General features: G+C 39.7%; 1 protein-coding gene across 2 annotated transcripts; it reads right to left on the reverse strand.

Annotated features, from left to right (window-relative positions):
* Positions 1 to 5,531: 5,531 nt before the first annotated feature.
* Positions 5,532 to 50,089, reverse strand: TAB3 (TGF-beta activated kinase 1 (MAP3K7) binding protein 3). 2 transcript variants are annotated; one of them, XM_048288617.1, is made up of 7 exons: positions 49,854 to 50,086; positions 23,987 to 24,175; positions 19,558 to 21,010; positions 16,355 to 16,515; positions 13,963 to 14,056; positions 12,302 to 12,385; positions 5,532 to 10,118 (listed from the first exon to the last, which is right to left on the reverse strand). In XM_048288617.1, exons 2-7 carry the CDS (start codon positions 24,086 to 24,088, stop codon positions 9,970 to 9,972), a joined length of 2,043 nt encoding a protein of 680 aa, XP_048144574.1. In that variant the 5' UTR covers positions 24,089 to 24,175; positions 49,854 to 50,086; the 3' UTR covers positions 5,532 to 9,969. The 2 variants fall into 2 exon arrangements, with proteins under 2 accessions (XP_048144574.1, XP_048144582.1); XM_048288625.1 differs by lacking the exons at positions 5,532 to 10,118; positions 12,302 to 12,385 and having other exon boundaries at positions 14,013 to 14,056; positions 16,344 to 16,515; positions 49,854 to 50,089.
* Between the last annotated feature and the right edge of the window lie 22,000 nt (positions 50,090 to 72,089).

Here is a 72,089-nt window from a genome sequence, read left to right on the forward strand (position 1 = left end):
CAGCAAGTTTGCTCAGCACAGGGGCTGTGGCATGTGGCTCTTCATGAAGCTCAGTAAAACTGACCACTAAGCCCCTAGAAAGACAAGACATTGCCCTGAGAGCCCCATACCTACAGATCCAATGCCTGTCTCTGATTCTAAATTTTTTTTCCCTGCAATGACATGATCAAGATGCACTATGTCATATTCCAGAAATTTGCCCTTGTAATGTGTGGTCTTGCCAGGATTTGGAATGGAAAGCTTTGGCTGAGTGACAGCCTTGGTGTTACAAGCAACTACTGGTAACTGCCTTAGCATTGGCCGGGCGTGGCTCAGGTTAATGCCCACTGCAGTCTCATTTGCTGAGAACACACACACACTATAGGCACTGTAAACACCAGAAGTCAATTCCCAGAAGGCAAAATGTTGGTTTCTCTGCAGTTAGAACTGCACAAGAAGCTAAGAAGTGCAGTTGCTGTACCCTCTTCTACCTGACTTTTAGGCTGTTACACAGACATCGCAATGATCAATTTCTCATCAGGTTTCTCTTGGCACTCACACCACTCTTTACCAATTTTTCCAGGCCATTCTGGCTTTTTAGGATATAGGATCAAGTGTTTGGGCACAGGCAGAAGTGCTGATTGGTTTTAAAGACCTTCAGAACCTGCTGCACCTGGGCTGGGAAATTCCAGACACCAGCACAGACTGGGAGAAGAGCTCAGGGAGAGTAGCACTGCAGGCAACTTGGGGGTGCTGGTGGATGAGAGGCTGGGCACGAGCTGGCCATGGGCACTTGTACCCCGGAAAACAAATGGTGTCCTGGGCTGTATCAAAGAGGAGTGGCCAGCAGCTCCAGGGAACTGATTGTCTCCCTCTACTCCGCTTTCATGAGACCCACCTGGAAAGATAACCACTACCAGCAAAAGTTAATACCAATGTTTTGAACACAGTATTTAATGTAAGTAACTACACCAAGGTAAAAACACATCTTTCTCTTGATGTTCCTCACTATCACCTTACTCTTCTCACACCTGAACACTGAATATTGTAAATAAAAATAGCAACTGGCCGTAGTTCTTCACAAATTCTGTCACTAGACTCTTAATCTAGGTCACACACGTGTCTGTCACAGGGTAGTGGCCTGCAGGAGCCTGGAAAGGCCTTTGCCTGCAACTGGCGAAGGCAGGTGGAAAAATGTGACAGCTGAAAAAGAGCATTATAACAATCTGAACATCTGCAGAAGTTAGAAAAACCCAGACAAGACAAAATTAATATCTGGGAGACAGTAAGTTATTCCTCTGGATATGGAAGAGGTCCCTCATTTGTCAGGGCAGAGAATTTCTTTCAAAACAGTTTTTTTCTAGAGCAAATTTGATGTCAGTAGAATTTGCAAGCTGGAAAAAGAGCAAAGGGGTTATCTTTCACATCCAGTTTTAAAGAACAGCTTTGAAAACTACTGGGAAACATTTACACACTCAGCATTTACTGCTGTAATAAACTCGCTTTCATTTTTAAAGCCAAGCATCACCATGTGGGAATTCCACACACTTGGTGGTTTCTATAGCTCACGAAAACATCTGTATTTCCCTCCTTGGTGCAGAGATGATTCGAGTCTCAACCAGAATACTTAAATAGCGTAGCCATATTTAGCGTAACAGCCTGCCATTACTGTGCTGCCATGGGTATGATCCTCACACCAGATCCTTCTGCACAGGTAGGAGCAGATCACAAAGACAAAAAGGCAAAGTGACCACGGTTTCTCAGCCCCACACATCGAGAATACAGCTGGATTTGAAACAGTCAACCTCTCATGAGAGAGAACTGAATTCCTACTAAGAATTTGTTAAAAAAAAAATAGACATCATAACAAATCAGAAACACTAGGGCTTTGCACCTCAGCCTCACTGAAAGGGAAAAATCCAAAATTAGGCATTAACTAGCAACCTAGGAAAGAGCAAGCAAGAAAGCACATTGATACAGTTAACTCATTTTTCTTCTAGTATTAAATTCAGAGAGAACTTGAAGTTCTACATGAACGAAGGCTCTTGCACTGGGATATAAATTGCATTGGCTGCCATTCCAGATTGAGCAGCATCTCAGAATGTTTCAATAATGGCTGTTTTTCATGACATATCCTGCCTGCACACAGCTGTTCAACACTCCAGGGTTGACTTTAAATGTTCGTAGTTCATCTATTTGGATTTTTGCACTTCTAAGAATCTACTCCATTTACAGAAGTGCTGCTGGAGAGAAGTTGATGCTTACCAGGTGAACATTCACACCAAGAACTGCTGTTAATTTGGAAAAATTTTGCTATCCATCAGTTAAGGAGCCATCAAACACACGGGGAACCTCATTGGCCAAAGCAGGATATATTTCATCTTACATTAGTAGCGAAAGGCGAGTAACTGGGAAGACATGACAGAACATTTAAAGGACACATGGTATCTTGTTTGGCAAGTTTAGTAGTGCTGCAGTTGAAAATAAAAAGGATTTTGCTATCACTCTCTTGAATCATGGACCTCAGTTTTAACATTGTGATACACGGACTGCTAGATCAGTGTTGTGCATGCAAATCACTAATCTCATGATAGATTAAATAAAAAGCTAAGTCCAATTTACAGATTTTAAAAACAAAACCTATTTCAAATATCTCACTTCAGTGCACAACACAAGGTATGTAAATTTTGCTGGAAGTCGCTGTTTCACTAGAGGTAACAATTTTTACTACCAGCATTGGCTTGGCTTTCTTAAAAGGGCACTAGGATCAAGACAGCCAGTCTGCTTCTAAGTTTCATTGAAAAGAACAGTAAAGCCTGCAGTAAGTTTCAAAATGACATGTATTTTTTTAGATTTTCTTTATTGATTCATGAATATTTATCTAGTTCTTTCTGTGTGATACAACACTGACCTGAGGTACCAGTGTTGTGAGGAGTGTGAACCTACACACAACTTGTTACCTACTCACTGCAGCTTTGAAATTTTCAGAGGTTGAAGGATGATGATCAGGGACAGCTTCATGGTCATACAGCATTATTGGTAAAAAAAAAAAAAAAGGTAAAAAGATAAAAGGATGTCTGTTTGGCTTATGAACAATCAGTTTTGAGACAAATGGGGGTTGGGGGGGAAATGTAAAATCAGTTACCTGGAACAGTAACCAAGCCATAAGGCTTCAGGATCTGCAGTGATGAAAGTCACCCAAGGCTCTCCACCAGCACAGCTCTCACCATGAAGCAAAGCAAGGGATATATGAAAACTTAATTGGAGGGAAGGATTCACAAGCTGTCATAAAGCACAAGTCCTTCTCTGCAAAGTTTTCTCAGACCCTGCTTACTCCCATCATCCACCTGGAAAATGTATTTGACTGTCACTCTCCCTGTCCTTGGGGGCTGGGGAGCTCCTCCATATGGATCAGACTGTGGGCAGTCACACCAGGCACTCTCCAGCACACAGGGTATTGCCAAAAGCAACTTCTGCTTTGCAAAGTCATTAGATTTAACCAAATAGGTCAAAAGCAGATAGTAGTAATTTCAGGTGAAATGAAATATAATCCCCCAAGCCTGGAATGTGCAAGACTGGTTCAGGATACTTTAGAACAATCCAGCAGAGAGCCACTGAGAGTTTGGGATGAATATTTCAGCTGTGACTATTCCATCACTGCAACCAATGCCAGAATTTGGCACCAATTGTACCATACGCCGTTGGGCTGTACCAGTCTGGAATCAGAGTATCACATTCAAACCTATGAAAACCTTCCTCACCTAGCAGGTTCTTTCCTGAAGTATTCCATACTTTTCCTAAAAAGAAAACCAACCCCCACATGCCTAAACTTCTTTTCCTAAAACACTTCCAAAAAAATAAGAAGCCTTTAGTCAAAAGCAAAGCAGCACCTGCATTGCAAATCTTTTAATTCCCAGGAATTGTGGTTTCATTTCCGAAGCAGTAACAGAACTGTACTGACTTAATTTTTAAGCAAACCTGGCAAGAGAGCTTTTGTTAACTTCAAGAGAAAAGGACAATTAATTTTATCTTCAAAATGGAACTTGCAAAAGCAGCAAATACGTGCCCGGTTGTAAGTCTTGCCTATCTGGAAAATTACCTGCACAGTTTTTTGCAGTTTTTTTTTTTTTACTCAATACATTAATGTTTTGTAGAGAGACAAAATATTTTCTGAAGCAGAGTTGCACTCCTGAAAGAGGCTTTTACAGGTCTGGCCTGGCTTTACTATCAAACTAGAACACGTCACAGTCACAGACCCTCCAGCTAAAAATTAACAAAGCCCCTTCTTTAACAACTTCACAAGGCTTCCACAAAAAGTCAGGTGACCCATTGAGTACACAACACTTTGAGTGCACCTGTTCAGACAAAATCAGGTATCAACCACCTCCTTCCAAAAAGTGCATTTACAACCAGAGATGGTGCAGTAAGGAATACACAGCACTTACCTATCACAGCATGGACTAAACTGACTAGAAGCAGCAGCACTAAATTCCAGGAATACTTACCAGACCACAGGACAAACCATCTCTCCAAGAGCCACAGGTTTAAGACATAGTTCGCTGCTGCCAAAACCAAGTAATTCTGAGGAATAAATCAACCAGTTTTATGCAATTCAGGCAGATCCACCTCCTCATGACTTCAAGGAAACAACAAAAAATGGTGACCACCCGTTGTTAGACTGGTGTCTTTTGGCTCTGTATGGTTTCCATTAGCACAGTATACTTTACAGGTACCTTAACTTTTGTATGTTTGGTTTTTTTTTTTTTTAATCAGTTTCAACTGCAATGATTTCTAAAGTGAAAAAAAAAAATTAAAATACAAACCTCTCCTGAAATTGTGATAAACTCAACTTAGCAAAAGGAATGCAAAATGAAATTCTTACCTATGTGTATTGACTGAAGTGCAGCAGGTTTGTCAGCAGGAAGGCACTGAAGAACCTCCAGTGTGTGTGAACACAGCCCAGCAGGGGAACAGCTCCGGAGATCCTGAGGTTCGAGTTGTGGGGAGCTGATGCCATCGAGGCAATGGAGAACACAGCTCTAGAAAATGCCTGCACTCGGATTTGTGCTCTTCCAACTCTCCACCCTCTCCCAGAGCAGTGCCTTTCCAAGAGGCTAAAGCAGGAGAGGGACTTCTGTGATGCAGACACTCAGCACTGCTGATGAGCAGGAATCCAGCTCATCATCCAGGCTACAGCCCAGAGGTGCTACAGAAGATAGAGCAACTCCTTCAGTACCAACCTTCCACTCCAAAGTAAGGGAGAAGTGCTAAGGTCAGCCTCACACTCTGAACATGCTATGTCCTGTTTCCACACCAGAAGCTGCACTGAATATCCATCGTCTAAATGGGATTCCTGCTCATTCACATCCATGGGAACAGGATTTGGACCCCAGTTCAATATTCAGCAAAAACAAAAACTCCAAAAGCCCTGAAACAAACTTGCTATAGCTACAGGTTCAAGTGGGAGACCAGAAACAATCAGGCTATGAAGGCCAAAAAAGTCTGTACTTTTAAAAATGTTTCCTACTACATACAAAAACAAATGCAGGATGTGATGTTTGCTTAGTTTTATTAATTTATTTCTGCAGGAATCTGCAACTTGGAGTATGCACTTTCTGGAGGTACCATGCATGCATAGCCTCTGAATGCTTTTATACAATTTCATCTCTTAGTAATAAGTTCATTCACAGCATACACAAATCTAGAATGTAGACACCATATATACAGGATTAAACAAGATCGTGTCTTCTTTTTTTAATGAAAAAATTTAACAGGGTTTCACACAGCAGGAAGTATGGATTAGATACACTGGTGCCACCATAAATAAATAAGTTTCAAGAACACAGTTTTTTAAAATTGGTTTCAAAGGTACTGGAAATCCAGGATTATAATATTGCATTAACTCCATTGATTTCTGATTATTCCAAGAAAAATATTTGCATTTATGGACATAAACAGCAATGAAAGCCCCAACTGAAGAAATTGTGGCAAAACTCAGCCATGTCTGGGTTCATGTAAGATTGACAATTTGAAACGAAAACAAATGCAGCTGCACATAGAGACAGTACTGACTGTGAGATGTGATATCTGTGCATGTCTTCCTTCCTTGTGGGATTTGGAGTCACTGAAGTACAGAGCACATCAATTCTGTGGTACCAAATTGGCTGTTAAATTATGTCCAACCATCCACTTCTCATCAGGATAGTCATGTTCACATTCTAGGGTACACCACTGGATTTTAAAAAAAGAACTATCATCCTGATGACAAGCTTGTTTTTAACATATTTAATATTCTCACATTCTTTTTTAAAACATTCTTTATTGGTTTTATTTTGTCCCCATTTCAACTCAAGTATTTCTGTTTCCGTTTCAAGGGATTTTACAATCAATATTAAATGTAGAAGTATTCAGAAATTGAAAAAGTATTTAGAAATTGAAGGGAGAGATGTATAGCTGGGAGAGATAAAGTAACTGAGAGAAAAGTTGGTTTTTTTTTTAAAAAAAAAAAACGTGATTCAGTAGCATATCATAATCAGAAAGTACTGAGACCAGCTCTTTTAAGAATTATTACACCTTTTCACCACACCTCCCATTTTTCAAGGGAAACACACACATACCACAGACACACAGATAAACAATTCAATCTGATCTAAGACTACATTTTACAAAGTACTTCCTTTTGCTTGACTTCCCACCCCTTTCCTCTTCACCCAAACAAGACTAATAATTACATCAAATTAAAAGTAGATCCAAAGTTCAGGATTTCTTTTGGTTGACTATGTTCTGAATAATTTTCCACAAGCTCCACTCTAAATAAACTTTTAAAGAACTACAGTAGTATCCTATAATTAAAGGGAATTCATCTTAAGAGCACAGTAAATATAAAATAAGCTTTATAAAATTTCAATGAACAGTGAGATCATTTTGAATAACTGAACGTCCAAGTCAGTTACAAACTACCAATCTAGTAGCATGGTTGAGGAAAAGCTCAGTCATTAAGGAAAAAAGAAAACACAAGTAGTGCATTAACACAACAGCATCAGCATCCCACCATTCTCACACACACACACACACACACACACACACACACACACGTTTTATACAATACAGTGCATTTTGTATGCCAGCTGACATTAGGGTTTTATGTGCATTCAATAAATATTCCATAAACCAATCTTTTTGGTATAATCTACAATTCAGTTGGGGTTTGAATGGCATCACCTGCTTTCAGAAGGAAAATGGATCTTCCAATATTCAAAATACAATTACATTCTAACAAGCTAGAAATATTCAAGCACCATGTCAAGTCTTTACTGTTAACGTTTGAGTATGGGCATTTACATGTAAAAGAATACAACAGAAGGGTGTGGTGGTTTTCTCTGTTTGTTTGTACAAGCAACAAATGAGAGTAATTGAAAAAAACAAGGAAAATCATTGGTACAAAGGACTTATTTTTCAATTTAACGGCGCTCACTCATTCTTTCAAAAAGTATCTTGCTGTGGTGGCAGCCTTCCTTCTCTTCCTCTGGTGAAGCTGGGACTAAGATTTGCAAGTCTCCATGTATAGTTATTGCAGTTCAGGGCATTTTTGGACTGAATGCATATTTGCACCTCCTCCTTCAAAAGTAGCATCTATTCTATCTGAAAATGGCACAACTGTATTTTTGCATGACACCCCTACTCTCATTTGCTGACTGTCACTTCAGTTGCTATCTTTTTGTAATTCCAGCAAAAACAAATGCTTCTAGAACTTCACCAGAAGTACACATGAACAGAAAATTGAAATAATACAATGGCAAAGGCATTAGGATAGAAAAGCCATGAAGTTACTGGTATTGTTTGGAGCCATTCATGATACAGCTGATAACAGCAATGCTTCTGCTCATCTGTTTTCTAGTTCTCAGTTCTGTCAAACTGTCCACTGACATGCACAAAATTAGTATCTTTTCATTTCAGCTGACAGTAATTGACAGTAACACTTTTACCCCTTTCCACATGTGATGAGCTCCCCCCACAGCAGTGTAAATCATTAGGAAGGAAGGAAAACTATCTCTGATGCCTTTGACTTTGTTTTGCTCATCAGTGGTGCACAGTGATTGCTGGAGATCTCTTAGCTTATTTAAAATGATCCTGAAGATTTAGTTAGTGCAAGAACATATTGAAAAATGCCAGATAAAATATTGGTTCCTCATCTAAGATCAACAGTTCAGTTCTTACTGTTGTCTTTATAAACTGTGGGGAGAGAAACACCACACTGAGCGATACAGTCAAGATGAGCTTTTCTCCACCCACCCCTTGCAAATGCTGCTTCATTTTAAATAAGGATTCAGACATATGATTGTTCTACCACAGCTTAGCATGTTGTCACACATCAAGTGAACTGTGGTAATTGACAATATGGATGTGGCTGCCATGAGCTAAGAACAGCTTAAAATGAAGTAGTTTAAAACTCTCATGGTAAAGTTAACAGCAAATTTTGCTTTACAAAGTCAATTACCATAACTCAGCTGAAGTGCTTGGTTGCATCTCTGAATTGTGATGAAGTTATACCATAAAAACTCAAATGCACTGTACCAGCCTCTGACCAGCACACAGAACACCCTACTCAATCACACGGTTGTGTCACAGAATCATTCAGCTGCCCAAACCCATGTTTGATCTCGTAAGTATCGAGTGCTTTATTCCAGCAGCCTGAAGCATTTAGACAGATTGAACATCACCTTTAGAATACAGTGTATCATAGGCAGAAAAGTACCAGTAGGATTTTTCAACTCATCTCGTGTTCTTTAACCTATGACAAATATTTCCTGACCAAAATAGAAAGAATGCAGTGTGTAATTTTTCAGGATCTGGCATCTGCTATTTTGTACAGGCTGGTTTATTAATAATGTGCAAATAAACCTTTACTGAAGAGCTGAGTAATTATTTTTCAGCTAACTTTGATCTGGGGCACAAAGTACCTTCTGTGCTGTAAACATCATGAATTCTTCACAAATTGGAAGCTGAAAAGGCCTAAGGAACTGGGAACAAACTCTTCTCAAACACAACCATGGCCGAGCCCAAGTCTTCCAAGCAGAATTGGAGTAGCCTGTGTTTGGCATATGTCACTATGCTGCTGCACAGCATAGGCTCAGAAGGTTGTGTAGAAAAGCATCCTTTGAGCTTGGAAACACGACGGCCCAATGAAAGCATGCAGCAGGATTTTCATCTGCAACGTGGTAGAATTCATTCTCGGTTTATTACCAGTGTTGACACAGCCAGGTGAGCACTGTACAGGCAAACGGGATTGTAAAAAATTACCTCTGATTACACTCTCTGTAACACTCATACAGTTCCTCATTTAGTCACCTCAGGTCACTATTTCAATCAGCAATTTTTTGTAGACATAAATTACCCTGAAAAAAAGCAGCAATTACAAATACCCTTCTCCTTGTTTTTTTATACATTGCAAAATTTACCATTGCATTTACCTGTCTTCTTTTTCAGTAGCTTACAATCTAGAAGCACAGGGAGCCTTTGTTTTCCAGCTAGCTGTGGCCAGGTTAAGTCAGCTCTGGCTCTTCAGTTTTTCTGGTTAAGTGTAACACTTCACACCATTACTAAGAGTCCTATAATTTTCTTTTAAAAAACAGTAGTTGTGGGTTGGTTTTTTTTTAGAGCCACTAAGCAGTAACTATAACCACAGGAATAAACACCAGTAGTTATTTGCTTTCCTGCATACATTCTTCTCAAAATTAATCCTTTCCCATTTTCAGGTTTTGTTTTCTGCTTTGCTCACTGCAATGGGAAGGAATTTAACCCTTAATTTATTTATTTTCTAGTGCAGCAGAAGCAGAAACATCCTAACACATTACTCCCACCCCTTGCAATATGAAGATTGTTGACTGGCAAAGGCCGGGCAGATGGACTGAAAGGTTCCCCATGTTTCCTTCTCTTACAGCTGTTGGCTTGAGAGCCTGTGTTCAACCCAATGCAGCCCCTTCCTGAATTTCAGGTGTATCGTGGCATTTCACACTGTTCACAGCGATTTAGTGCTGGGTGATTTAGGAAGGTGCAGCTACCACAATTCCATGGGGCCCCTTCAAAGTCTTCATCTCTTGGCTGAGTCCGTGGAGTCTGTTTGGAGCTGTTCTGATGCTCTAAAGAAAAGCCAAAAGAAAACATTTTATTTCAGAAGAGAAGGGTTAATAGTCAAGACCACACTACTGGAAGGTCATCTAATTAAACAGTCTGTCTTAAAATTAACATGGAAATCTTTTACTAAGGCACTTCTAATTCAGTTTGTGAAATCTGAATATTTAAAGCGTTTCATTTTTGTGAAGAGTCACTTAACCATAACACCTTAAAACCAAGAAGAGCACTCACCACTGTTAGGTCACTGATCCTGCTAAAGGTTTAACAGCTTAAAACATACAAGTTTGTTACTGGCATTGCAGCACCATCCTGTTAAGGAAAGACTTCACTGGTTTACACACAGTAGTCTATTTCCAAATTTTAAACTACAATAACCTTGCTTTACCTGAAGGGGAAAACTACTTCTAACTTAGTTCCTTCAAACAGTCTGACAAAAGACATTTTTCTAGCATTTATTCAGGCTGAAAAAGAATACAATCTAAAAATAAAATGACAGGCCTATTTCAAAACAAGACAATTCTTCCTCATGCCTTTGAAGCAGGGATGTATGTATATGAAGCAGCATTTAAGTCTGTTTTCATTCATAAAACCAGTATGTATGCAAATCACATATTAGGTCTTAACCCACAGAAACACTTAGTTTTCCATGTCTCCTGACACCACCTCAAGATCTCAGGTTATCTACTATAAGTAAGGAATACTCCCAGGATGTGGGAACACAGCATGTTACAAAATGTTAATATTTATTAACATTAACGCATACCTAGAAGGCATGGCTAAGATACCCAGCTGCTAAACATCTGTGAACTTATGTCTAACAAAGGCCTGCAATTTCTAACTGCACACAAAGTAATTTGCAGTTGCTGCCCCACCTGCTAAGAAATGCAGCAGACTGCTGATGACAACCTTAGTGCAAACAGTACTTAAATCTTCAGAGACAAACAAAGGAAATAAAAGTAACCTCTTTGCTTAGATGCAAACACTTAGATGCAAACACAAAACAGCCCAGAAGCTGCACAGTCACATTAGCAGTGCTTGACCTCAACAAATTCCTCGTAAGCCGGGCAGTGTGGGCACTTGACTGCGTTCCATTGACTGGCCAGATGGCAGCATAGAGCACACCCTTGTCTGCCCACCCCGTCTGTCTGCCCACACTTTCAACAGCTGAATATTAAACAGTATTTATTATTTAAGAAAAAAACAAAACCCGATGTCTCCATGTAAAAATCCAAGCTCTGAATACAGTACAGCGGCCCTAGAACCGATCTCTAATAAGCTGGCAGACAAAACCTGGAAGCTGGTTGTACAAGGCACTATCTTCCTAACCACTAAATAAAATAACTTATTTCATGCCAGTTTTGCACATTATTTTGCTTTGAAATAATAAATCAAATACGATAGTGTAATTAAGAGAATGTCTTCAAGCATCACAAAGCAACAGTTCCTTAAATCAACCAGATGATCACTGCAATTTAATGTGACCCCAGGCAGCTGCCTTCACACCACGGCTCACTTGATGCTCCCTGCTACCTAATGCAGGGAACTCCTCCCGGTACTACCTTTTCTTTGAGCCACAAGCAGCAGGGCTTTCCCTTTCTTTTAAACTTCCACACAGTAATACTTTTATTACATTGAGGAGTAAGATACTTGCTTCAAAAGAGGGGAAAAATTTCCTGATATGAATTCAAAATACACCTACAGAAACCTTTGTGGAGTGCTTATCAGCAACCAGAATTTATTTACAAATGGAGTGTCAGGGAGACTGTATGATTACTGATTCAGAAGAGCTACTTCTTTTTTACTAACAAGTGCAGTACATGCTAGTTACAGCAAGAGGAGACACAATATTATAAATCTTATCACACATACCATTTTCAGGAAAAGACAGCTGGTTTTTCTGTATCAGAGCATAGCATTCCACATTGGCTATTTCAGCTCTTTTTCTAATAGGGAATAACTACTTATAATCAAGGTGGTATTAACAGAACATTCATCTGCAACAATCTGCCTGAGGAAAACAAGCTGTAGCTAGGATTACTGCACTTAGATAAAAGTGTTCTGGTTTGAATTATATGGAGAGAAAAGTTAAATAAGTAGAGTTGCTTCCTGTCACCACAGGGACTTTTTAAAAAAGAAAAAAAACCTCACTCAATGCAGATTAGGTGATGATACCTGTTTGTTGACCTACCTTTTTTATATGGCTTTGGTGGCACAACAGGACCAGGCTCTATGTTATCATAGAAGTTACATGCGGCTTTCGGATCAAAGTTTCCTGTCCGAAAAGAAAGGAAAGAAAGTGTAACTTGAAGGTTATTTAAATGCCTATGCCAGTGATATGAACATCAAGAAGCTTCTTATTTTATACATCTTTTTATTATGACACTGTATCTTAGCTTTTTCACAAGTTTTGTCACATATTTTTAGTTTTCTGTCAATCACAGTAATTTTCAGCCAGACAACCCCATATTGAAAAATCAACTCCAGTGAACATTTTGTATTGCTTTGAAAACATGTGAAACGTATGTCTTCCTACAGGATACTTCATTGATAAAAAAGGACTGTGGATATCCTAATCTGTTTGTTTCCATTTAAGACAAGTTTCTGTTGCAAAAAAGATTTTTAAAGACCCTAGTAGATTTTTTGTTTGCCAGCCTCCTGGTTGCAACTCATACTTCAGTTCTGTATTACTTGGCCACAGCCTTTGCCAGCAAAAAATTAAAATTTTAAGTAAAGGATCTTTACAAAGGCATAGGTTTTTTTTAATATGCTCTTGATAAAGTCATTTTATGTCACCACTTTCTTGCTACTGGAATTTAACTTGGCCAACAAAAGTATTAGCAAGTCAAGCTTATTAGGTTGCAACTGAAAAAACCTCACCTTTTAAAGGTAAGTTGTCATTGCTAATATAAACTGAACTCTAAAAACTCCAAATATTCACATTTAAGCACATGCCATATTAGAATCATAGGATCATTTAGGTTAGAAAAGACTTCCAAAATCATTGAGTCCAACCACTATCCCAGCACTGCCAAGTCAATCACTAACCCATGTTCCCAGCTGCCACATCTGCAGGTTTTTTAAATACCTCCAGGGATGGCAACTCCACCACTTCCCTAGGTAGCCTGTTCGAATGCTTGACAACTCTTGCCCTGAAGACATTTTCCCTAATATCCAATCTAAACCTGCCCTGGTGCAACTTGAGGCTGTTTTCTCTCATCTGTCACTTGTTACCTGGGAGAAGAGACTCCACCTTGCCACAGCCTCCTTTCATATTATTGTAAAGAGCAATAAGGTCCCCCTGAGCCTCCTTTTCTTCAGGCTGAACACCCCCAGCTCCCTCAGCTGCTCCTCATCACACTTGTGCTCCAGACCCTTCCCCAGCTCTGCCCCTTCTCTGGACTCACTCCGGCCCCTCAATGCCTTTCTTGTAGTGAGCGGCCCAAAACTGGACACAGGATTTGAGGTGTGGCCTCACCAGTGCCGAGCACAGGGTGGCAATCACTGCCCTGGTCCTGCTGCCACACTACTGCTGATCCAGGCCAGGTGCCTTTGACCTTCTTGGACCCCTGGGCACAGCTGGCTCATGTTCAGCTGCTGTTGACCAGCACCCACAGGCCCTTTTCCTCCAGGCACCTTTCCAGCCACTCTTCCCCAGCCTGCAGCTCTGCCTGGGGTTGTTGTGACCCAAGTGCAGGACCCAGCACTTTGTCTTGTTGAACCTCATACAGTTTACCTCATCCCATTGATCCAATCTGTCCAGACACCTCTGCAGAGCTCTCCTACCCTCCAGCAGATTAACATTTGTGTCCATATTCAAATGATGTTTTTTAAAAAGTATCAGTTCAATACCTCTAGATTGAAGGAGATCAACTTCTTTCAGTGTACAGTCAACATTTATCTGGAGTTGTCTGTTGAGGCTTCTCAATCTGGTCATTTCCTCAGGCTAGAAAGAAACATCCCAAAATAGTAATTGTGGGAAAGTCAGCATCTTATTTCAAATAGAAATAACATTGCTATATCTTTGTTAACAGCTTTATTAAAAACTGAATATAGACAGGGCACTGAAAGAAGCCACACTGGCCCACTACCCCTAACTCATTTGCCCTCAAAAAAACATTCTTCTATTGGCATGTAATGAGTAAAAGAAACAGACAAATTACTTAATACTAGAATTCGTTAGTATGACGTTGCTGAACTCAAGTTTATAAAACCACACACATCACTAAATTCTGTATAAATGGATGACTTGCTGATGCTACCTTGCATCAAGATGATCAGAAAATAGAATACAAGCTGTAGCCCACATTAACTATTACTCAATTATAACTGAATGAGGTCAAAAGCTTTATTCATTTGCATCAACCCAAGAAGCTCCAAGAAGCCAAACCTTCTAGCCCAGTATATTTAAATCATTCAATGATGAAAGATTGTAATTATTAACAGACTAATCAGTTATTTAAGTGCATATATTTGCATATCATTAAGAAACCCTAAGTTACTGGAATGCAAAGCTTTCTTAATGCTAGCAGCATCAATCACTAACGTTTTATTCCAGGATACATTGCAGCATCACAGTCACAAAATTACAGAACATTTGAGGTCGCAAGAGACCTCTGGAGGTCATCTGGTCCAACTGCTCTGCCAAGCCTCCAACCAGACTTTGTGCCACTGATTGCCACACTTTTGACCTGGCTGTTCATCCAGTTTCCAATGAACTTAAGTGCTAATCCAGCCCATACTTCATCAGCTTCTCTATAAAGATCTTACAGGAGACAATGTTGAAAGCCTTGCCAAAGTCTAGACAGACAATAACCACTGTCTATCTAGGTTACCAGGACAGACTTTGCATCCTAGAAGTTTACCAAATCAGTCAAGCTTGGCTTCCCCTTGGTGATTCTATGTGACTACTACGGATCACTTTCTTGTCCTTCATGTGCCTGGAAATAGGCACCAGCATTAGTTGCTCAAATCACTTTCCCAAGGATCAAGGTGAGGCTGACCAGCCTGTAGCTCCCTGGGTCCTCCCCTTCTTGAAGACAGCAGTTACATTTGCTCTCCTCTAGTCTTTGGGCACTTTCCCAAACACCATTAATCAACTCAAGATTATCTGGAGTGGCCTTGCAATGACACCTGCCAGCTCCCTTAGCAGTCATAGGTGCATCTCATCCAGGATTATGACCTCGTGTACGACTGCTTTGCTTAAGCATTCCTTGACCTGATTCTCTTCCACTAAGGGAAGAGAATACCTTCCTTGCTTCACACTTTTCCAAGGGTCTCTGAGACCTGGGATTCCTTAAAGACTGTGCCAAGTTTATTCAGTATCTGAAGCCTTTTCCATGTCCTACATAACCAGTTCTCCCATCTTGCTCATCCATGAGCCCACATTTTCACTGGTCTTCCTGCTGTCACCTAGGGTAGCTACAGAAGCCTTTCTTTTGGTCTTTGAAATCCTGTGCCAGATTCAACTCCAGTTGGTCTCTGGCTTTCCTAACCTCATCCTGGCACACTCAGTGCCTCTGCACTTCTCCCAGGTACATCCTTGCCAAATGCTGCCCTGTAGTTAAGCAGCCAACAGCCCTTCTGTGCCTTCCAGCCTACACCTGTGTGCACTGTTTGTGTCAACACAGCCAGTAAGTCTGAGCTGATTTGCTTAACAACTGCACACAGTGGAAGCTGCTTCTCAGCCAGATGCATTCCCTTATCAGAGCCACACACATTTGAGCTAGAGTCACTTGCAGGTGGAAGTCACAGAGATAAGAAGAATCAACAAGGAAAATAGGAGAGTTCCAACTTTTTCAGGCAACACTGCCAGTGAAAAGTTATTTGGCACATCCTGCACATACCAAACGAGAAAATACTGTCTATGAGAAGCAACTACTCAAACAACAAAATACTGTTTTAAAAATAAAAGTTAAACCTTCCTGCATGACCACCAAGCTCTATATGGCTTAGGCTTATTGAATAGACTTGGGCATACTTTTATTGGTTGTTATGAAAGCAACTATATTCAGTTCTGTGGTCCACAAGAGCACATGCATACAACTTTCTGAAGTTTTGTTGGGAACACTTAAGAAAACTGGACACATCTGGTTCAACTACCTTATGACAAATCAAGTACTTAAATCATCTCCAAAGACTGAAGATTTTATACTCAAAAGTATTTTTTGAACAGTACTTTAGTTTCATTAAAACACAAAAAATAAATGTGTATGTTGAATTAAAATACTAACAAATTGCTTACTGTTGGAATTGCAGTTGTACAGCTGACTCTTCGAAGCCGCCTCTGCATCAGATCATGCTCCATACCATTGACTTCGGTTTTCAGGCGTTCGAGCTCTTCTTTCTCAAGCTTCAGTTCCTTTGCTAATCTCTCCATCCTTGCTCGCTGATGTAACAGCAAGGCTAATGTTTTACACAGAAGAAATAGTTACTAGCACATAAAAACCTGGAACACTGAATTCTTAAGTTATGCTTAAGATTCACGAGTGACCTTTCTGGAAAAAAAAAAAGTGATTGTAGACATGCAGCCAAGTATCAGTGGGAAGATGCTTTCATGCCAAATGAACTACAATTTAGAAAAAAGTTCTTCCAGAATAAAACCACATTTTAGACAGTAACTTGAAGTTGTTATTACCATTTTGGTCAAAGCTTCTTTTTTTGCATTTGGTCTTTCTCGTCTCAAAAATACAAAGGCACCTGTACAAGGAGACAACTTCTCAGGATGAAACAGCAACCTAGTTATACTAATACTCTACTGACAAAAAAAAAAACAACACAAAAACCAGAGGTAAGATCAGATGGTAACACACACTTCATACCTGCTGCTCAACAGCAGCTGACACACCAGCCTTGAGACATTAGCCAAATGTCAGTCCTGAATTGGTTTTTTTTCACTGCTATTACAAACTGTGGTATAACTCTTAAGTAGTCTTGGCTTTTTAGGGAATACTGTAATCCTCAATACTGTAAGTTCCCCAGGGTTCAAAGGAAGAACTATAGAGCTCTAACAAAATTACTACAGAACCCAGAAAATAAGAAGTTGAGCCAGCTCAAGTGCTTCAGACTCTTAATTCTACGACAGATTGATTTCTCCAACCTCTCTCTGCTGCTTGCCATTCCCTCATTTTCATCATGGTACTGAAATTTATGACTCTCAGTCACAAGCTGATGTTGGGCTCCCAGAGAACCAAAGAAAAGAATTTTGACTAGCTAGAAGATAATATTCAGTTTCCTAAAGAAGAGCATTTCTCAGTATTTCATCATGATGCAAAGCTGGCCAAGTTAATGCGATGCTTAATCCTTTCTGATGAGGCTGGTTTTACGTGATTGAAGTCTGCTAGGACAGAGAAAAATAAGACATTTGATGTGGGTATTCAGACAAACATGCTGCTCATATAACAATGTTCCAGCAAACTGTTTAAAATAAGGACGCTGCAGAACCTGCCAAAAGCTACTTCATGAAAAGCCCCAGCCAGCACTTGCCCTTTTCTTCAGCCCATCCAACAAAGGCAAAGCACGTAATACACAAGAATATTCACATATGAGCTAAAAGGAGTTAGAAAAATAAGCAGCAACATGACAACTTACTGCAAAAGCCTAAGAACAACCCAACCTGTTAGAAGCAGATACCAGCATTCCACACAAAAATGGAGCACTGTAATTTGGATTTTGTATGGATTCACCAATTCACAACCAAAGAACAAACACCCAAAAGCCTAGCAAAGAGTAACAGCAGGTGTTTTTATACTTCAGGCACCAGAATTACTGAACAGAACCATTCTCTACTTTTTCAAGTAGCATAAGTCATGCAAGCAGAATTAAGAAAAAATGTACAATACCAGACTGAATGATTTTCCACTACTGTTACCAAACCCTGTCTTTGTGTGATTCCTCCAACTTAACACGGTGTGACTACATTTCATAGCTTCACATTATACTCTAGTACAACTCATCAAACACGACTCATATTACAAAGAAGCAGTCAAAGTACAGACACCAGGATGAATTTCTGGTAACACTTTTTACAATGGTTCACATTCAAGAGAAAATTAAATAAACTTGTTCCCTGTTAAGCTGTTAAATATATTCTTTTCTAGGACTCCTTTGCGGTAGTAAAGTGTTTCTTCTTCTATAATTTATTTCTATCAAGAGTTCACAGTGCAGCAATAAAAAAAAGCTCTGGTAGGTAGGTATTGCCACCAATGCAAACACCCCAAAAAGCATATACTCATTATTTTACTTGGTTTGCTTTTCAGATACACAAATCTGGTGGAAGACACAAAGGCAAAACCAGGTTTTACATTTCAGAATATGTTTCTCACAGCTATGCGAAGCTACTTGTATTTTTCTCACATAAATGACAACCTTCACTGAAGCTGTAATAGTAACACTACCAAATAAAGGTCAAGGCCTCAGAGTCACAGACCTACTGGTACTCATTCTTACTAAAGAACTGGGTCTAGAGACTTTCTAATTGGGTCTACCAGGTACAAAACAGCTTTGTTGATGAGTTAGAAAAGCTCAAAAGGCATAACTACAGGGCAGCACTGTAAGGTCTCACTTCAGCTCTCTGAAGTAAAAAAAAGGCTAGAAGGAACAACAGAGGGATACTCTTTTTTCCAAGCACAAATCCAGAAAATACCTGATGCAGGTTATTATTCTGTCATTACCCAAATGACTGGTTTGAATGCTTGCAGATTGATTCACTTGCTCAATTTTAAATATTACAAATCTATACAGCAGATGACTCCAAGAAAAGTAGTTTTCAGCTTAAGGTTTAATTCCCCTTTTTTTCTTTACTGAATTACTGAATTCTTCATTTATATATGGCATTAAAACTATGTTTTATCCCTGTGCAGCAGAACACATATCCTAAAATTTGTCTGCCAATCTCTTCTTCCTCTTTGAAAATTTCAAGTAGAAGAAGTGAACTTTTAAGTTCTTCAAAGTATTATTTTATTACCTTTCAAAAAAATATTTGTATTGACAAAGTTTTTTTAGCTGCATTCTTATCTCTCTCTCCTATTTCATTTAATATTCTTCAATCTAAACCAAATACAGAAGCCAGTACTTCAGGTGTTCTAGAACACTTGAATATGGAACAAATACAAAAAATTATAAAAATCCACATGTAAATTTATGACTCGGTTCTTCAATGCAGAATTCACAAAACTGACACACAGCATATGAATAAACTACTTATCATTGTTAGCTGCAGTGTTTTAAGAAAGTCCCCTAACATCAAAACCACAGCAACGTTAAGACCCTTAGAAATCTTTATGTATTAGACTGAAATTTGGCAGTATTTAAAAAAATCAGAAAAAACTCTGATTTTTGACACAGTGTCTATTTTTCTCTGTACAGGTTCAAAAATTCTCACTAAGTAGCAAAATCAAGCTGAAAATGCATTTTACAATGCCACAATTTGCAGGGTGAAACATTTACCTTGAGTGTAAGCATAGTCGTCTGATCCAGAACTAGAACTTCTCTGATACTTATGGCTTCCTTTTTCTCCTCCAGATCCTGGGATTACAGAAATAGGCTGAATAGGTTCTGGTGCTGCAGAACGCTCTTCTTGGTCCACTAAATTTAAAAGATTCTCAGTCGGTGCTCGACCTACTGTGATTTTAAAAATGGTTGGGTTTGGCTGAGATACCATTACCCGAGGAGACTGTGTTGGTGCACCTGCAGGTCCAGTTGGTTGAGTGTAGGTAATATATACTGGATTAACACTAAATGGAGGTTTGGGTTGTCCTGACATACCTCTGGATGGAGAGCTTGAAGGAGGAGTAGTGGGCGCATACAGCGGGTGCTGGTTTCGTTGAGATGGTTGATTACTTATTGGTGAAGGGCTTCTGTTCATTGCAGTCCCAGGTCTTTGCGGTGGCTCAACTGTAATTTCTATTTTATTCATGGAACCTTTGGATAAACTAGGTCCAGCAAAAGGAGGAAGGTATGATACAGAGTGACCACCTTGCTTTTGAAAAGTCTGGGATGCTTGCTGATATGGATGGGGTGGGACAGTGGAAGGGCTAGGAGGCATGAAAACATGTGAACTCTGATGACTCAGCTGAGGAGGTTGAACTTGGTGTTGAGGAGAGCCAAAGGGAGAGGGACACTGGGATGCCGGTGGTGATCGAAAAGCCGACTGAGGGATCTGGGGTTGTTTTGGAGAATACTGAGAAGGTTGGTAGTTCTGTTGATGTGGATATACAGGTAGAGGACGAGGAGTATAATGTGGAACTGGGCCCTGTGGCGATGAATGCCACTGCGTATTCTGAGGAGTCTGTCGTCCTGAAGAACTTTGAGATGTCTGTCTAATATAAATAGAGCCAGGAGTCCCATAAAGATTGCTTGGAATCTGTGGAAGAATTTGTAGAGCTCTGGGTACACTCTGTCCAGAGGGGAGGTTTTGTGATACTGTAACAGTAATGGGATTTGTACTGTACCGAGGTATGTGCATATACGTGGGAGGAGGGCCTTGCATAGCAGACGTGTTCATTCCTGGTTGTATGGAAGATGGCTGTGGAGGTGGCTGTGGAGGAGGAGTAGCTGCATTTCTATTCTGGTCATTCATGAAAAATGGATTGTAACTAGGAGAAGCTGCCACAACGGCGGGAGCAGAATGTGGTTCTTGAACTAAGCAAATCAGCTGTTTACCTGCCGTGCGCTGCGGGTCAATGTGTCCATCGCTTGAGCTGTGTACCAGTGTACGACCACCATTAAGTTGAGCTCCATCCCCCGCTTGATAGCTGGTATGAGGATGAATACCCAGATTAATGTGCAAAAGGCTATTTCTATTCATTCTGGTGTCATCAGGGCTGTGGTACTCCATATACAAATACTTGTTGCTCTCCTGCGCAAGGGCTCGACAACAGGCATCAAGGTTGTTGTTGTTCTAGGAGCAAGAACAGACACCTATTACTGTCACAGAGCACAGGAAAGAGTCACCACTCCATGTTCAGCATTCAGCTGAGGCCACAACCAGGTCCAGCCTGGACACAACTACGGGTAACGTTTCACACACAGGTATTGTGAAATGAAGATATTTGCTGCATGGTATGCAAGTAAAACATAGCTCACATGGCATCTGGAAAAATGCTCTGGTAACACTAGTTACACTATGACATATTAAAAAAAAACGAGTCCAGTTTTAGGAAAGCAACAGTTACAGCTCTTTGCCGGTTCTTCAAGGAACAGGTCTGTAAAATTAACTACTTCTAGTAACAATACAAATCAAATTAAACTAGATCAAAAATGCAAACTCTGGAAAAGCAAAATAAAAATGCAGATATTATTTTAATGTTTATCTGAGTGTCTACTGTTTTCACTTTCAGTTTACTGTTTATCTGAGTATTTCTTTCACCTGGAAGTTTAAAAACTCAACATTTTAAACCAGCTTTTATTGGTAGAACAGTATTTAATACCTCAACAATGAAGTCAAAGTACTGCTTGAAGAAGTACTGGTGATTCTGCAAAGAACATTACAATTCCAACAAAATTTAAACTGCCTTTAAGAATTTCAAGCTTAAGGCTAAAAAAGGTTTATTCAATACATCAGTGAGAAACCAAATAACCCTTTTAAATGTTTGATTTGTTCTGTGGTGCTAGCAGTTGAAACTATACAGACTTGTTCTGTGGTGCTAGCAGTTGAAACTATACAGACAATAAATTATTAATCAAATGAGAAATATAACAGAGAATTCCTTTTCTCTTCTTGCCCTCTCCACTCATTTTAGCTTAATGTAATCTGTTAAATGAACAACACAAATGATAGCTTTTCCAAACAAGTAAAATCACTAGAAAGCGTTCCAGATGGTGGACTTCTTTTCTCCCCACTTTATCATGTAACAGCCTGCCTCAGCTGTGGTTCAGATTTTAATTGTAATAGTAGCTAAAGAAAACAAATTTCACTTTAAGTTCAACTAAATCTGGCTCTTAGCACCCTAACTTTGTTACGCATGACCCAAGGTACCTTCTGTGACAGAGAGCACCTCCCTCTACAGCAAGTGTGTACGTATTTATATATAAACATACACCCCTGCTTTCCTCAGTGTGCTAAAATTACCATTCTAAGGAATATACATTAATAATGGCTGCACTTCTATTTTAAACACTATCAATATATAAACTTGTACGCATATTAATACACATATTGCCTTGCAATACAATTTTCAACAGCTTATCCACTGGCTGAACAGTCATGTTACGTTTCTTTTCTCATGGACCTAGTCAGTCTTAATACCAGAGTGAAGATGACTTTCCCAAAATTTCATATGATTTCACTATCAGATGAACACACATATTCAGCATCTTATTTGAAGACTTACTACTGAACATGACAGAAGAGTCCAGCACTTAAATAGGAACAGCTCTCACTCTACAGATAACTTCTCCCTGACAACCTCCCTAACCTCCCTTCATGCTGAGCTCTCCTTCTAGACCTCAATTGTCAGTGGGAATATCCAGACATACCACTAAAAAATTAAGACTAGAATATGTGGAAACCAGACCTTGTAATAACAACCAGCACCACAATGCCAAAACAACAGTCTCAAAAATGTGAACCACTACCATCAGCCACTGGCCATCTAAACAGAATTTCATGAACTGAGCCTTCAGCTTCCTTAGGTCACTTGGTCAGGGTGCAGGTAAAGAGAATGTAGATAGGACAGGCTCCGAGTTGATTTTATCAGGGTATGGAATATATTTGTCATTTCAAAGGACCCGCAATTTTTGACAGGCCTAAAACTCAAAACTAATTTAAATCTAGAGCATTTATTGCAAATGGTTATTGGAAACCAGCTCACACATCTTTAAATATAAAGTGGGTTTGGTAACAAAATCTATACTTAAAAACATAACAAGTATTTGCTGTGCAAAGTTAACTAGCTACCCAGAATGCCATATTATAGACACAGAACACCATATGCTTCTGCAGCATTAGGGGTTCTTTAATTTTATTGGTTTAAAAATGTCTATGACAAACACAGTTCATCAAAAGGATCATGTACTTAACAGTACAGAAGAGAGACTGCCAGGACAAATAAAGCTTTAAACTGAAGGGCTTCCCCTGCTTTACATTTTGTGGAAGCAATTAATTTTTATTTGTATGGTTTAGAAGACAAAATGCAAAAATTACAACCCCTGTTCTAAGTAAACCTACTCATCTACCAGGGACAGGCAGGATGCAAATACAGCTTTCCAACTTCAGCCACGGCCACCAAAGCCAAACCAGATCTTGCATGTTTCTATTCCATTCCTGAATCTTCCCATTACACTGAAGATATTCCCAGATGACCACTACTTATTACATGTGGTAATTTATTATCACTTCCAATTTCTGATTTTAGATGAAGGTGGAAGGATGAAATGGAAAGGAAAAGGAGTGCAGGGAGAAGAACCACCACTTGACCTAAAAAGAGAGAAGTGAAACTAAACCTCTGGAGAGCCATGGGAAAAAGACACCATGAAGAGGGAAAACTATCAGATTCCTAGCTAAGTCCAGCTCCTTATCTTGGAAGGATGAGTGACTGTTTATTAAAACCTCCTCCAGTATATGTATGTTATTTATGTGGCCATCACCAATTAACATCCCATTAGCCACTTTCTTTATTCCCCAAATGCATACAGTCACAGGTCACACAGACAACGAAAAAACATCAATGCAAAAAAACCCCACAAACCTAAGTGAAGAATGACAAAATTTTTACACCTAAAAGACAAGACAGAAATGCAAGTAGTGGAGTCCTCCAACCTTTTAAAATATAACCAGGAGAAAGAAAATATATGCTCCAAGCGTACTACTAAAAAGGATACTCATAGTAAACTCATATTTCATACCAAAATAAAATACACAGACTCTTTACCATACCTGAAGCATGCACTGAGATACCACCCCTTCAGGTATCTCAGGGAAACGCTGCCGGAGATCATGGAGTACCTGCACGTCAAGCTGTTGGCTGCCCTGCGCCATGCCAGATGGATGATGTTCCAGATTACCAGAAAACGGAAGTCAACAGACCTTCCAATGATTGTGGTCTTCTGAGGCTTCTGGCATTTTCTGTAAGAAAGAAAACACAATCTTTTAAGCCATCACACCTTTTCATCCTTCCTAAACTGCTTGTGTAGAAAAACTACCATAATGCATTTTAGCATTCAAGATCTAATGCATTTTAGCTATCAAGAGAGACAATAGCTTAAACACAAGGGTGAGAATAATGTCTCAAATGGTGACATTGAAACACTTAACATATCACAGGTATGTCTATATAGCACTAGAATGTGCTAGTTCAGGTCTTTACTCAGTCCCACTGTGCCACCATGTAGGCACAACTTTAATTAGTCTGACCTGAGTAAAATGGAACTGTTATATATTTACTCCCAGTGAAATTCTGAACAGTTTGCAGAAAAGGTTGAAGCTATCACAAAATATAGATGTCTAATTTACAACACACTAGAAATAACAGTCTGGAAAACTAAGTAGCATAATTATCCAAAAATACTCATCTATTAATAGAGCTCAAACTCTTTTGTCTTTACATCACTACAAATCCAAGCAGCCTGAAGCATTTTTTGTGAAACTGAACAAGAATTAAACAGAATTTAAAGAGTCCTTTTCAGGATTAGATAATCACCTACGTAAAATTTTTGTAAAGTAACTATTACATTCATACTAACATGATGAGTGACAAAAACCAAACAAAACCCCCTACACTTTCCATTTCAAAATTCTTGTATCCAACAACAAAAAGATTCTATCTGAACTTCAGTATCCAAGGGCTACTGGAAGGTAAATATAGTCTCAGTCAACAAATGCTTTTTTCGCTTGTGGCTCAAGATCACAGCAGTAACCAAAAGGCAGCTGATGTCTAGGCAAAGATTCACAAAAACTTTGCATGAGGTGGTGCATGACACAGCTCCTGTTACACATCTATCACTGCTAAACTTCAAAAGCCTTTCCAACAATACTGCTCAGTGGAATTCTTAACTGCAGAGAATGCACTGCTTTGTTCAAAAAGGAAACGAAAATCAGATACCAGCAGAGCTGGTGTTTAATAATGTATTAGCTACCCAAAGACCCAAGTTTAAATCGTGCTTATCTCAACCTCAGTGCATCTGCAGGTGGCACGTGGCACAGGTGTTCCAGTCAGCCTTTCATTTATTAGCTCAACCTCCAGCGGCAGTCTCCAGCAGCACAACAGACCAGCAAACGCACACATACCTCTAGGCAGTATTCCAACAGTTTCCTATATCTTTCCTCTGAAAGTCTCCTTGTTTTCATAAGCAAGAAAACAGAATATATATCTTCAAAGAAAGGAAAGTGTCAGGTTTAGGGTAAAAAAAAAAAAAAAAACTTGGTAAAAGTTTTAGGAGTAAAAAAGCAGGAGTCAAGCAAGTCCAGTCCACGATCTGCTGGCTGTGTATGTGGACAGCTCTCAGCTGCCATCAGCATTCACTGAACACCACGTGTCCTCACAGAAAGGGTCCCTCTTTGTCCCATCTCCAGTATCCACTATGACACCTGCCACATCACACAGTTTTTCAAGATAAATGAGACAAGTTTAAAGAACAGTGAAATATGTGAATTATCTTGCTGTGACTTAAGAAGTACCGCAATAAACTTACACTGTATATCACAATTCATTTCTGTCCACTGCAGTAATGCTTTATTCTAAAAGGAAATGGAGCTTCCACCAGCTTCTACCAGAAAATTCCTATCTACACTAACAGTAGGGGATCTTTCATAAAACTTACTTTTTTGTAAATGACAAACAAACATCATACTCTGAAAGGCAGAGCATCACAAGAATACTCAAAGCAAACCTGACAGCAATCAAGCTCTATGTGTTTCTAGACAACTCTCCTTATCCCCAGATGCAAAGGCTGAAATGCAGTAATGAAAGAGTACCCTACCAGAATAAATTGTAGTTAAAACCTCTGTTGAATAACAAATTACAGCATCTGAAACAGAAGTTAATAATGATAAGAATTTCATTTACACGGACAAGAGCCTTTGCATCACTTCTCTCTTCAAATAAAAATTTAAATGTAACACGGGTGACTGTGTAAACGTAACATGTGGACTGAAGATCCATCATCAGTACATTCATTCAGTGTTTTTCTACTACAGTTTTAAAACAACAGAAGTTAATTTTTTTGTTTATTTTCTAACATTTCCCAAGTATGTGTGGTGAGTAGAGGTATAACACAAAGTAACTGGCAGTTACTGGCCAACTATGAATTTTATCAGACTTCTAAACACAATGGGTAACAAATTTCAGTTTTCATTTTGAGGAGTTGAAGCTTTCAGCCTTAACAGTTACACAGATAGCCTTAAAAAGTCTATGAGAAACACAAAATAACTGTTGAGAAGCATGAACTAACGCACAATCATTCTGAAATCCTTGGATTACATGGCTAAGCTACCGTGGAAATTTGTTGGGTTTTTTCCCCCCCCAGCCAATACCACAGAATTCACTATTGTCATTATGTACAAGCCCAGCCTTTTGTCCTACCTATTGTCCAGCATTTTGTTCAGCTTATTCTGCTTGACCTGTCTACAACTGACTGCACATTTTCCACTCTAAGCAGGCATGAACTGGCTGGAATACAATACCCACTTCCCATGTTGCTCCCACAGCACACGGCAGGCAGAGAAGCAAGTTATTCAGAGAGCCAAGGGCTTACAGCAAAGGCTACACAGCTAAGATGCTTAGACAAGAACTCCTGCTGAGCCACAACAGGCTAGGAAAGCAATCCTTCAAAGACTTTCTTCCACAGCATTCACAGGCTAAGGGACATACTGAGGTGCATTACATGACTAGCCTTGTAATTTCTGAAAGTTCAATGCATCAAACACCAACCCAAAGTCAAAATGAAAACAAGAGGCTTCATCTGTAGCTTTCAGAAATGATTTGAGGGTACCCAAACTCTAGATGAAAAGTATCTCATGAAGATGGAATAAATTAACAGTGCTACATACACAGCAGTTCTAATGGCAAAACCACAGCATATTGTCACAGAATTGGTCCCACTGTGTTAACACACAGAGCCAACCTCAGGAGACACTCAGAGAATCTCATGGATTATGCAAACCATGACTCAAGTCCTAAACAAATACAATAATCTGTTTTTTCACACCTTTTACATGCCCAAATGATATGTACGTGAAAACAGTATATTTACATTTAATCTTTTCCTTAAGCCATTTGTGTATATTACAAGTTAAGAAAACGACCAACAGTTCTAGCAACCAACGGATGCCTCTTTTCTAAAATAAATAAAAAAGCAGAACTACTATAGTCTTGATCCTCCCCACAGATCTGTTCAAATATGTAGAGAACAAAATCTATTCTACTACTGTCATTTTTGAAGCACTAAATCAATTAAAATGAAGACACCTAAATCATCAGGAATAAGATCCAACTGAAAACTAAATTATGTCAATAAATACTATTGGAAAATGTAAAAATTATGTACTGATGTGCACTTATACAATTACAATGTATGGAACAATTAAGTGATTCCTGAGTGAATTTCCAGAAAACAGGCTACCTGGAAGTCAGTTTCTTAGGCCTTAACAATTTAAAGTTAATTGTTAAGAGTTTATAACAATAATTGGGCATTGAAGTGTAAGAGGAAAAAATCAAGAGGCAGAACACAATAATAAAAAATCAGCTTACATAATCATAAATATACTGGAGTCCACAAGGAATATCAAAGTCCAGCTCCTTGCCCTGCATAGGACAGCCCCAAAAATCACGTCATGTGCCTGAGAGCATTGTCCAAACTCTTCTTGAGCTCTGTCAGGCTGGTGCTATGACCACTTTCCTGGGGAGCCTGTTCCAGTGCCCAACCACTCTCAGGCTGAAGAACCTTTTCCTAATACCCAACCTAAACCTCCCCTGACACAGCTTCAGGCCATTCCCTTGGGTTCTGTCACTGTCACCACAGAGCAGAGATCAGTGCCTGCCCCTCCTTTTCCCTTCATGAGGAAGTTGTAACTGCAGTGTGGTCTTCCCTCAGTCTCCTCCAGGCTAAGCAAGCCAAGTGCCTTCAGCTGCTCCTCCTCACCCTTCACCACTCTCATGGCCTCCTTGGTAGTTACAACACACATACAACTGAACAACTTTCTCCACCTTTCTTCTCACCTCCAGTCAACTCAACCGTATTAGCTCAACCTGTTAAAACAATTTAAAAACCAAATCAAACACTTCTTACTAGTTTAACAAGCTTTTCCTGCACAATGCATACCCCCTTGAACATCACACCGCTGTGTACAGGAAGATGGGAAGATAAAAAGAGGAAAGGGATATAGAACTAAGAACACCACCCCCCTCTTTTCTGCAAACGTCAGTCATCTGATTCACTAAAGCCGTAACAAAAAGACACCTTCACCTGAAGCAGACTTGGAACAAAAGCCAAAGCTGTTCTTGTACAAACAGCACTAAACCAGGATGGGATTTAACCAAGTCCTGTCAATATTGGAGTTAGACAGAGACCACGCTGTAGCACTGCAAGAAAGCTGCCTGTCAGCTGAGCTCCAAAGGTACCACCAGATACCAGGTCAGAACTGAAATTGCACTTCAAACTCCACGTCACTTGCTTACTGTCCATGCAACACTAACACTATCCTCTACCAAAACTCTTCCTGAAAACTATGACAGACCAACTGATTACAGGCAGCAGCTCTTTATCACCGCAATGATTACCCCCCCTACATCTCTGCTGACGCATTGGTTAAATGTTTCCAAAGGCCAGGATACTGTCCATATACTGCTTGCCAACAGCAACACACGAGAAGACAAGAGACTAATTAGCTCAGCCAACACATTTAGAAAGCACTTTATTAGACTGAGTATTAGTATCTTTGGGGTTTTAGCTAATACTGTGGTTTTAACAAATAAATATGATTTCAGCCATTACTGCATCATCACATCCCAATTCCACTTCTATATTTCAACACTCAAGTAGATGTTAAGGTGTGTAATTATTGTGGTACTTCCTACAATGACTGCAAACACACAGAAGAAAAGCTGTTGAAGAGCAACACTTTTGTAAATAAGCTTGTATAGAACTACGTCATTTGAAGATAAAAATTCAAACCAAGTTGCTTCACACAAAGGATTAGCTATGAAAAAACATGGTTTTTAACATCCCATCCCACACATACCTATTATTTAATAGGCATCAATTATAGCCTTGTAAACGTGCCCAGCATATGACCTGGCTGCAGATGCAATCATGTAATCCCACCTCTAATCCTTAAGCAGCCTCTAGAACCACTGTTACCTTAAATTCAAAGGTGCCTGCCTGCAGTAGAAAATTACACTGGCTGTAATTGCTTAAAATCATCACAATCTACTAATTCCAATACTAAAAAGAAAGAGAACAGATTTGTACACTAAGTTTACATTTATTTAACCATTCAAACAAAATTAACTCATCCTGCAAATACCAGAACATTCATATCCATCCAGCTAAAATCTTGGATTGCTCTTGCAGCAAAGGCAGGCAAATGATTTTATGGTAATGTGACACCTTCATAAAGACTTGCTAGCTGGAAGATCTCAAAATCTCAGAAATATGAGAAACTAAAGTGTTGTCACAGTGCCAAGAGCAATTTTTCTTCACAACCATCTTCAATCACACACTCACTGTATAAACATGATCTATGACAAAAACCAAGAGTTATTTTTCCCTGCAACAGTCCAGCTAAAATAATTTTTAGGATTCTATATAGCTAAGCACAACTTTCCCACCTCAGAAATCAGAATGCCCATTTGTTAGAGAAGTTTTCTTTATTTACAGGGTGATACATCCCAAAGCTTTGAGACGGTATTGCTTCACATAGTAGGAAAGACACACCAAAACTTAAAGACATTTTGTCAGTTCATACTGAGTTACAAAGTTGAACAAAGTAAAATAAAAGCAGTCAACGTTTAAAGCTGAGCTCAGCATTCTGCTGCCACTGCTCTGAACGACTGGCTATGTCAGTAAAACCACAGCTTCATGGTTTGGCAAGCTGTCTTCTGATGAAGAGTCATTCACTTGTGTAAAAGACCAACAGATTCACAATCCCCTAGATGGTAGGAAGGTGATGTGAAGCACAATGAAGAGGTATACAGCAGAATGAAACTAAAAATAAAGCTGACAAGCTATCACTGTTGACCAACCGATCTCTTACGGTAAAGTTATACAAGCTCTCCTGACAATTCCATATCCCTGTCCATTTATCCACACAGCAGTTACCCAGATGTGTCATGTGATGGCCTAGAACAGCTCAGAGTACTGAAATGGAAAGTAAATCATTAAAGTCAGCATGATTAGAATATTATTGTCTCGGATGAAAAAGGAGTGTAGAGCAACAAAAATCATTCCTTCACTTGTTTGGTTTTTTTTCCCAGTAGCTTAAACTTAAGCAGTGATCAGTTTTATCCATGTTTGAAACTCTTTCCACAGATTCTATAAATGAGGACTATTGTGATACAGTGTGGTGTGTCTTTACCACAAAAAACCAATATATAACTCCAAGGTAATGGAAACCTGGACAGGGGAAACCCATTTTCAGCAGAACAGCGACACTGCCTAGAAACATGACTCAAGCATAACAAGGTTTCATCTGTAACCTGTGCGCATGTTAATTACACAGGTTGTTACAAAAATTTAGAAATAACCACTATTCCCTCTTAGGCACGTATTTTGTGTGCTTTAGTATTTGCTTTGCTTTCCTCCCTTTAATTACACTGCCATCCTTATGGGCCATCAACATCTAAATGAACTAGTGTTTGGTGTTACTCCTTTACTGTTTTCTCTCTTCCATCTACATCACAAAATCATTAAGGTTGGAAAAGACCTCCAGGATCAAGTCTAACCTCTGACTGAATACCACCCTGCCCACTAAACCATATCACGGAGTGCCATGTCTACTCCTTTTCTGAACACTTCCAGGGATGGTGACTCCACCCTTCCCTGGGCAGCCTGTTCCAATGTTTAACCACTCTTTCAGTGAAGACATTTTTCCTAACATCCAACCTGAACCTCCCCTGAGGTTCATTTCCCTTAGTTCTACCTCTAGTTATCGGGAAGAAGGGACAGATCCCCACATGGCTAGAACCTCCTCTGAGGCAGGTGAAGTGAGCGATAAGGTCACCCCTGAGGCCTCCTTTTTTCCAGGCTAAACCTGGCTCCCACAGCTGCTCCTCAGGAGACTTGTGCTCCCTTCATCACCTCCACTGCCCTTCTCTGGACATGCTCCAGCACCTCAATGTCCTTGGAATGAGGGACCCAAAACTTGTCTTTTCAAATGAAACATTTATATAGAGACATTATTTATTCCATTGCTTTGGAAGTGAAAGGGGTGGAACTCATCTCTACCCCATATACAAGTCAAATCTCCACAAAGAAGAATTTACTCTTAATACCTACATGACACCAGGAAATAGTAAAAACTGAATGATAATGAGAAAACCACTTAACTGGAACAATGATACCCATTTTAGCAAGTAGCTAAGAGGTTCTTGGCCAGTAATTCTTCTACCAAGTAAGTCACAGCATGGTCTGGGTCGGACAGGACCTTCAAAGATCACTCCATTTCCAAAGCCCTGCTGAGGAGGTGCTAGACCAGGTTGCTCAAAGCCCCGTCCAGCCTGACACTGCTAACCATGGGGCATCACTTGTCTGAGCAGACTGTTCCAGTGCCTCCCCACCCGCATCATCAGAAATTTCTTCCTTATGTCCAATCTAAAACTACTGTCTTTCAGTTTAAAACCATTGCCCCTCATCCTGTCATGACAGACCCTGGTAAGTCTCCCTTAATCTTTCCTCTAAGTCTCTCATACACTGAGAGGGTAGCAGTAAATACTTCAAAGGAATTGATGGTTCTCTCACTCCAATGAGCACATAGAAGCAGCTCTCACTACAGAGAGAAGTTACAAAAGAGAAAGCTTCCAAGGCAAGGGGATAGTTCAGGAATGATGCTACTATGCCACGAGTACCAGCTTCCAGAAGGGCTCTGCAGAACACCAGGCACAACCAGAAGTTGCAAACGCCAAGTGAGTTTGTACAGCTCACAGATAATCTTGAGGTTACCACAAGTATCACAGTTGTATCCAAAGCTATGAGAACAATGAACTTTCTTAGGACATATGATCTATGATTTCTGACTGAACATTCGTGAAATAAGCCTGTGGCTGGGAAAAATCCTGCAGGGAACAGTATACTGTCAGATTTCCTAATTCATCAACTTCTGTGTTGGCTCTGCTAAGAGCAGTTTTATGATGCAAAAAGATTTTGGTAGTGATATCCTATTTTTGAAATCAAAATGAGCCAGAAAGGGTACCAGAAAATGTGACACTGAGTATATAGTATAAAGCACTGGAGGTCTACTGCAAATTCATGGATCATAAACTTCAGCTTTTTCTTCACCTTTGCATACAGTCTGCTATTCATATTTCCAAGTTTAGCATTACTGAAGCTGAGGTTTATACAAGAGAGAAACTGAGCTAACAAAGTGCAAAAATACTGGACTCTTGTTTCATACACAATCTGTTTGAGAAAGTGAGCTTCCTTGTGAGATTAACACTTCTCAAAGAAGCAATATCTCCAAACATCACTATGGACAGTGAGTTATCTGCAGGGCACCAGTCTGAATCTTCACCAGCTCAACAGGAATTTAATGCTGTTCCAGCTTGAGATGTTTAATAGCTCCTACAAAAGGTGACTCTCAGCATTAACTCCTACTCCTACATGACAAACTCATTGCTAGGCACTGAATTCACCTGTAAAACATTCGGAACAGGCTTTGTTCCTAAGATATATTTACAACAGGAAAAACACGAGTCTCTCCACAAGACTCTTCTACAAAATGGAACACTGCACATACTTTTGCAGGAGTTCAGATCAGTAAGAATTCACTAAAGCCAGAAGTTTGCAAAAAGACTCAAGACAAAAGTCATAATTTAAAAAAAACCAAACAACCAACCCACCAAATTTGGATTACTCACACTGAACTTGTAAAGTTTTGGCATTACTTATGCTCAATACATCAGCTGTTACACATTCCAATGGCTAATCACAAAATTAGCCTACATGTGTCCCTCACTTTTCTTTACCTTTTCATTTTGGCTTGGGCTTCTTCCTATTAAAAATGTCTGCTCTAAACAAACTAATTGCTATCAATAAATCTGAAAGAGGTTCCATTTGCAGAGTAAAAGCAACACAATCACGTTAGTTGTCTGAGCCTGCAGATACTTCTATAAAAGGCACATTACTGCACTTCACACATTCAGGGCTACACTATTTGAATTTTTCACCAGTTTTTTACTTGGGTGGCTCAGCAAACAATTTTACAAAAAAAAGCTTGGCCATCCTCTCAGAGTGAGCTGAAGCTGTGCAGTAACTACAAAATTGAAACTCACTTATTTTAGTCAATCATGCAGTAAATCAGCAATAGGATGAGTTATAGTAACACAAAATTTAAAAAATAAAACCCAATTGTTTATGCTACCAAAGAAAATTTCATCTATTTGAATTAAAACTTGACATATTAGAATTAAGCAATTATCAAGGCAGAGAGAAGAGGAAAAAAGTTCTAAATCAACTGCTTAAATACCAGGTTTCCTGCTTCTGAAATAGCCGTAAGACTTTTGTGATGGCTTGCCATAGTAGTGTTGCAAACAACAGTTTAAAATAAACAGACTAGTACAGTTTCTCTGATGAGTTTTTCTATGACAAACCTTGAAAATACTCTATATTCAATACACTCAATCAAAGCTTTCTATTTTGTTGGTAACTGCATATATGGAAAAGCTTTACAGGATGCAGACAATTTCTGTAACACACCTTGTCTTAAACATTCACATTTTTCTGCATTATTGAGAAAATGATCACAAAGTGTATTTACACCCATAAAGCAGAAGTATTCCTTTTCCTGCAGAGACAGAAGAGACTGTAATTAGCACTAGTTTCAAGTTAAGTGACCTGTGTAAGTTTATTAGCAGCCCATATAAGTGACAACTCTGCAAAAAGCAACATCAATTGCAGACTGCCTGCACACTTTATTCCCTACATTTCTACACCCAATATGACCAGTTGAGAAAGGAGAAAATTATACTGGGAAGCACAACATTCAACACCCTCTGGCCTGATGACACCAGCCGCTCCTCACCTTAGGCATCTGAAACTAAAAAGAAAAACCCTAGATTAGAAAGGAGTGAGGGGACGACAGAACCATCTTTCAGGATCCCCAGCAAACAAAAATTGATGGAGGATGTGACTCTCCACACCTGAAACTGAGGAGGGAAGCAGACAAGAACATATAAACAGGAACAAAAAGTAAGACAGAAAAAGGGAGAAAGCTGATAGAGAAAAAAAACAAGGAACAGACAGGAGTCAATACAGAACAATAGTACAGAAAAATACGAACCATACTACAGCAGAAAACATCAACTTCCATTTTCAAAGTTTTGAATTAAGCTTTGGTGGCCTGACTGTAAATTTCTTTGACGTGAATAATTGCTATAATATACAATGAACAAGTTAAGCAGCATGCCTGTCTTTTCTATCATTCCAGAAGAATTTGTTAACATAAGGAAATGTAACACAGACCTTGCTGATTCTGTGGTATCTTCTGACAAGTCTTTGCATGAATACCTGCCTACGGGAGTGTTGCAAGACAGTCACATCAAGAGGTTACATACCACATTATATTAATGTTATTTATTTATGTTTATTGCAATACAACATTGACACATTGAGTTTATCCATGATCACACCTGTACATGTATAGATGCTTGACCATGTCCTACAGTCAAGGAACTGCTGTGCCCAATATCCTTGGACAAAGCAGGAGACACCTTAAAATAAAAAATTATCTGCCAACAACATAAATACATACAGACATGTATGTGTATGTAGCTATATCTATCTATATATATACAGATGTCATATAAGCCCTACATTATTATTTTTACTTTTTTTCTTTGCTTTTGCTTTTAGGGGCAGAGAGGGAAGAAAGCCTTAGAATTAGGTTTTTGTTTCAGCAACACGATTTGTTTTCTTTTAAGACTACAATCATCCTCTATTAATATTATTTTATTTCAGCTTAGCCCCAGACTGACTTTCTGGGGAGATGCACCTTAGATACTACACAATGCAGTCATTTTTAAACGTTTTCATTCTACAGTGACTTCAGCATTCTCTATTAAAAAATACTAACAGGATACAAAAAAAAAGGTCTGGTGAAAGGAAAGCTGTGAGTTTCCCTTCTTTCCGTAAGTTACAACTGTTGCAGCAAGAAACACTGGTATGTAAGGTAACATTTAAGGAATCAACATTCAGATAAAGCTGTAGCTGTCCTGTCTATGGAATTGCTTGAACAGCAAATCTCTGTAACGAAGTCTTGATATTTCAGCTTCACTTGTTCCATAATCTTGGAACAGAAACAGGATAAGCCAAAAGAGATAATGGAAAAACTAGAATATGAATACAGTTGTTCATCCTAAAATGCACTGATGCATTCCTGCCAAAATTCTTGTACAGCTTCAAAGGCCTTGAGGAATATCCAATATCTTTACCTGATGAAAGCTTTAGAGTATCCTCTTTAGAGGATAGAGTATCCTACAGAGAGCTCTGGGTTTAACACCTGAGAAACTACAGATAATAGCAGGAAAATTTCAGCCACCTACACAAAACCTTTTCATGAACAGAATTAATTTCTGCTTAGAGTCACAGAATGGGTTGGGTTGGAAGGGATTTTAAAGATTACCTAAATCCAAACCCAATGCCATGGGCAGAGACACCTTTCACTAGATTTATATTTAGTGTGTGTTTGTGTATATGTATATATGTTTGTCAATACATTTTTATTAATTATTTATATTTCTTGTATTTATTGCTTTTCCCAAATTAAAAATCTAACAGCTACTTGGTAAATTCTTCTGTTGCCAACTCAATGTAGTATTCAAAGTTTGTACATTTGAAAAAACAATACTTACAGCTAATGAATATTCTATTCTAATAATGCAGCAGTCTTCATATTGTCAACTTTCATGCTCTTCAGTGCACTCTGGGCTGAGGACACAATTTTAAACTGACTTTTTCTAACATATTTCTAATTTTCTTTTTCTTCTAGGATTAAATTGGAAGGTTAATGAATTATAATCACTCATAGGTCAGCTATAGCTACGTAACAGCACAAACTCCTCGCAAAAACCACACTTTAGCTCTCTCTCCAAGGCTGTAAGTCACGGCTCTGGTAGGTTAATCAAGGCTGTGTTTGCAGTCTGGACACCTTAGTTACTCAACTCAATGACACTGCCTGCAAAGGCAGGTTGGCAGTATTCAGGTCATCAATCACAACATTTGTTTATTTTTGTTGGTCTGATACCAGGCCAGAAAATTTCAAATCCAAGTGATGAGATTAACGCAATTCCTGGCTGGAACACGTGTAACTTTTTACATACAGATAAGCATAAAAAGACCAATTTTGTGAGGACGGAGCTGGATGCCTCTTCCACAGAGGCTGTGACTGCAAGCTATAACAAGAACATGTTAAACAACCCTGTGGCTTTATAGAATCAGCCTTGTAGTATACAAAGTAGAGGGAAAGAGGTCCTTGACTACTAGGCAGTCTTTCCAAAGCTGACACTGCATGGCTGGCTGATGGTGAAGTTACAAGTAAATGTCACTTTCATCAGGTACAGATACCGAAAAAAAAGGTATAAATCTGCATATGAGACAAAATGAATGAGGCACACTTTCTGAAACTTTCAGGAATAAGCAGTACTTGACTTCTCAAAGCATTTCAGCCAGAAGTCCCTATTCACAATTTCAGCTTTTTACAATAACTTACTTTTATTCTACATGACAAATATCCTTCCAAATGTAAGTTACACATGCACGTTAAACACTTTAAGCAATCAGCATCTCTCTAAAGCCAAATAATTTCCACACTGATCTGCCTTACTGTACTCCATTGAAGTTGGTAGGATAAACTGCACTGATTTCATTTCCCTTTTAGGAAGCTATCCTCATAATCCTGCTTTAGAAGAAAAAAACACTAGAGCTCAAAGGCAGCTTCAACCTAAAATAGTTACTAACTCATTCTATTCTTAAAGAGGTTTGGATTATTTCTCTTCTCAAAACCAAAAGGATGCTGTCCAGCAGCTCAAGGTAGGTGCAGCCTCCAAAATCCATGTCCTTTACTTTAATAGACCTCTCTCTTCTTTTAGGATCTATGGAGTTTTGTGGATAACTCAGTAAAGCAGTAGCAAAAGAACTGTTGAAACATTCTCTACACTACACTGAGCTTGCTCTGGTACTTGTGCTGTGCTCAGGGCTCTTCACCTCCACCAGAACAGAAGATTGGAACTGACACCCACCCAACAATATGAGTGTCTCAGATGCACTACAAGAACGGAAAAACCTTTCTTTCACCTGATCTGTCACAGTGGTTTCCTTTGCTTAGATACCACAGCAAAGGAAGAGATTTGCTGTTTAGTTCTTTAACCAATCTCCCAATTTCTTTACTGTTGAGAAGTGGCAGTGTCCATATGTTTTGTAGAATGCAACAATGTGGAGCATGCCCAGCTCTTCCTCTAGTAACTAAGAATTTCAACCTTTTCAAACCAGTCTTTTCATATAACTCCCTTGAGTCTTAGAAGGACATTGTTTGCTAAAAACGCAGAGGGGAAAAAACAAGAAGAAAAATCACGGTCATATCTTTCCACAAAGCCAATGCATTCTTATATACAGCAGGAGGTTAGACAGTAGTAAAATCTAAAGTTTAAAATAACTTGCTGTCTCCCCCTGGCCAGCCAAGCACAATTGTCACCAGAGTATTCCCCTGAGGCCAGTAAGTGACACACAGTGTCTGCCCTGGACAAAAGAGCACAAAGTGAGAGATTTGTACATTTCTGAATAAAAAAACCAAACAAACAAGTTGAAAGCAAAAATGTATTAAAATAACATTGCAATCTGATGCCTTGATTCCAAAATCATAGCACAAGTAGTCACACCCTCTGCTTCACCAAACAGCCCAATGACTCCTTCAGAATTCTCACAACGTAACAGCAAGCAAACTCAGCTCTAAGCATTTTCACAACCCAAACTCAAGTGTAAGCTTTGGGTTCTCGCTGCTTTTAAAGAAGAGGGAGGAGAAGGAAGGAGATGAAAACCTTTGACATTTTTAGTGCTGTTTAAGCACAAGCCTGATTCTATTTTGTTCTGTGTCATTCCTCCCCCACAGGATGGAAAGTGATGCTACACATTCAGTACGTGGATATCCAGATAAGCTGAGCAATACCATAACAGACCTGTTAAGTCTGACTATAAATCATATGCAGATTCTGTGTTCCTTCCAACTTCTGGAGAAATATGCAAATTAAGTAATTAGATACCTCTGAGAAGCCTGTTTTTTGATTCAGCATCAGCTTTAAAAAAACAAAGGTAATTCATGTTTTAAAAAACCCCAGACAACACAAAAATAATTGATGCTTATTTTCACAACTATTTCACACCACCAGTTTTCCATTACAGTGAACCAAACTCAGTACTGTTTAAAGTTTGGTGTTTTTCTTGGCTGAAAAACAATGGAATCTTTTTTTAAAAACAATATTTAGCTGAGAACCACAATGAAAAGAACCCCCAGTTACCAGATTTACATTGTAGCACCATCTCCTCCAACCTTACAGATTCTCTGTTTCAGCCAACTTCTGCCAAGAAGGGTTACTGGGCTCCAGTCAGGGAATACACAAGACTTTGGATACTCAACGCCCACTAAATCTCCATCACTGTCTACACAGTTTAACCTATGGAGTTACTCTTAATTCAAATATCTTATTATATATTTTGTCTAATTTTCAAATGGATTAAAAGTAAATTTCACACAAATTTAAACATTTGCAGAAGAAAATTCACATTCAACTCTGTACATACTTCCTCAAATACATATTCTCTATTACTTTACTTGTCAGATTTCCACACTCAACCATGTACTCTGATGAGAAGAGCAACTTTCTACATACTTGAGAAGTTTATGAACTGCACACAGTCCATAGACCAAACAGCCTAATGAGAAACTGCCTTTATAATAACACATTTCCAAGTATGTGTGAGAATAAAGACATTCTTTCTGTAGTAATACATGCTCAATTCAACTGAATCAAGTCCAGAATAAATAGAAACTACACACAAAAAAACCCCCCAAACAGGCGCACAATTAAGCCACAGGTTCAAACACTGTAATATTGACTCTACTTATTATTCACTATGTAAACTTTCAATAACATCATGAAAGAATCGTAATAAGCATGCTTAAATTTTATTAAAAATTCTCAACTTGCATTATTTATCACAAAAAGTGACTTCTAAAATTCAAATTATTCTTTTCAAATAAGGACCAAATATTTAAAGGAAATCTCATTACTAGAAATCAAAAGTACATTTTCCTAATTTAGCAAATTTTTCATAAAACTGGCTTTTACCTAAATAAAACTGAATACATTTTTAAATGTATTTTACATTTTAAAATCAGTTTTTAAATTAATAGCATAAAAAAGACCATATCTCTCTAATGAAGACTATATAATAAACATATCCTAGACTGGTCTGGGAGTCAGTAGAAAGACAACTTAGCAGTGAATTCTGGACTACGAGAACTGCTGAGTAAGATACTATTGAATGTTACTTCCAGGAAAAAAAAAAAAGAAAATAAATTCTTAAACATAAAGTACAAAATAATTAACAGAAGGAAAAAAAAAAAAACCCACACCAAAATTTACAAACATATTACACTCAAATACCAAGGTTCTTACAAACTTTAAAACTGGGAACATAGGGCTGCAATCCAATTCCCTTCTACGCAGAGACACAGAAATACACAGTTACAAGGGAAAAGTAACACTGAACATCCAAATCCACCCATTTTTTTGCCCAGCATACAGTGTCATGACTGAATACACCAAGGAAACAACAATCCCAGCAAAAGACAGGCGGTTTTGAAATTGCTGTTGAACTCTGAAAAAACATTAAAAAATTGAAACAAGTGAATATTAGGCACAAAACCCTTTAACTCCAGGAAATAAGTTGGGGGAGCGGGGCGTGAAATCTTTGTCTAGATTTATCATCGTAAAATGCTCCGCGATAGCACACACTCTGGGCGCTTCCACAAGAGAAATTGTCACAAAGGAAGTTTCATCTGTTTCATAATCACTTTAAACCAGTAAAAACACAGTAATTCTAAAGAAAGAATTTGCTTCTCCTTTCCTTTGAATGCTTGCTCCTCCCAACACACCACCACAAATCTAGAGACCAAATGGTGATGTGGACATTACTAAAGCTATACTTTGATTTACAAACACTAAATACTCCCCCAAACTGGATCAGCTACCTGACTTGCCTCAAAACCCTGCAATACGCTGCATTATAGACAGACACAAAACTTTGAGACAGAAGTAGGCAGCCAGGGAGGGAGAGAGAGAGAGAAACGTGAGACCAAAGTGTCAGGATGGGATCTGACCACAAAGATCTCAGAACAGACTCTCCCTTCAGGTAGGGCAGAAAAACTTACTAGAAATTAGACTTTCCCATTAAGAAAGCAGTCAAAGTCACAGTCCAAGTCTTAACTCTTTGATTCCATTTAGCAGATTTCCTGTTACTCACAGGAACCTCATAGTAGCAAGGAACAATGCAATCAACAGTTCTGGTTGCAACCAACGTATCTGGTTGGTCACACTTTACCCAGTGATTTAGACACTGAAGTAAAACGCGTAACATTTCTAGAAGGCTTATTTTCCATGTTAAACGATAGAACAATCAGCATCTCTGTGAAATCCTGATATCTATATTCAAGCAAGCCAGAAATCTAAACCTTGGAGAAGCATTGATGGTTCTCAACTTCCTGAAAACCTTCCTTCCTGAATCTTCATTTTCTTTTTATTTGTAAGAATTGGCAAAAGTTCTTAGCCTTGACCACAGGAAAAACAAAGCCATCAAACCAGATTAGTTATGAATTTCAGGGATTGGCAAATACGAATCACAGAACACAGAAAATAATCTAAAAAGCAGGGCAAACAATACAAAATACTAATACTGTGATTGAAAAATGTTAGTATTTTGAGATATATTGAACTGATATGAGTTTAATCCAGTGTCATGTAAGAATTAAAACACACATCTAAAGACAAGTTTGCAGTCCTCCCAGATCCCTCCTGAAAAGTTATTCTGCAGATTTACAATCCCAGTAATATACTCAAAAGTTATTCATCTTTGAGCATTTCATGAAACTAATACAAATTTGATGTACTTGAATATATGTATAATAAAAACCTATTATAATTCAACCTTGAGGTTTACACCTTAGTAAACTCATTTAATGTTTAAGCAGTCTTTTTTCCACAGCTAACAAAATCATTAACCATTAAAGGAACTTAAATTAAATACTGCTTACTACAAATGCAATACAGCTGTTTAACAGCTTTTTAAGAATGTTTTATTCAAATCATCACAGTACTTTCTGAATATCTAAAAAAGAAATCCAATTTTTTGGCAGAGTATTTGTCTACTGGATAGTCTTCTAGTAGCATTCTGTCACTCTGCACATACTATCAGCTATCCAAACAACTAAGATGATCGTAGCACAGAATATGGGATCATCACTAGTCCTGAACAAATAATCCCAAACATCAAGTTTTTCTCCTTGCTTGACATTTACTATAGTTTAATAAAAATTAAGATTATTTATGATCATGTAACATGCTTACGTAATTCACTCATTCTACTATACACAGAAATAACTTGCCCTGCAAGTCTAAGTATACCATACACTTGCTGGGAAAACAAAAGAAACACCACCCTCATCCACCACAAAACCAACTATGGTGAAAAAAACAAAACAAAACCAAACTCAGAAAAGCAGACAAAAGAAAGCCCTAAGCAAGTCTAAATGCATTCCCCTTAAGTATGTAGAGTTTTCATTTTCTGAACAGACTAAACAGCCTGTGCCATAAATAGTTTCACTTAAAAAATGAGTGCAGCTTACATAAGCATGTGGCAGTCAACCATTTTTACTGATGGCACTTACAACCAACAGCAGCAAAAAAGTTCAGAAAGCAGCACTTAGGAACTAATTCAAAATATCTGTAATCCTTACTCCCAGGCTGACTAACTAAAGATACTAGCAAAGCTTAAACTCAAATATTCTATTCATGGACAAGTGGATACAGTAATCCAATGATTATGCTCAAGACAAGTTATTCAGAGTAGCCCCAAAGCAGAAATTTGCTACTGCTACGAGGACACAACTTCTCCCATGAGACACATCTGTTCTTTCTGGAATCTGTGTTCTAGCACATAATCAAAACATAAGAACAAAACATAGCAAAATGTCAATGTAATAACTACTTTCTTCTCACCTGAATCACAGAAGAACACTTAACCCTTTTCTTTCCTCTTTTTCTAGAGCTCACAAAAACCTTACCTTTCAAAACTTCCAAAACCAAGAGACATTTAGAGACTAGAATCTCATTCTTTAGATTTCTTTACAGGAAGCTGGACCAAACAATGATCTACGGTATAGATTTTAACAGGATTCAGTGGTGGGGAAAGCACATAAGGACTGCTTGGTTTTGCGGGGTCTTTCTAAAATGCAGCTCACAGAACAGAGTCAAACTTCTTTTGATCCTTTCCTGTCAGCTACCCAACACTAATCTCCCTTCAGCTAGTTCTCCGAGCCATCAAGTCTGTGAACTGCAACCCCACAGAGACCACGGCTTCAGTGAGCCCAGAAGTGGCAATGAAAAGTTTTCTCCACCTTGTCCAACCACCAGGAGAGTGAGCAGACTCTCTCTTTCAGAAGATACGGATTTCTTAAAGGGTAAGAGAAGTAGGAGCTGTTCCTCCATCTTCTCTGCATTTCCTGGATGGGAATCCTCCATCAGACTGGAGACGCCAGTCCAGTAACACTGTGTTTCAACCTCTCAGTAACAGATGGACATGAGAACAAACTGCACTGGGACTTCTGAAGACAAAACCCAAGAACTGAACGGTACAGATAAGAACCAAACAGCACAAGCCTCCATGTCCTGATCACATCTTGGGTAACATATGCTCTTAGGAGAAGCGTCATAAATTTTTGCTACAACTTTTACAGAAAAATGTCTCAGTTAAGGAAAAGCAGCTTTCAAGTGACTGGGTGTTCCTCCAGAAATAGAAGTACTGTTTACCACAGTACCAGAAACGTCTGTGTTGTGGGTACTAGTGCCTCTATGAGTAACAACAACAGAGATCACTGAAGATGCCTCAGTGTCCACATTACTATAGAAAGATGTCACCCAGCTGATGGAACTAAGAACATCAAGACCTGCTGTACAGAGTTGCTGAGATGATTCTTCTCTTCGGAAAACTTCAAGTTGTCCTCTACAGAAGCCGTCCACTTCTCACAGACCCCTTACTCCTAGATGAAGGAACTTTATTTCAACATTTGGGTGATTTTTTGACTCTTTTTCTCTCTCTTTTTTTTTAATATAGTAGATCATAACTTCTAAAGACAGACCAAAATAGCTGATCTTACTTAGGTCTCTCTCAGGCCTAAGGCTGCCTTCAGCCTCCTTTACCTCAACTGTCAAATTTTGAAAAGGATTGGCAGGTAGAACATTTACTTGACTTGCAACTTTCTTTAAAGCCAAAGAAGCATCTACTGCATCTAGAGGATGGGCTTCAAAAGCAAAGAGACATTTCATTTAAGAGAATCTACATTCTGCCATTTATAAACAATTCAACTGCAACAGATGTGGTACAAAGTCTCTTCCCTGTCTGATCTCTCTTCCTTTAAACTGGATATTCCAAGAAAACAATAATTAAAAAATGTTTGTTGCAGAAAGTGTCAATGAACTCACACCAACACAGAAGGAAACTAGATGTGAACTGGGGTAATTATCTCACTGTCACTGGTTGCTACTGAAACCAGCACACAGTGACAACTAACCGCTTCAGTGTAAGCGCAGGAGAAAGTGCAAAACTACAAACATATTCCTGAAAAATTATTCAAAAAGCTCTTAAACACACAGTGCGTGAAGCATTTTCAGTCCAACAATGAGACTTCTTGTGAAACACCTGTATAAAACACTGATGTTCATGAAGTTGTAACAGCATGCAAACTTTTACATTTTCATGATGCTACCCAAGCAGCAGGAAACAAAGCATAGATAAAAGACTACAATAGCTGTTCCCATCCTGTCCATTTGAAACTTACTAATGAGTTGAAAAACCCCTGCTAATGTACAAAAGCACTGACAAAAATTTAAGTTTTAAAATATAATTTCATGTAAGTGTTCCGAATTCAGCTGTAATACTTACTCAGCAATTACTGAACTTACATTTGCATAGTTCCAGATCATCCATCAGCTAAAACTTGATTTTTACCAGGAAAGAACATAAAGTAACTTTTCAGCAGAATGTCCAGAAAATAACTTAAAGTTTTTAACACATTCAAATCCTCAGTGAGAAGAAAGATGGTATTTGATGTAATGCTTCCTAGTAGAAATTTAACCTGTCCATATTTTTTTGAGCAAATATGAAGTAACAGAGTGAAACTGTACCAAATTAACACTTTGCCTTATCTAGACACATCATTTCTGGTCCAACATTAGCAGGATTACAGTGAGAATTACTATTCCTTCAAGATAAACATAAGAAGTTCAAGAAGAAAAGGCAGATACACTTTAATGCAATGCTCTGCAAAAGCCTAGTGGCTGGCTTACTATTTCTGCAAGTTGATCTTCAAGAATATCCACATGAAAGCCAAGTTCTATATTTCTTTCATAACTTGCACAACATCTAGGTAAAAAAAAAAAGCCAACAAAAACCAACCACCTCCTATTTATCAACTATTATTGATCCGATGCCCAATGCGAAAGAACAAAACAAATCTGTAACTCTTTCAAGTGCTAGGAAAAAGTGTCCACATCTTGAGTCAAGCCAAAGTATACAAATTCCCCATTGAACACAAAGAATTACACTTGAAGATTTATACCAATGTGACAAATAACATACATAGAGCAAACCAAGCCTTGCGCCAGCCATTGTCTAATGCAGCTGTGACACTCTAAACCAGGAAGAATTGTTCAAACAGATGAGACCTGGGGGCAAATCACCTCAGAATATAACCAAGGAATGGAAAAATGCTTAAGCTTAAAGTTGCAACAAGATTAAAATACCAGCACTGCTGTGGATCTTTTTACCAAATCTGGTAAGAAATAGTCGACTAATACTGAGTGCAGTTTATTAAACCATTCAAGTTTTTTCCTGCTACAACATCCAAGACAAATACTGATACTAACAGGGTTTTTTTTTTCTAAAAATTCTCAATTTGTCCCTAGATCAACCATGATTTCACAGAAATTGACCCACTTTTCAAGTTAATATACACTTTAGTGGATATGCAATATCATTTGAAAGAAGGTATTTCATTATGAGCGTGGAACAAGACAGACTGAACAGAATCTGCAGAAAGGTGTTTTAAAGAAAACACTCTTAATGATCCACCAGCAAGCCCACACACAGATAGGAAAACATCTGTACTTCAGCTGTGGCAGCCAGGCTGCTCAATACCACTGTAGCAGAATGACCTCTCTCTCTCTCTCTGTGACTTTGCTATTTGCTTACAAAGCTCCCTGCTTTAAACAACTCTCTGAAAAAGAGCAGTAATTTTCCTTACAAAAGAGCTAGATTAGGACAAAACCTGGTAATTCAGTGCTTTTAAAATCCCACTACTTTGAATTCAGGGCCTTAATAAAATAAAGCCCACCAGGAACTGAAGAACACTAATGCCTCTTAAAAACACAAAGCAGTACATAACCTGAACAGAAATGGCATTTTTCGCTTGTATAGTCTAGTGCTATGCTGGCTATTGTAAAACAATACTTGAAAAGGGAGAAGCATTCAATGTAGTAATCAATGAGGTGTAAGAGTACTGAAATGTTACTTCCACTGACATTAAGCTGAGACAGACAGTGTGATGAATCCAGTATAATTCATCTTCAAAAAGAAAAAAAAAAAAAACAAGCAAAACACCAAACAATGAGAACCCACTGCACAACTTGAACTGTATCAGCAATAATGTGGCATTGTCCCCTTATTACATACTGAATTTTGTGACATGTATTTCAGCTTCTCAAGTCAATAAAAATGCCTCAGTGATGTTTTTTCTGGAAGTTGTGCACATGAGTCTCCTGGATACCAATACCACAGTGCCACCTCTTAAACACTGACTGACACAGCACAGAAGTTACTGACCAACAACCCTCTCCTCACACAGGAGATACCCAGGACGGATATTCAGTACCACAGAACCACCTACGCTATTACCGTTTGTCTGCAGCTGGAGAGAGCAATTTGCTAAGTATTACAAGCACATTCCCAATTAGAAAGCCTTTCAAAGGACAACTTTGACTGATGCTTCAAGGTTTGGCAGACTACAAGAATCTATTCTAGCAGTGTTTTCAACCAACATCTTCAACATTTGCACACGCAAGTCTAAACAAGTATTTCAAAACTCATCTTTCCATTTATGGTGAGAGCTTCTCACGTTAGAACTGTCACCATGACATCACCACACATTCAACCTCTGCAGAACTATTCTCAGTCTCTCACAAGAACAAGACAGTCAATACTACCCTTCGGACAGTATTTTAGTCTGCTATGCCCATACAGAAATAAGTCTACAGAAAATTTGTATTATATAGAAAATCAAGAGTTCCAACTCAGAAAAAAGAAAGACAATAATAGAAAACTTTGGCAGGGATTTGAAAGTCAATCCCTAGTATCAGTTTACCACACCAGGTAGCACCAAAAATTTTCAGTTCGGCTTTATTCTTCTGTTTGAGTAAAGACAGTAAAGGGACAGGAAAAGATATTGCAAAACCACAAGTCAGAGATATTTCTACCATGTACCTTAAAACACTTGCAGTCAAAAGTAGTCCAAAAGGTGCTTGTGATAATTTTTCAGGCTTTGCATGAACCAACCTTCTCAGTTTCACTCCACTTGTCACCTGCCCTTTAACCGTACCATGTAACAAAAATAACTTCCACTGCAGACACCTTTAGCTACACTTTACCTGCACTTATGTGTGCACACACAGGCACTGCACCTACTTCAGCTCACAGCAGTGAGAACAGCAGCACCATAGATGCTCCCAGAGCAGAATGTGTCATAGCATAGTTGAGTTGGATGACTAAGCACACGATAGACTTGACGTTACCCAAAACTTACTAGATTTGATCATTTACTCAATGACTCGATCATCACTAAACCTTTGGTGTCAAAAAAGTAAATCAAAGGCTTTTTCTTGTGTTAGTGATTCTGTTGAAACACTGCAGCTGTGAAAGTAGGGATTTGAAAATCATCCCAGTTGAATACACAGCTCTTTGAAAAATAATTCAATAAAACATCTTAGGTTTCGTATTTATTATGTACTGCAGTACATACCCACTAACTCTTGCCCTAACAAAGAACACTTTTGCAGGTCATACTTTGAGGCTACTTATGCTGTTTACAAATACATACAAAATGAATCATTGCAGGTTTGAAGTCAGGACAGTGTCTACAGACCAGCGCAACCAAAAACTTCATTTAAACTACATAATTCTTGAGAGGGGACAGAGGCAAGTTATTACTGGATAACCCAAAGAACCACATTAATGTATTCTCTTGGCTTACTTCAAAGGAGTCTTTTTCCATTAGGATTATCTTCTACTTTGCAACTCAACAGAGAGACACCAGCACAGACATCAACAAAGCTGGCTGAAAGTCAGATATGTTTTCACAATACCTATTCAACCGATCTAGTCTTCCCCAAGGTGAAAACTCATGGAAAGAAAAAGGAGCCTCAGTGAGATCCAGGAAACAACAATGGACACAGATCTCACAATACCCTATTTACATTTACCCGCAATCATTAACTGTAAAGGTTATGACCCAAGCTGAAAAAAATACATCATAAAAGTATAATTTCATAATGAGAACACATCACACTTATCCAGCTACCTGTGTTTAAACCAAAAGATTCAAGATTAAAGGCAGGCTTAAATGCTGATTATTCCTCAATAATGTATGCAAAATTTGGTATATTGTTAATTTTATGGATGAACTGAGACAGTCTATATATACATTAATACAGGCTGTTATGACACTCTTCAGACTGCTGCTATCAACAGACACCATTCACAAGGCAGGACAAAGTGCAAGCTTTAACAAATGTTGTGAAATATTTTATTTTTAAGAATCCTGTTCCTCTCCCTCTACAAAGAGGAAATGAATTTAACATTTCTTCTTTTTACATGAAATATGTTAACTGCAAATATACTTAAGGAGGGGCAGAAAAAAACCATTGCTTTTCTCGCAGATCTAGAAAACAAAATTAAAGTCACCAGAACAGTGACTGGCCTTTGATCACGCAAGCTTTACCTGTAAGTTTTAAGTGTTCTGTTATACTAAGTCCTCTGGAAACATTAGTGATCAGGTGGACCTGCTACAGAACACAAGCCCATAAAGAAATACTACTCAATTTTGTCACAGTAAACACCAGCACTAAAAATAACAAACACATATTGACACATTAGCTGGACAGGTTGACCTGACCACTCTCAATAGTCATTTAGAATGGAAGAAGACCAGCATCTTCAAACTGGTTAGCACTCACTCACCTGTGAGACCTTCCATGACAGTTTTATGCATGTTTACCTGAACACAGTGTCTCACTTTAAGTTTTTCCATTACTTTCCAAGTGTGGCCTATCTCTGCCATTCAGTTTTTTTTTTGGACACAGGGAATCTCTACCAAACCATGAAATACAGATACTTCCAAGCCATCTAAGCAATTGCCTTTCATCTCCTTGTTTTCTCCTTGCCAAAGCCAAGGAAACAACGGCCAATATCATGTTACAAGTTATGTTTGAACCAGGGGAAAAAGCACAGCGACTGCACAGTCCTACACTAACAGTGAACAGTATCAAGGCATAAATAAGAGCTGCATACATCCACCATATATATTAAAAAAACCAAACAAAATGAAACTCGAGTTAATCTTCCTCAGAGTAAATACAAACAGTCGATAAGATCTCAAACCCGACCTGAAGCCAAGATTCTGGACAAAGCATAGCCAAGGCCTTGCTACCTTTGGGGCCCTTCTATTTCTAGAGCCAAGGCACAGCAGCAGCAGCAGCATCGCGCTGCAGTCACGTCCAAGGGGCAGTGGCAGCGTTTACCTGTGAATCCATTTGCTTTTTGATTATTTATTTATTTTTACGCAGCAAGAACAGCATCAGTGGCCCAGCAGACACCACAGCCCCTGCTGAGGGGACACCCGCACGGGATCCCCGGGCAGCCCGCCCGCCTTGCTCCGCAAAGGGCTCCAAAAACAAAGACCAAAGTTTTCCCTGCTCGGTGCGTGGGAGTGCGGCAGCAAAACAGGAGCCAGGATCAACACGAGCCGCCTCCCGTCACCGCACCCGGGCCCACGCAGGGCAGGACACCCCCTGCTCCCCGGGGCAGCCCGTCCGTGTCCCCCGGGACGGCTGCAGCCCGCTCCCACCCGGGGAGGGGGGGGCACCCACAGCCCGGCGGGATGGGGGCAGCGGGGAGGTGTCACCCGAGCCCCCTTCACTGACCCCCGGCAGCGGGGCGGCCCTGCCCGCTCCCAAATTCGCCCCGCACACCTCTCCCTCACCACCGCCCCCTCTCACCGTGCTGCGCTGGGGGCTCGGCTGCGGCTCCGGCGGCTGCATTCCCGCCCCCTGGCTCTGGCCCGGGCCCCGCTGCGGGGGCCCCCCCGCTCCTCCTGAGGAAGGGGGAAGGGAGAGGCGCGTGCCCCGCCGGGCGCGGGGAGCGGAGGCTGGAGCGGGGACGGGAGTCCCGGGGCGCGCGGCCGGGAAGCGCTTCCGGGCTCAGTGCGGGGCGCTGGGGCCGCCGGGCGGGGCGGGGCCCCGGCTGCGCCCAACGGCATCCGACATGGCGCGGCCCGCGCGCGCCGGACCGCGCGGCTCTCGCGAGACTTGGGGAGGCAGCGGCGGGGGGAAGAGAGGGGGGCGCGAAGGCGCGCGGCAACGAGCGGGGGAGGGCGTGACTGGGGCGGGGGCGGCCCCGGGGGCGGGGCCAGGCCCGTGTGGGGCGGCCGCTCTGGGGCGGCGGGAAGGGGCTCCGGCGTGACGTGAAGGGGCTCCGGCCTGACGTGAAGGGGCTCCGGCCTGACGTGAAGGGGCTCCGGCGTGACGTGAAGGGGCTGCCGCCTGACGTGAAGGGGCTCCGGCCTGACGTGAAGGGGCTCCCGCCTGACGTGAAGGGGCTCCGGCCTCGGGGTTCACTCCTGTCTCTCCTCCGTGCCGTCACCGCGGGGGGCACTCAGCGCCTTTAAACGAAGCTTCCCCGAAGCTGGGGCGGGGCACAGCGTTGGGTGCTGGAGGTGCTTGGGGACAGACCCTCCGCCAGGGCTTTCGTCTCTAGAGAAGCCTGAGCATGCTTGGGCGGTGACTGGAACTAAGGTGTTATTTTCTGAATATTGACAGCAGCGATAAGGCGCGTGGACACAGTGGTTACGGCACAATTCACAGAATCACAGAATGTGTCAGGTTGGAAGAGACCACAGTGGGTCATCTGGCCCAGCCTCTGCTGATGCAGGGCCATCCCAGAGCACACGGGACAGGGCTGTGTCCGGACGGTTCTGGAATGTCTCCACTGAGGGGGACTCCATGCTCTCTCTGGACAATCTGTTCCAGTACGTGTTCTTACATAGGATGGATTAGCTATGAGCAGAAAAACGCGGGTGTGCTGTGCTCCTACCCAAGTGTCTCGTGATCCTGTGCCAGTTGAAGTAATACTTTTGTGTCCCTCTGCTTGCAGGACAGACTTGGGGCTGTTATGATTAATATGGATTGATCCAACGTGAACTTGTAATTGGCATCTATGGGGGCTGAAATCTTCCTGTTGAGGCAGAGCCTTGCAGATGGTTTAGTGGGTGTACACTGATTTTTCATCCACGGACTGGGCCTTGAGATTACATTTGTTTTGTGTGCCAGTGTAAACTGGTGTAAAGCATCTTTTACTAAATGATAAAGACCATGATTTGTGTTTTTCAGGATTTGTGTGTGTGTGTATAGATATTTTTCTTTGTTTAGACAGTATCTGTCTTGTGTAGTTTTTTTTTCTTATCGCGGTTTCAGAGCCACAGAAACACCATTGCACTGATACCGATGAGAGCAGATGCAGAGTTCTGTAACCACCTTCTGTCTCTCTCTGATAGAGAACTGGAAGTGTGGGGGGGATGTGTGTCTTGTATTGCGGTTACTGACTCTCCACATCATCTTCCGTGTACAGAGGCCTTGGCTCCTGTGTCAGAGGTTGTGTGAAGTTAATTAAGGAATTCCTGTACTCTAATCCCTACATCGGAAACACGCCAAGCCTAACTAACATTTCTGGAGAGGCAAGATGTAAAACTGGAAGTAAACAGGATCTCGGTGCAACAATACTTTTTATCTAAAAGATATTGATTCTTATCCTGTGATTGGAACTATTAACAAGATGCTGAAGTGCATATTCCTCAGCAAAAATCCATAATTTCCAAATATAAGCATGCGCTGTTGATGCCAATGTATAGTTCCCGCAGCTATATCTAGTCTCATTTAAAATGTAAGAAACAGCCCCTGGTACAGCTGTTGATGTTGTGTGCATGAGAGCCTCTGTGCCGTGACTTATATGTGCTGACCCTGGCTTCTTCAGCATTTTTTGTGTTGTCCAGCTACTGTCTTAATTCATCCTGTCATTGTTGCTTCCAGATTTTTCAAATCAACGTCTGAGTCACTTTGTCACTGCCTCTCTGTAAACTCCTTGTACTAACAGCTCCAGTGTGTCCTGGCAAACCACTGTAGGTTCATAAAAATGGGCTCCATTTCACTTTAGAAACAACCAGTGCTTCTTTGGAAATGATGCTTTTCCTCTGCAATCCTATGGAATGGACTGTAATGGTGGACTATAATCCAGCAATTGCCTGACTTTTATCCCACTTTCAAAGCAGGAGTGTTCCAACAGAAATTGCAGATACTCAGAATTTTTCATCTACCCTTAGCTAGTTGTAGGCTTGAGAGCAGGATTGTGAGACTGGGAAATTAATTGGTCTTGAAACTTCACAATTAATCATAGCACAGGCAGGGCTGTGCTCAAGAATTTAAGAAAAAAATCCTTATGGGTATTAGGTGCCTGATTACCCCAGAAATCAAAGATTGTGTATGTTCTAACTTTGCTGAACACATCTCTGAGAGCAGTTAATTTTATTGCTGATCCAGCCTTTCCGTCTCTTATCCATATGACAACTACAAAAATTGATTATAAGGAAAAGTAATGTTAGGAAAGCGCTTAACTCATTTTTAGCTACTTCTAATGGGATTTAGCAGCTGGAAACAAGGAGCGCTGGCACAGAGTAATCAGGGCTGTTCTTAGACAGCTGTGTGGGAAGCAGAGTATCAGGACTCTGAAATAAATCCCCATTTTTTTCTGTATTTTAAAAAAATGCAATATATGCAATGAAGAATTTGAAAGCTAGACCTCAATACTTGCAGCTCAGACAGTTAACTCAAAGTCAAATGGAATTCCTTGTTAAACCCAGTCCTGTAATAACTTCTAGATGAAAATGCCTCTGGGTTCTGTGTGATTTTTTTTTTTTTTTAAATTTAATGCTTATGGCAGTCACTACTACCCATCTTTGAAAGGCCTCAGGTTTGGATTTAAATTCCATGCTACATTAATTTTAAGCAGAACAAAAATGGAGTTATTTCTGCTCCCCTTTTCTCTTTATGAGCAACAATCCAAGAGACCCACTTTCCTATTTTGGAAGAAAGCAATTTTATGCATGTTTGTGCCTAGGAATTGCAGTCAGAAAAGCATCTTGATAAAATGGCCGTTCCATACGTTTTCTGTCTGAATAGTTCCTGTACTCAGTTCCATTTACAAATCAAAAGCATAACTTTCCAATGTAAGCACCATAAACTGAGTCTTGAATCTAAAAAGTCAGACTGAGTTCTTTCCCCCTGTTACACCGTGGCCGATGTTTTGTCACTGAAATACACCAAACAAGTTTATTTCATGATGCCTGAAGGGGAATACAGTCCCACTGTGTGGGAATGGAATGTATCCATTTGTCAGAGTTTTAGTCAAAAAAAGAAGTTATATATTTTGGTCCTAAAGCACTTCAAGTATTTAACACAATTATGAAAAAAAAACCAGGAGTGTGTGCCTAGAGTAAGAAGGTACATTTTTTTCATATTATTTTCCTTATGGAAGGAAATTACATTGGGATGAATTCTAAGCAGTCATGTCTAGGTCTGTGGTAGTGCTTTGTGTTAGTGTCAGATCCTGCTGACCCCTGTAGTAGTTTGTGTTCAAGAAATTGCAGAATTCAGGGTCTAACCAGGATTATTTAGGTGGAAGCCTATGGAGCTCAAGAGTCAAAAATATCCTCTCTATGATAATTCTAATTCTGCCTGCATATTCTTTAATAAGTTCTATGCCATTGGTTTGTAAGTCCTCCTCACTTCTCTGTGTTTCATTACATTGAAGGAATGTATCCTTGGCCTTTCCTCACCTTAAGGTGAATTCTATACCCGAAGAACAATTTCTAGAGCACAATTCATCTACTGGATTCCAAATTTAATCAAAACTTCTTGGAATTATGCATCACCCTTTGTACTTTTCATTCTGCTAAAGCTGTTTGCAAAGCTGTTGTAAAGCTGTTTTGACTCTTCTAGATACCCTGGTTATTTGTTCATTTCGATTTGCTGTCAGCCATGTCACTGAGGTAGCAGAAGAAAATGTTTGTTTTAACAGGGATCATGGATCAAGAAGTTGAGTTCAAAATGAAGATATCTTGGAACTTACTAGTAAACACAGCAATAATGAAGCTGAGAAGTCAAAATAAACCTCTGAGAAAATGGAAAATATTCCCAAGAGCAGTCAAAAATGTTATTGCTTTATCTTAGGGTGGAATTTTTGCTGCCTTATGAAGTGCAGATCTAAATAACTGTGAATTGTTAGACCCTCAGAAGGGCCACCTGACACAGTTTGGGGAACCTGTTGGTGTATGTTTCAGTGCGCATGTGTGTCCAGGAAAGGATAAGGCATTATCCCTCGCTATTCGCTTTACCCTTTTTTCCCTTATTCTCCACTTCACACATACAACACTGTGATCACATCTGTCTCTGTACCAGAACATTTTCAAGGTCTGCCTTTGTACTCCAAACTTCTGTGAGTGACTCCAGCAGGCAGGGACAGAGCTCTGCTGCTCTTCAGGAATGGTCTTCTGAACCTAGAGAACAAGGCAGACACTGGGAAGAGCCGTAGAGCTGCTCCCCCAGGGGGCCAGCCCCCATCTCTTTGTTGGCTTGCAGTCCTCACTTTTTATTTTGCAATTTCTGTAATTAAGTTTGCTGCTTTTCAGATTAGTCTGTGACTTGGAAGAACAGGTTCTTCAAAAGCATGCTTCAAAACTTACGAAAATTTCAGGTGTTCCTTTGCACAAACTTCCTAAAAGCCACAGTCCTGGCATAGTTGTCACTAGAGCTGTTAAGTTGGTGCTGAAAGACTGATGAATTAAATCAGTAGTAACATATTGTGGTTGTGGCATAAATGTTTTCTCAGTGTTTGAATGGGATATGTAGTGTGAGGACAGTGCAAAGACATCCTTGTGTGTATGCTTTTTATGAGCATGCATTTTTGTTGTTAGGGTTCAAGGGCTTTAGTAATAATTCAAATAGACTCTGTGATTTCTTTTCCTGAAGTGACATGAAGATGTGTTTTTCTTTTGGATGATATATAAAAATATAGTTGATTCCCTTGGGGGTGTTTTCCATTGCTGTTAGTTTTGGTGCTCTGTTTGGATGTAGTTTCTGAATACCTAGAGTACCCCTGTGGTAGCAGAAATTGAAATGAATGACGTCATTTACTCCTTCTGTGCCAGTGCTATTGTGTGGGACTACTGTATCCTATAAAATGATCTTCTGTTTTTATCTTAGGTGTGGCTGTCCTTCCGCAGTGCACACAATGCCACTAGTTGGAGTCCACTGTGCCATTTATGTGTACATAGATGCACCTACATTGGGGAGTCTGATTTGTAAAATTGCTTTTAAGGATTTTTAAATTCTTGAGAATAAAAGAAACGCATTTGTAAATTATCATAATAGAAGACCGCATGTGCATTTTTAAACTTAGGATGATTTAGTGGTTTGCAGTTTCCTCAGGAGGAAGTAACATTTTTGCCTCAATTCCTGTAATCAGATCTAACAGCATCAGGGTGTTTTTTCCAGTTCCCAGATTTTTCACTGAAGTGTGACATTTGAAAAGAAGATAGTGCTTTTGAGTTGTACTGACTGCTTGTCCAAACTCATCATCACACACTGTCAGTGGCCCAGCCATTGCTCAGTGCCAGCTGATCCTGCGAACAGGAATAGGGGCAGATAGCAGATCACCACATCACATCAGATATGGTTGCTAGTAAAAGCAGTCAGAGTGATTGGGGCACAGAAACCCAGTCTGTAGAAACGAAATACTCATCCTTATGGGAGTGCAAGAGAGTTCTGTGCAACATATAGAAAGCATTACTGCCGAAGAATCAAATGTTCTTTACACTCTTTCTTGCTTTCCTACTCATCTGTTGGGCAAGAGAGATACAGGGGGTGTTACAGCCCTGTGAGTTGTTCCAGAGGGAAGGAACAGTGTGTTTTGACTGTGAAGCAAATACTTCCTTTTGTTCTCTGTTGTTATATTCCTAGAAAGATGCACAAGTGTAATAGAAAATGATTTTCAAACCATGCTCTCTAATACCACACAAAAGTACAACCATGCTGCGGGATATGAATGAAAACCAACTACTTACATGAGGTTTGGGCAAAGTTCCTATTTATTATATAAAATACAACAGATTTCATTATGTGATTGTTTTGATTGTATTCTATAGCCTGCTATGGAAAGTTTAGTTTCAGCCATGCTAAAATATTTTGGGGCAGCAGTAAGAGCATAAGTTGTGTGGAAAACACTTTCAGCATCAGTCTATTGAGCCAGCACTTGCAGTAACTTTACTCAGTAAATGATGGGACATAACCACACCAAGTTAAATCCAGCTAGCATGCAATTTGACAATCATATAAATATAGCACTGTAGGTTATAGTGAGGGCTCACAGACTTCATATATATATATATATACATATATATATATATACACGTATATATATGTAGGGTTTTCTGCAGGTTGGTGCAGTCAATGATGAAGTGTGTGCTACTGAGTCTATATTACTCCTGTTTCTAGCTAGATAAAAGTTAATGTGAGTGTGCCCACTACACCAGAACCAGCTCTTGTGGCAGAGGCATCTGCAGAGAGGCTGCAGTGGTGTCATAGTACAGACTGCGTTAGTAGCCGGAGGTTAATGTAATTTATGACCTACATGTGTTCCTAAGTAGTAATGGAGAATTTTGTCTCAAGTCACTGGGCAAAGCATGTAACTTCTTGGACCTTGAAAAGGAAGCTTTAAGGTAGAGCCCTATATATAATTAAATATTTAAAAGTGTTTTGACTGTTGATTTGCACTTTATGGCATCTTGCAGTAGTGCAGAACAGCTTACAGCCAGAGCAGTTCTCAGCAGCACCACTTTAGGAGGAAGACTGAGGCGGTTGAAGAACACTGGTACTTCAGGGAGAGTTGAAGCTGAGGTATTTTTTAAAACACAGCTTGTGCTGCAACACTTCATTAAAACAGTTCCCCACAATTCTTGAGAAACTAACACTTAACTCTGAAGGCATCTGTGACTCCCTGTTCCAAACTCTCACCCCAGGACAACAATCAGTAAAGTATTGAACTCCCAGCAGCCTGGGCCATATGTGAGTATTTTACAGGTGTAATGATAATGTAAGGCCAGAGCAGAGCACAAGACAGTGTTGGTGGTGCACGAGGACTGTGCATAACATGACCTCTGTGATTTTGCAGCCGAGACACCGTGGACTGGTGTGTGCAGCAAGGAGATTTTGCAGAGTCACTCACAGACATTTCTCATGGGAGAGGTGGGGAAAACCAGCTTTTATTTCCAGAGTGACACCAGGTCATATGTAGGGTTTGAGCTGTTAGTTAACTTGCTTGCTGAGGGCACTAGTTCCCAAGCAAGGGACTTCTCTTGTCTCCAGCCAGCTGAAAAGCACTGGCCCTTCCTTCTGTGTGATGCTGGTATCAATAGTAGCAGGTGTTTCCAACACTTCTGGTGTGGTTTACCCTAATTGAAGTGGAATGGAAAGACAACTGATGAAAAAAAATCTTCTTACATCTGTCTTTTTGCTGAGGTCCTTTTGCTAGCTGCTATGGATTCCTTGGTAATAATTTCAAATCTGTTAAAGTATTAAGCCACACAGTATCAAATACCTATGATTCTCTTTTGATCCACAGACCATCGGCTTTTCCAGTTACAGGACCTAATATAAAGCATATGAAAATAGAAAACAAATCCTGATGTCATCAGGTGGAATTAGATTAATGTTCCCTTTTGAGGAAATTCCAGATGGTCTATGGAAAGGTTTTCCCTGAGACACTAATAATAAAGATTCAGCACCTTCTGCTCTCTTTGAAAATATACACTCCTAAAATTCATTCCACTGTTTTTCTCCTTAATGAATAGAAGTAAATTTTCTGAAGACAAGGAAGAACTTCCTGCTGCTGGTTTTGTATGGAAGACTTAAATTTTATAGAATTGGGCAACTATTCTAACATGCATAGCTTAAGATACATTGTACTATTGATTAGTACTACATGTACTAATCAAGGCTTTCATAGTCCAGCCTTCTGTATTTTTTTCTGCACAGGTTATCAGAGCATGAAAAAGAGTTCTGATTAACCTTCTGTCAGGTACTGCAGAAATAAGAGCAAGCAAAAGAAAGGACAGAAAATTCCAGCAATTCTCCCGAGTTATATGACCAGACAAAATCTGGGTGGGTGGTTTTCTTCAAGCCAGTAGTTTGAAAAGATAGGCAAAGTTCACAGGGGACAGGGGAAAAAAATCAAACCAGAAAAAAAAGGAAGAAGACAATATGAATGCTGACTTTCAGAGAGACATGCAGCAGGGAACTAACACCTTTTAAATAAACCATTAATCTGACATGCAGCTTTCCACCACAGAAACAGAACATCTTTTCCAAGCAATGTATTTTCCTTTGTGTCAAATCTATGCCAACACAATAGTAAACACAGTAAACAAAAGTTAAAACGAATTAAAATCTTCATTATTACAATGAAATGAATGGAGAAGAGAAAGTAAATACTCCATATTTCAGTCAAATAATATCAGGAGACTAAGTGAAGCTGTGAACAAATTAGGGTAAGTGTTTCACTTTTCACTAATGATAATGTGACTATAAAAATTCGTATTTTTCAACCTCTGTGAGAATTGTTTTCTTAACAAACACTTCCAATTATATGTGAAACAAGGTAGCTGCTCATTTCCAAAGACAGGTAACGATGTATTTTTAATTTCTTTTGCCACACAATCCTTTATTGCAGTAAAACACAAAGCATGTTCTTAACATTTTTCACGTCAGACAGCAGCTGACAGCCACTACTATTGCAGACTGTGCTTTAAATGGTCTGCAGGTTTGAAAAGTTACTTTTTTATCTGTCTTGTCCCCAAGGAAATGTTTTGTTTCAGAGTCTGTGTATGCCTTTGAAAATGTACCTTCAGCAATATAATAGCTGGAATGGTGTTATTCATCCTTGGATTCAAGGATTCCACTCCAACTGTTACCCAGAGTTACCAGGCTATATTGCATGTGGTTTCAAGTGAAAGCCATTCAGCTTTACTGTAATTAGAAAGTACAGTGAAGTTTAAAGAAACAGCTGCTTTTTAAAATTACCTTTCAAACCTCACTCACACGGGGTCTGCTACTTGTTAACATTCAAGTCAAGGCAAAGTTATCTGTGCTTCCTTTGGCACAGAAGCTAATCCTCATGCATCGTTTGCATGGGAAGGCAGCCAGGCCTGAAGCATAGACAAAACTCCACGAGTATCCCCGGAGCAAGGGTTTGCAGGACTTCTGGCCCTGCGCCTTTCTAAGAAACACCATAAATCTTCTGGAACCCACCAGCATAGGGAAGGCTGAGGCTGAGTTTCACCACTTCTATTTCCTATCTCATTGCAGTCTTTCAGCCAGAAGATGTGTCTGCCAAGGTGTACATAGAGGGAGCTGGTGTAGTTCCAAGAGTGAGTTTGTGCTATTGAATTCTGTCAGCACTGCAGCTTCACTAAGATAAAAATGTTACCCAAGTCAATATGCTTGCAAGGACTTGAAAAAGCTGTGTGATTTGTTGTTTGGTTTGGTTTTGTGTAAGGACGAGGCAGGTTTTAGGACAATATTCAAACAGGACCAGCATTGATTATTTTTCAAGTAACTGTAGAAAAATTACATTGTGTACAGAAATGAACTCTTAAACCCATCACGGCTGGTTTATGTTTTAGATTTTTAAGGAGCACATTTAAACCTAACACAGCTGGAAGATTTTCCACTGATTTGGTGTGTATAGACTCAGACCCTTAATATCTGAGAAGAAAATCAAGAGAAAGACATACTCAGTTGAAAGAGATTTAAACATGTAATGTCCTTCTCCCTAAAGGTAATTTTTTTCTGGGCTTTCTTCTCCGTGATTTGTGACCATGTGCAGATTTTCCTTGCTGTGTGAGTTTTGGTTGGTAATGACAGGATCTGCAAACCAGAGAAACTTGTACTGTCAATTCGTATTTCCATTTCAGCCCTCTCAGTTGTCATTGTAAGCTGAGAGTCTTACCTAGATTTTACTATGGCAGGCTAATACACCGGAAACTGAGTGACCACCCAGAACCTGGGCAATACACTCATTAAAGATTGTTAATAGACCAAAACAGCAGTTGCTTTCCAGGTCAAGGTTACCAGAGGCTAAATTGTTTGAAGTTTGGTTCCATGTAGCTTGAGAACAGGAAAAGTCTATAATTAGGTCTGTTTAGATCCCTGTTCTTTTGCCATTGTGTGTGCAGTGTGGAAACCTGGAATCCTAACTGAAATGAAGGTTTTCTCAGCTCAGTTTTGGTCAGTGTTTACAGGGTGAGCTTTGTAATTAAAACTGAAATGTTAGTTCTAGTCTAATATCTTCTTTTATATATATAATTTAAATTTCACCAAACTGTTGGTTTTGCCTGAGCTATGTCTTCATCTCTTATCTTGGACCACTTGCTATGTTACAGCTATGGTGTAGAAGTCCTCTCTCCTGTACAAACTGTTGTTCCTGCTGGTTTCTGTGAGGCCTTAGCATCTCGCTGAGTTGTTCGATCCCAGTTCTGTTCTGCAATTATTTCTAAGATAATGTAATGCTCTGTTAACGCTGTTGTCTACCAGCTGTGGAAGTGTGCTTGCACTGACGTGGGATTGCATGTAAGCACTTATTACCTTGTACCACCTCTCATTTGGAATGGGGAAGAGCAGGGTCAAAGTGTGTATGGGGCTGGAATAGAAAAATTTCATAGCCATTTAATGCTGGCAAGAAAGAATATACAGGATGTTTTTTCCTTAAATAGGGTGAAAAGTACCTGCGTCAGTTACACCAGAGCATTTGTAACACATGTCACCAGATCACGAAATTGGCTTACAAATTGTGAGGAAGTTTAATTTTTTTCTTTCTTGTGATTTTGACATACGGTTAAATAGTTTTATTGAGACATTTGCTTTCCGAAGTACAAAACACCTTTTTTTGTTCACCAAGCAGACAGTTTAGCTCATATACAGTGATTGCTTCCTAAACAATAAACAGAAGTGTACTTCCTAACAGATCTCCTATTCATCCTTCCCAAAGCATTTTAAGTAGATAATTAACACTGGGTAATTAGAAGTATCTTCAGTCTCTGTAATTGTACAGCCTATAATTTTTCATAGTAACGTGATTCATTTTATCTGAAGTTGTTCAACACATATCTTTGTAACACTTTAATTTGCATGCCTGGTTAGTACTGCCTTCCCTTGGTTTCCTTCATTTTGTGAGATGCTCAATTAGTCACAAGTCTGAACAGACAGATTCAGGCAGACTCACAGCTTGGAGTACCCCTTGCTTACTGAAATCCTTTATAGGTCTTAGAAAGCACACTATCCTTACGGCTAAATCTCCAGTGCAGCAACACAGCCCTCAATTTATAGATAGCACTCCAAAAGGGAGCAATTCCATGGTCGTTACTTACTAGCAAAAGGAGGCAAGCATCTATGAAGATGGAGGGATCTGTTAGCCGTGTGTATCTTTTTCCACAGCTTTACAGAAAGCTCAGGATATTGACATCCCTGTTTCCCCATCCTGGATTTCTGTGTGTTCTCTGAAGAAGCCCAGCCTCTCACTATGCCTGGTAAGCCATGGTAATTTTATGGCTGGGGTGCTGCATGAATCTGAAACTGTGCAGCTTTGGCTCAGCAGAATTGACTTCTAGGTACAAGCACCTCTGTATTCTAATGTGTTACATGAAAAGTTGCAGTTTGATAATTGTCATTTAATAAAATGTTTTATGAGTAAGCTGTTTAGAGAGTAGCACCCTTTTCCTGATAAAATTGCTAGGTGAATGCAGATGAGAAGTATTTCATATGCTAACATATCTGTGTTGTTGCTGTCTAAATGTTTTAACAGAAATACTCTTAGTAAGAACATATTTCCTAAGTGAGTGTCAGTTTGGTTAACAATTCTAATTCAAGTCATACAGAACAATGGACCATGTTCTCTATTTAGCCTGGCACGAAGCTCCAGCAAAGAATAAGGCGGACAGAAATATTTTCATGTTGTCGCTGTGCTGTCTAAATTCTGGGATAGATTGCGTCTGCTTGCTCTAGGCCACAAAGCTCAAGGGTCTAAAGTCATAACTGTATCAAATTCAGAATCCATGTAAGAAAAATAAAACTTAGCAGAGCTTGGCACTAATGTACAATGCTTTTGTCATGGAGTCAAAAGTCACTTTTGATTATATTTTTGGTAACTCTTTGTGATGAACTGTGTTGCCCAAAGAGAAGAAAAGCCTATTCATGCATGGGAAAACAAATTGTTTCAGCCATGACTCTCCAGAAATGTCTTATATTATGTGCCAGCTCCTGCATTCCCCAGGCCTTTGATACTCATTAATCATTTCAGTAAACCTTATTCCTCATGGCTTTATTTGATTTTTCTGTATTGGGATGTATCATAGTGGATAAATATTGTGCCATTTCTTTGTGCAGTGGTCATTTTCTCTCTGCTTTAGAAAATATGTGAATCTGGTTTTCTCTTCCATTAAATCATGTAGTGAAGCATTTGGATTCTTCTTAAGCATCATAATTACATCTGTTCAAAGTTCCTTTGTCACATTAGTTCCTACACGTTTCTTTACATGTTATTTCTAATCCACCCTATCAGAATGACCAAAGCTTGAAGTATCAATGAAGGAGATGTTGAGGAGGATTGAGAGAACAGTAGCCAAGAAATTGCCCAGGCTTCCAGTGAAAAGAAAGAGACTGAAATATCAGCCTCCAGTATAGATAGACACTTCTCTTGAACATTTTTAGTGTTTGCAGGGAGCAAAGATTGGGGTTTTTTATTTGTCATCTCCAAAAGTCTCTTGGCAGCTAAGATTCCCTTCTTTTAATTGTAACAGCTCATGACTATTCTGACGAAGACTGGAGATATAATAAAGAAAAAAATATAAAGTTCTTTTTTACAGTGCATTTTGTTCACAAGAGAGGGTGCCATGGATTGTACACCCTAGGGCTCCTTATAATGAGTTGTATAAGAAATCTATGGCATGGGCGAGAAGCAGATTGAGTACATTGTTTCTGTGGCTTTCTCTTCCTTTTGGCAAGGGATGTGTGAAATTCTTACCTGGCAGAGATCCAAAAGGTAAGCATCATTAGCAAAAAGGTAAATGTAAATAGCTGAAGCCTTCATTTCCCAACCCAGGTTGTGCAACTTTGCTAAGTCAGAGGACTGGGTTTGTGTGAGGTCCCTGATGTAGAGAGAGTTATTGGAACTTTTTTACTTTCAAGTGCTGATAATACTTCCAATAGAGTCCAAAACCAATTCCAGAACATGTTCTATGCAACATCATCACCACCAAAATAACCCAAACTTCCAAGAGAATGCATATGAGTGGCACTGTGACTTGCACACGAATGGCTGTCAGCAGATTTGAGTCAAATTTCATTCTCAGTTACCCAGCTGAACTTAGAGATCCATCGCCACTTTGGCACACACCCTTCTGGGCCTGTTCCTGCTGGCAGTCCCTCCTAGTTCCAGAAGTACACAGTAGTATTGCCTCTTCCCCCAGAGAGCAATTCAGGTTGTGGATGTGGGGTGGTTTTTAGGGACTGAATCTGTAGTGATCAGCTGACTCCTTTCTGATCCTTTCATTGATACTGCAGTCCACTGCACATGGCATCACATCCACATGACAAATCTGGAACAGGGCTGGCTTCCCTGCTATCATTAACTTTGGTTCATCACGATGCTTCAGCGACCTGCCAAGCTCTCCAGTAGTAATGGGTTAAATATAACCGGCTGAAGCAGCAACATGAGTGTAAGCAGCAACTTTATCTTGCCATTTCAACTTTACACTTTGGAAAAGGCATGACTGTTCTGAGCAACTATCCCAGCAGTTGCTGGTATTAGCCTGAGCTGTTGATGGTGACAGGGTTTCCAAAGGAGACTTAGAGTGTCCCAGTGGATTCACATTTTATATATGTCAGCTTGTCAGTGTTGGAACTTCCTTTTGGCATTACAAGGGATCAGCAGTAAAGAAGCTACATAAGCCAATTTCTCTCTTGTAATTGATGCAATTGACTTTTCAGACAACCTGGCCCAAAGTACACATTTAATGCTCTCAGTGTTAGGGTTTTTTATTCATTTTAGTGCAACAGCTTTCTTGGGTTTGCCCAGGATTTATATTGATATAAGTGAAGGATACCAGATCAGGTCCCTAAAAGTGACTCTCAAAAAACACAATGCTGCGGAAGAAGGACTAAATATTTATCTCATCTCCACTGCTGTAACCCAAACTAGTACCAAAAAACCAAAATAATTTAGTTTGACAGGAAACTATGATGCCTAACACAGAATATATATAGCCTTCAGCACTCACTGTGGTAAATCTGTGCTAGCACACAGTCCACTGGTATTGATGAGACACTAAAATAGTTGGTTCAGTATACTGAGAGCAGGGGGGAACAACCAAGACACCTGGTTCTGGCAAAATAATACAGGAAACACACTTTTGAAGCAAAGGGAAGTGACCAAGGGTAGATTCCAGACTTTGCGCAGCTTGAGTAATTCTACTGACTCCACTTGTGGGACTGAGAACAAAATGTGTCCCCTGTATCTTTAAGAGACCAGGAGCCTTAGGACAGTAAATTAGCCACAGTCTGCAGTCTGTATGTCAAATGAATGACATTTTATCGTACTTCCTCCAAGAGTGCAGACAGTAGATGTAGGGTAGATGTAGGGAGTACTTGTGCTTCTTGTTAGTCGCTCGAGGATGACACCTTCTGTGTTATGCTTGCTACCACTGTACATTAATCTACTTTACAGTTTTATGTCAAATACTTTTTTGAAATCTAAGTAGATTATGTCCATTAATCACTTTGCCCAGTCTGTGTTCCTTGTGATCTCATCTCTTATTAATATCTTTAGGATCTTGCCTACCACCAAGGTCAAACTGGTCTATAATTTCCTAGCTCCACCCCAGGCCTTTTTAAACAGGGTTATGTTTGTGTAACGGTGTCCTTCCGTAGCTGCTTCATTTTCAGAAGGCTATTAAGAATCTTTCACCTTGTTTGTATGGCTTTGATTTCTAAAGTTTTCTAAAAGTACTGAACGTGTTGCTTTTAGTTGCTTTAGTTGGCCCTGTTGGTGTTAAACTTGGACTCTTTGCTGCTAGAATCTTTCCACATCTGGCACCATCTCATCTTCTTCCTACATAGAAAGCAGCTTACTTCATTTTTCTTTTACCTCTTTATAGTGTAATGTTTCTAACTGCAAATCAAAAAGGCTTCATCTTTTTTTTTTTTTTCCCCTGCTTCTGTGAACATAGTGATTCTTTTTGTGGTCAAAGTGTGGGCAACATATAGGATTGCTGGGGCTATACAAATATTCTTGATTAGATTCTGTTTTTCAGGGGTGAAAATAAAAAAACCCCTCAACTTTTATTAGTAACTGTCTGGCTCTCATTGTATCCTGTCTTCTCTTTATATATCCATCAAGTTTGAAAGAAGATCATTAGAGGCAAGACCATTTTACTTTGAAGCCTTCAACACATCCCAAGCATAGCAATGGAACTTAAAAAGCAAAAAGAAAGCATAATTGCAACACAGTAAAGAACTACATACAGATTACAGGCTAAAGTTGATTGGGATGAGGAAAAGTTATCAGACAGAAATAATATTTTGGTTCTTTCTGTAGGTAAAGTCTTTGTCCAGATTGGACAAAGTTACAGTTGTGTCAGAGAAAATGGTCTGTAGAAAGTTAATTAAATAAATAGCATCCTTGCCAATGGCTTTAACAGCAATCCAGATAGGCTAAAAGAGCTATCAGCAGCAAGTACTGTACCTGTCATAATTAGAACCAAGGCTTGGCTACCATAGTCAGTCATAGAGAGAAGTTTTGACTTAATTTTGTCAAGTGTATGTGTGACATGAGAGTAAACAGGAGATTTCACTGGAAATTCTTATTAGAAGTCCTTCAAGAGAATGAAAATATGTTAAAAATAAACCATGGAAATTTGCTTTATTTATTTCAAAGGAAAACATCTTGCTATTCTAAACTTTCTTACCCTGATAACTTCCATCCATGATATGAATAAATACATATATTTGACTTGGCTTTGATTTGGATTCTCTCAGTTCTGAGTGCAATTGCCCGTTCATGTTGAATGCAGAGCAGTGCAGATGGGGGCATAGAACATGCCACGTATATGGTGTCAGCATTCTCAGCATGTAGCATAGCTTCAAAGGCATGTCACAAATTAAGCTCATGTTTAGCGTACTGTTGTCTTTGCTGATGCTTATGAAATTTTCCACTAGTGTTACAGGTTTTTTTTTTAGTTTTGCCACCCATTCTCTTCATGAAGGAGTTTTCATACACGGCTTGGTCAAGGATGCAGCATAATAGCTGTACCTTTTGAAAAAAATATGGGTTTTTACCAGCAGTAACTACTGGTATGCTGTGGGAGGAGGCATGAGTGGAGTTCTCAGCCTTTTCAGGGAGAGAGAAAGGTTTGGGCTGGAGTGGGTACCTTCAGTGGATCAACACTTAGTGCAAGGCTCGAGTTGCAGACAGGAGTTTGGCTCCTACCACACATGCAATTAGGAGGAGCAAGGACTTTAAAGCAGGAGCAAGATCCACCTGACAAGGTGTGGCAAAACAAGTGTCTTTGGGAGGCTTCAAACCTAAAAAGGACAGCTTGAAACTGGTAAGTTACTCTACAATGGAGAGCAAGCATACAGTGTTTAATCTCATGGTGCACCAGGTTTAGACTGATTTCAGAGAGGCCACACACTTAAGCTGAAGTATAAGTAAGAACCATGCCAAAGCTGAAACCTAAAATCCCTTATTTTTTCTTTTCTTTCTCTAAAGAAATGAGTAGCTATATTTTTTTTTCCTTTCCTTTACATAAATACAAATGACCACCTGAGAAAGAGAGGGCATAAACAACAACTCATGTATTCGCTTGTATTTGCTTAGTATTCGCTTGAGGAGCAGAAAGAGGAGCTTAAATCCCTCCCATTGAACAAGCACAACACAGTAAAATTAGTGAGTTCCCGAAGCTGCTCTAGCATTGTGCCCATCAGAGGGCAGCAGAAACTGCAGAACAGCCCACAGATGCTTCTTCGTTGCTTTTAATTTCACACTCAGGAGGAACCAGAGGAAAAAAGAAACAATTTAGAAAAAGAAACACTTCAGAAGCACTTCTGGTGAAAGCTAGATTGATGACTAAGTTTAATAGCTTTGAAGTGGTCTAGTGCAATTCCGAGCGCAACAATTTCCAGCAAAGCAGTGTAACTACCTGTTGGTGAGAGCAGCTATTCTGCATGTGGTAGTTGGAGCATTAGCAGTGAGGATATGAGGCCATGATAATATAATGCTAATTAGGGTAAGGATATGAATAGTAATTACAATGACTGAACAAAACATTGTGGTAGAAGAAAACCAGACTGTTTTTTTAACAAATTAATGTTTGGTAGCATGGAATTTTGGATGAATGCCTTCAAATAGCAAGGAGAAAAATAGGTTGAAGTTTGCAACAGGGGTATAGAGGTTTGTAGTGACATTTGAATAACACCTGTTGGAAAATAAAAGGGTTATTCCCTAATTTACAGCAATCTAGGGATTCCCAACACTAATGCATTTTCAGAAATTGTATCCACAGTAATAAATGAATGGCATTCAGAAACAGTAAAAAGCTAGAATTAACATGGGATACAGAGACCTTCAGCCTAATGATCTCTCCAAATGTCTACTGTGTCATACAGAGGCATGAAACTAGTGGCAATAGTTCTTATCTGTAGATGACACCTTGAATTAGGTTGGGAGTGGCAAGTGAATATAAATAAATTATGCATTCTTCTTGCTAGTTATCTGAGTTATTTACAGTATTTTGAAGTGCCTGAAGTAATTGTTAGAAAGTAAATAAATCCAGTAAGGTTGCTCTGAAATAAACATTGATAGTATTTCTGTAAGTAAAATTTTATTACTCTGCCAAAGAAGGACCCAGCAGAGAGGGGTTTTAAAGGGATGGAAACAGGAGCAGAGCCCACCTTCTGTAATAATCTGTGGATTGCACACTAAGCTGGACAGCTAGTTTATCTGCTTTCGGAACTTCATGCAAATTTTCACCCAAATCTGATCTGTTTTCCCATCTGAAGATTTTTTGGTGTATAGTGTGTACAGTCAGAGTCCTGGTAATGACACAGAAGCCTGTTCAGGCAGCTCTAAAGATCTGGAAACCCCTTAATTGAAATGATTCAAGCAGCCTGCTCTTCACTTCCCTCGAGCAAAACCACAAATCAGAGCTCAAGGACAAAAAAGCAAGAGATCCTTCCTCTGAGACAAGAAAGGTCTGTTTGGCAGGGGGTTTCCAGTCCATACTGCTTCAGGAGTATACTGCTCACTCATGGCTTAGCTGACCTTGTTGCTTTTAAAAATCGCATCCACCATCACAGAGAATTCATGCTCTTTGTGTTGGATCAGGCAGATTAATTCACCTCTTCCTCCAGGGCAGCACCAAACTAATCTCCCAAACTAAGAAAAATGTGAAATACTGTGACAAGGGACAAGGATTTGGAAAAACCCACTAAGGCATGCCAACTGTAGGGTTTCTGAACTGTGCTTTTTCTTTGAATTTTTAAAAATATATTGAGAATGTGTAATCCTTGGGGTTGAGGCAGAAGTGCATCTAAACCCAATTTAGCAGAAACTGGGTTTCCACAAGAAATGCTTTTCATTCTTACAGAATCTGTCCAGATCCTGTGAATTTAGAAGGAGGCAAACTGCTCTGTGTGGTATTTTGCTTCTGGTGAAAGGCAGGAGCTGGCAGTTCACTCTTCCATCTGATTGCTGACATCAGTGAGATCTAGGTGACAAGTGACATTATTACTCAAAACCACCAGATCCAGTTCAGAGGTGCTGCCAATAAACAGTTAATTCAGATTGCTGGTGTGTTTTTGCCTCACACGGTGGTACATCACACTGCTTTGAATATTCATTCCCTTCATTTTCAGCCCTGAGTAAATGAATACACCACTTTTCACTCTCTGTAATTTATGTAATTATCTTTGTCATTTGAATAAGATTTAATCGGATGAAAGGATTGAAGAGAGGATAAGGGGGTTTTTTTTCTTAAAGTTTTAACAAAAAAAGTAAACCTGTGATTTTAGTAAAAGAAAATAACAAACATTCTTTGTCACACTAGAGGGCAGCCCTTGGAGGCTGCAAGCAGAACTAGCAAGGAGGATGTTTTCAGTGCTGTCACGAGTGGCAGAAGGAGAAGCATGTAGAATCATTATTTCCCCTGAAGACTCAGAACACAAAATAGTTCAAAGCTCATTATGCTTTAGTTTTTTCTCAAAAGGGTCTGAAAGATAAATAGAAAGCAGGCCTTGGGCAACAGCATTTTCCCCATGAATTACACTTATCGTGGGTATTGGTAAAGCATCTTACAAATGTGTTATATTGGACTAGCACCTTCTGCATCCAGTGCTGATTTTGCATACTTCTAGGTCCATCTAAAATTAGATTTGTGTCATTTTAGTTATTATTTTTATAAAAACTGAAATAACCATGCTAGGTAGCCCCCAGTGTAAATACTGCTATAAATGAGTAATGGTGATTAGATTAGCATAAACAATTCTCTCTTGGAACAATATTGCTAACTCGGCACAGATAAACTAATAGGAATTTTCTGTATTGGAAAAACCTTTGAGAAGTGTGAGGACATCCTGGAGGCAGCAGTATCTTCAAGCCTTTCACAGTCCCTCTCAGGAACTAGTATTTTGCTGCCAACCCTCACTCAGTGTTTTGTCAGCATTTCCTCATTACTGTTAAACCTGTTGACTTCACTGACCCAGGCACTCCTGGCAAAGAATCCAGCATGCAATTTGCTTTATCCAGGCCTTAGTCTTAATGAAGCTGTTTGTGAAATGGTCATCATTGTGCATCATTCATTAGACTCAACTGATTGGTCTGCAATTGGACACATGCAGAAAGCTAAACCTTAGGTCATCGATAATGCTGACACAGGCAACATAAGGCAAAGAAGAGTGGGGAAAGGGATGACACAGAGAACTACAGGGAAGAAGTGAGAATGAAGAAGAGGAACAACTGCAGTTTGTGAATTTGTAAACTTTCCTGCCTCGACCTTAAAATTGAATGTATTTTAAATCCAATGCATAAAAAATGTATTTCTATGACTGCCTCATCATGTTTCCTCAGTTCCTCGTAGGTCACAAAGCTTTGTTTCTGAAGAAGCTTGTCTGTCGCTTTCAAATAAATTTGTAAATCACTAAGTACTTCATAGATCAGGAGTCAGTAGGGGTTAGGAAAATGTGTACCAGGGCCTTTAATTTCTTCATGGTTAAATGAACAGTAATTCATTCAGAGGCTAAAAATGCAAAATAAAAGGAGTTATCACTTGAGGAGGAAGAGTTTTTAGTCATGCAATATATACTCAGGTACAGAGAATATGACAGTCTTTTCTCTTAGGCTCTCAGAAAAAGCGTTTTAAAGGTGAATACTGCTTAAGACAGAAAAATGGACAGGCTAGTTCTTTTTTTATGTAGTATCTATTATCTTCTTCCAACACTGGCAAATGTTGCTGTTGATCCTGTACTTCTGAGTTCACTAGGCAAGGTAATACCAGCAAATTAACCCATGAGTCCTACAGGCATAGATTTTCTGGCTTGTTATTAATTTTTCAACTGAAAAGTTTTCTGGAGTTGTTGTTCTATGGAATTGCACTGTCTCCCTCTAGTGACTGCTTCTTTCTCTCATCTCAGGTTTAATATGGAATTCTCAGAGACAGGGCATTTTTTATAGTTTGTATTGCAGTCTGGTACCACCCCATCAATGCCCCAGCACTTGGCTGCTTTTATTGTGGCTGTTAGGTTTGCAGTGTTGGTACTGCAGCTGTTAGTGGGGCCAAATCAACTGCAGGAATTCTACCTTGCACCACAACAAAATCCAGCACTGTGATACACCAGAAATCCTTGAACCAGGGAATGCAGGCACCCCATGGAGCGAGTGCACTGCAGCCTCTGGATTTCTTTTAGTGTTAGGGGTAACGTCAAACTGAAGGACCACACACTGCTGTCCAGCAGACACCAGGTTCCATAGTTTAGAACACCGAAACCCAAAATGTTTTCACTGTGATCTTAAATTGCAAGGTGAGTGACTGACACCTGCTCTCACCCAAGAGCTGTAAATTCTCGGTTCACCAGGTAACACTTGCTCCATTTACTCCAGTGATTTTAACTCATTGACATCTAGGTCATACACCCATTCTCAGCATCCTGCTGCATTGAGTGTTGTTCTCCTGCATCTGTTAGAAATTGTCAACTGTAGTTGACAGGAACCAACTGGAATCTGAATGTATGGGCCATTATTATGTCTGCGTTGATAGGATTCCATTTGCTGGATTTCAATCCTGCCTGACTTAGGGCTCTTGCAAATTAGGCACCTGAATTGGATCAAACTGCGTAATTCTCTGGGTGTGGTGTCCCCATCCACCCCAAGGTTTTATAGTGGATCTGGCTTCATGCACGTGGCAGGGGGGATTTGGAAAAGATAAAGGATCATTTCCCCCTAGTTCCTTATCACAGGGATCACTCCCTGTATTTCCACTTCCTTCAGGAGATGTAATGAGTTTTCTAATCTGTACAGTGCTGGGGGACTAGCAGCCTGCTTCAGCATCATCTCTACCTTTTCTTCCAATTTTTGTTTTTTCTCCTTTTCTTCCTGTAATTTTTCTGCACCTGCCTCAATAACAGTAATAATTCAGCTGCTTTCCTTCCTTGCCTGGCCTCAGAGAAAAATGCTGCAGTATCTCTGCATGGCTCCTCTCTCCAGCCACATTTTGTTCTAATTTGTCCATTTGTTATTGGTCCTTGAGACTCAGCAGAGAATTAACTGCTTGTTGACAGAGTAGAAGTCAAAGACTGTCTCACCTAACACCACCTTCTCAGCTAGACCATGGCACCAAGTGCCACATCCAGTAAGATGTAAAGAGCAGTGAGGTCACCCCTGAGCTTGTTCTTCTCCAGATTAAACACCTCAAGCTCCCTCAGTCATCCTTATGAAACAGGACTGGCCCCAATGCTGAGCCCTGGGGAACACCACTGGTGTCTGTCTGGCAGCTGGATGTGACTCCATTCCCCACCACACTCTGGGCC

This window comes from Corvus hawaiiensis, chromosome 2 (assembly GCF_020740725.1).
Source record: "Corvus hawaiiensis isolate bCorHaw1 chromosome 2, bCorHaw1.pri.cur, whole genome shotgun sequence".
NCBI classification, from domain to species: Eukaryota; Metazoa; Chordata; class Aves; order Passeriformes; family Corvidae; genus Corvus; species Corvus hawaiiensis.

Coding starts and splice junctions, on each gene's coding strand:
- TAB3 (XM_048288617.1), bottom strand. CDS start 24,088: ATGGCGCAGGGCAGCCAACAGCTTGACGTGCAGGTACTCCATGATCTC. Junction 12,386..13,962: donor TGATCTCCTTCAATCTAGAG/GTATTGAACTGA, acceptor CTTTTCGGACAG/GAAACTTTGATCCGAAAGCC. Junction 10,119..12,301: donor ACCAAAGCCATATAAAAAAG/GTAGGTCAACAA, acceptor GCTTTTCTTTAG/AGCATCAGAACAGCTCCAAA.